This window comes from Fistularia commersonii, chromosome 8 (assembly GCF_037954325.1).
Source record: "Fistularia commersonii isolate RoL2024-O1a breed Wild chromosome 8, RoL_Fcom_v1.0, whole genome shotgun sequence".
Lineage (NCBI taxonomy): Eukaryota > Metazoa > Chordata > Actinopteri > Syngnathiformes > Fistulariidae > Fistularia > Fistularia commersonii.
Genome location: NC_141291.1, coordinates 16787503 through 16855937, shown reverse-complemented (window position 1 = coordinate 16855937; position 68435 = coordinate 16787503). Strand labels below are relative to the sequence as shown.

The following is a 68435-nucleotide window of genomic DNA, read 5'->3' as shown; positions in this document are numbered from 1 at the left end:
TTTCTTCAAAGTTCTTTTTTAGTTTTTTTTAGTTTAATTCAAAATATAGATGAAAAGAAAAGCAGGGTCATGTGGAGAGGAGCTTGTGCGTCGCACTGCACATTTGATAGCAATGTAATTGCTACTTCTCAACTTCCCCATTTTAAATACAGTCAGCGCTGTATAACTTGCTTTGCACATCTATATCATCTTTTACATTCGGGCCTTAAAGCAGAATTATTACCACTGTGTGAACCTTAGACATTTTATAATGTCCAAGCGGGCGGTGTAAAGCAATCACCTTTGGAACTGAACATTCCTCGTTGAATTTCTGGCTCCTCCTAGTGTGTCGAAGTGTTGCTGAGCAAGACAAGGACGGCAGCCTACTGCTCATGGTTCATCCACGATGGGTTAAATGCAGAGAACAAATTTCCCCACGTGGGGTTAATAAAGGATCAATTATAATATTACATGTCCACAAGGAGACATCTTGACAGTTAATTAAACCTATTGTTCAGGTACATTGTCTGTACCTGGTCGTCTGGATTTTAGTTTTGAGGGTGCCATGTCGGTTTTTGCTCCTTGATGTTGTGAGCGTTTTGCGGTAAATTCCAGCTGAGTTGAGATTTGGGCTCGGAGGAGTGTCTGCAGATTCAGATCAAACCTGTTTTAATATCTTAGAAAACAGAAACATCCCTTAGATTTTCCACAGATTAGATACATTCAGAGTTAAAACATTGTTTAACATTTTCAATGAAGTTTATGCTTTATCTAAATCTCATAAAAAGTGTCTTAAACCTAAACTTCGATCAAAATACCATCACAAATGGAACTTGCCTTGAAATCAGGTCTCTCAAGTGTGACATAGTAATTGTTGGGAGTAATTTGTGATTAAACTGGAAAACAGAGTGTTTCTGTTTATTTCCAGTGGATACATTCAGATATTTTTCTGACTACTGTTGAAAATCCCTTTCTGTGAATAAGCACCAAAGCCTGGATCTTGTTTCATTCCAACTCCAAATGTTTTTTCACTGAAGCACTCATTCTATCCTATTGGTCTGAATGTACATGGGACGTGTAGAGTGAGCCGCTCAGTGCTTCCGTCGTCTTGGGTGAGTCAACGAAAAGTTGTGGAGTCTTGGGACATTCAGCTGAAGCACCTGTGAGATCAGCGCCATTATTAACGCAATGTGGCGTTATCTACATAAAAAGACACACCTTTACTGGAGCTGCATATTGTTGTTCAAATCGAATTTTCAAAATAAAAAAGGATGTGAACAGTTGAGTTAGAGACCAAAAATTGATTTAAGAATTGGCTACAAAGTAGCAGGAGGCCTAGAGGAGAACCAAAAAGGATATTTATGAATGTATTGAAAGAGGATTTGAAGTTAGTAGATGTAAGAGACGAGAAAAGGAGAACAGGGTTATATGGAGAAGGTTGATTGCTGCATCGACCCATTAAGGGAGTAACCGAAAGGAAATGCGGAAGAAGACTTTAAATTGGCACTTCCCCAGCAAATACAATAATGGCATCGAAACCGGTTTTCAGTACAGGGAAAGAGTCTCAGTGCCTTCTTCCATTGAAATACAACAAACCAAAAATCTTTTTTAAAGAAGTGTAAAAAAGAAATTAAGGGGAAATTTTACCAGACAACCTCATCAGCTGTCGCTCAACAGAGCATCAGTTATTCCCCAAAGGGAAGTTGATAACTTCTTGCCTTTTGTGTGCTGATGTTTAAAGGTATTTTGACTTTCTGTGGCAAAAGATGGAAAAGGAAGTTCCTTTTTTTCTTATATCAATGGCAGGGCGATGCAACGTGGACAGAAAACTGAGAACTGACTTCTGAATATTGAAAACAATACAATGTGCTTTTATTTACCTCAAGTCAATATATGAAGACCAAACGAGTTCACGCTTCACCGTATGAAGGGAAGCAGGAGGCATACATTGAATAAAATGACAGAAAATGTATTTTATAATAGAAATAAACAAAAAATTGAAAAGTGTGCAGCCACTGCAAAGGGCTGATATACAGGACTGTCTCAGAAAATTAGAATATTGTGATAAAGTTCTTCATCTTCTGTAATGCAATGACAAAAACAAAAATGTCATACATTCTGGATTCATTACAAATCAACTGAAATATTGCAAGCCTTTTATTATATTAATATTGCTGATTATGGCTTACATCTTAAGAAAACTCAAAAATCCAATCTCAAAATACAAGAATATCATGAAAAAGTAATTTTTGTTTTTTTAATTGCATTACAGAAGATAAAGAACTTTATCACAATATTCTAATTTTCTGAGACAGTCCTGTATGATACAAATAAATGGAGAAATTAAAAAAACACAATTCAATGAATGATTAACGCAATTGCTCTACAAAGATATATTATTATCCCTCGACAGAGGACTGAATATATTCTGGGAAAGTCATTAAATCAAAGTATTTACAGCAACTTTGTCCTCTAGCAGTTTGGGCTACAAATCTCTATGGTGTCCATCCCTTACTGGCAAAAAGAAGTGGGGATCATTCATTTTGATCGACATGAGGATAATACATGAAAAGTGTGTGTGTGTGTGTATGTGCGTGTGTTGGGGTGTGTGTTTAAGGGGGTAAGTCAGGAAGGAAGGTCAGGAAACATGCTAATTTGTGCATCTTTACCTCAGTATGTGCTAGTTGTATATATATATATATATATATATATATATATATATATATATATATATATATATATATATACACATATGTGTGTGTGTGTGTGTCTTCTTGTTGCTTTAGAAGAATGAATTGTTGGGCTTATTTCCATTTACACAATTCAAAAATTGGTAGTGTGTTTTTTGTCCCATCATGCTCATTGATGTGCACTTCTTTGAATATTCAAGTATGAGGAAGTTCAAGACCCAAGGACATGTGTATGTTTATATATACAATCTTAACTGACCCATATTGTGTTCATGGAATAACAGGTCATTTCCATGGTAATGTAAATACCTGAGGCACTTGTCTTGCATCAGATTACAAGGGATTTAATAAACACATATGGCTTTTTGCCCAATAGTTTCTTTAGTCCATGTTTGTAAAAAAAAGAAGCAATATTTACAACATTGCACTAACTTCCATGATGATGGATTGGTTACATTACAAGACTAAATCTTATTTCTTGTATAAAAATATAATCCTTTAATGGATTGGATTTGACATTTTGAAAAACTGATAGAAAAAAATAAATAAACAGATCCCACCAAAATAAAAAAATCATTTCATGCATTCGTCTTAATTGTTTAATTGAGGGCCTTCTCTTTCTGATTTTTATTAGTCTATAAACATGCAAAGAAAGTAAACCACGGATGCAGTAAAATAATCTTATGATACTTTATAAATTCGTTGCAGGAAATCATTCCTCTGCATTAAACCCATCAGGGTTTTCCATGAGGAGTTGGTTGGTGGATTTAGACTCTCAGGAAGTTTGAATGCTTTGAGAGCACAATCATCGGAATTACAGGAACCCTTTAATATTATCAAAATTCTCGAAAAGAATAAAAAAAAAAATCCCAATTCTTCTTGAGCTTATTGAAGTAGGAGGAAAATGATCTCCCTCTTTGTAGTTTATTTTCTTATTTTTATTTAATATTTGTGCATGACTATCTTAACAGGGGCCATTTATGTTGTTTGCCTGCTTATTAACTTATTTTCAAGAGCTAAAATAATCCCCCAAACCATCCGCGAATTTATCTGAGGGAAAGTTCTATGTTGTACAATTTGTTTGTAGAGGTGGATAAATCCAAAAGTAGCACAGTTACTTTTTCTCTATGTTGGCGTACAATTCCTCCGTGCCATCAGCACGTTGTGTCAAAGTGTCAGGTGGCTTGGACAGCTTAACTTCTGAGTAGACAGTGTCCTGCTGCTGATGGCTGGTAGTTGTACGGGCAGAAGATGCTGTAGATTTCATTTTGGAGAGGTCGAGCTCACCATAATGGATTTCCTCCGGGTTTTTGTCTGCTGCCCCATTTTGATCTGCTCGATTCTGCAATTAAAAAAAAAAAAAGAGACTCATTAAAAAATGGGTGGCTACTACTTATGGGAGCCTGTGAGATTGAAAAAGTTATCAGGGGACAATATGAAGAAATGACACTTACAGATAACCCATAATTATACAGAATCTATATTGGTATACATACATGGAATATTTCTATTCAGAAATTCCAATTGACAGGCTTTTACATTTGTTGCCAAAGCACATGCAAACTATAGAATGCCGGGAATACTAAACAGGAATAACCAGCTCTCAGGCATTTATGTCAAATGTGTGCAGCTAAGAAAGTCACACAGCAGTCAGGTATAACAGAGGGGAAATACCAGATCTGTAATATTACACACTAAAGTAGAAAAGAGAACTAGATGGACCATTCATTTGAAGTAGTCTATTTCAGATTTTCTGTGTGGTTTTTTTCTGTTAATTCATACCAAAAGAAACTTTTACACACACAACGGTTTGCACAGCATTCTGTTAATCCGTCACCTTATCACCATCACCGTTGTCTGATATTTCTCGCAGTGTCATTCTTTCTGTTTATATCAACTGTATAAAAGACGTCACAAAAGCATTTCAGAAGGTAGAATTAAGCTTTTAGGATGACTTTTTCTCCTACCTGTGCGTGCTGTGATGATGAATGCTTCAACATCAAAAAACTGCAAGAAATGTATGACAGAAAGAAAACAAAACATCATTGAGGAAATTCCTAATTCAAATGCAATCAAGGTCCAAAAGGTGACTTAAGTGGTGGAAACATTTTGTACTCTCCTGTGAAGGTGTTTTTTTTATCTCTTTTAAGCAACTACTGACTATTATCTTGAGGTGAAACACCTGATGTATCGCAACACAATCGTTTCACAACACTTTAAATGTACAGCAGGTCTGGGCCACTCTCTTTTCAACATTGCTTCTAAAAAGTGCAATGTCAGGGGGAACATGCATATTTTTGCTGTACTAGATTAAAGAGTAACTGCATATCAACAGTCGGTGGTTTGGCGCTCTCGTCAGAGTGTGGGCATAGAATTAGGTTTTTATTTTTAATTTTTTTCAGGTTAGAGTGTCTTATATATTGTGCTCCTGATTTAATGTTGCTGATCAATTCGAATTTATTATTATTTATTGATTTAATTTTTTTACTTTTCAATATCAAATGGTTCAGTCATTCAAAAAATGTTTAGCGTTTACATAAGGATTAATTTTTTTTTAAATTTCAGGCTAATTGATACAAAGTCTTTTCTGTTACAGACTAAAAACAGGGTTAAACTTATTCCTTGTTGCAAGTTGATCCATACTTCTTTTTTTCTTTTCTTTAATGTTAATAAGAATACAATGTTATTCTGAGGTGTACATATATCTATTTTATAGACAAATTATACTATTTATAGTTGCAGTGGAGAGTGGGGGGGACAAAATGTTTTCTTCTTCCTAGGGAGGCATATCAGAAAATAATGGAGAAGCACTGCTCTAAAATGACTAATAGAAAAAGAGAGGGATTGCGAGAGAAGGACAGACCGAGATAGGAAGTAAAAGTGTGATAGAGACAGTCAGACAGACGGTATTATTGCAAAAGAATCATAATGCATAATGCTTCCTGTAATGCAAAAGAACTATTACCATAACTTTATCTTAAAATAGTCTTTCCACAAAACTCACTAAACACAGACGCAAAAGCAGACTAGTATGATGATTCCAGTAAGGACTCCAATAACTGCAAACCACAGAGTAGATCTTGGATCTAATAGTGGAAACACAAAAAAGATATTTGTAATGAAATACAGCAGCAAAGATGTTTAAATGGTTAAATTCTCCCTTCCCACAAAAATGTAAGAGGAAGTAAACCAACATTTACCTGCAATACTGATATAGACCCGTGTTGAGTTTTGACCACCGAGCATATTCGTTGCCAAACAGTAATAAACTTCACTCTCTGTCACATTGAAGCTGTAAGATTCTCCCACAGACACATTAATGGCTCCATCTTTAGTTTTCCTGAACCAGGTGAGGCTGGTGATGGGAGGCTTTGCTCTGCTGGAGCAGTTCAGGGTCACCAAGCTTCCTGCTGGCAACACGTTGGATGGACTTACTGTCACTGAGGTTCCTTTGGGAGCGTCTGAGGAAAAGGTGAAAGAGAGGGATTTCATTGATTCCTCTGTCGGACTGAATTCCATGAATCACTATGTTTTGATCTTGTCAGCTCACAGGAGACATTGAGGGTGATGGTTGTCTGTGACGTCTTGAAATCTTTTTCATTATTCACAGGATATTTCGCACAACACCTGATGATGTGACCGTCCCACTTCGCCGACAGTTTAATGGGCATCTGGATTTTAGTTTTGGACGTGCCATCTGTGTTTTGCTCCTTGATGTTGCGAGCCTTTCGCAATAAATTCCAGCTGAGTTGAGGAGGGTAGCGTGGACAGGGAGAGGGAGCTGAGCAGCTCACGTTCACAGACACCCCCTCTGTCTGCTCACCTGAGATCTCCACATTTGGGTTCGGAGGAGTGTCTGCAGATTCAGATCAAAACCACTTTAACATCAGAGAAAACTGGAACATCCCTCAGGCTTGAGATGCACACACGAAATCATGGGGCACTCAGATTACACTCACTTAGTTAGAATATGAAAATGTGAATATAAATATTTGTTTCTTTTTCAGAACTTCAAAAACTCTTTGGAGTATTATTACATGACTGTGCATGTGTCAGATAACAAAGATTTTTAACTTGTAAATATCTTGGAACTATCATAGTCTATGTGGATAAAAAGAAATTCACTTACCATTTACTGTTATATGAACAGGATCACAGACAGCAGTGGCCTTATAGGTAGGATTTTTGCTATCAATTCTGAAGAAATAAGTGTTTGAGTAAGTTTTATTTAAACTTGAAAATTGGGTCCCGCAGTTCATATTTTCGAGAAGTCCAATAATTTCCATTGGATATTTATTAGTTTTCTGACAACTGCTGAAAATAAGATTTTCTATCTCTGTGGTTTTTTCTAGCCACATACCACAGGTTGGCTGTTTTGTAAAACTTGAATTGCTCTCTGATTTGAATTTACATGGGAGGTACAAACATGATCCGCTCAGTGCTTCCATCTTCCCAGGTGTCATGATGAAGAGGTCTGATTCCCTGTCACATTTCCTTTCAGCTGAAGTACCTGTGAGATCAGTGCCATCATTAACACAATCTGGAAATATGTACATAAAAACAAACTATTATTGGAGCTGCATGTTGTTGTAGGTTGGATAACATTTTCAAAATAAAACTGGAAAACTGGAGTATCAAACATAAATGATTCAAGACTAGGTTTCAAATTAAAATAAGAAACTGCTCACCTGGATGATAAAGGAGGCTCAGTAACATGATGTGAAACATGTTTGTAAAAAGTGCTGCCAAGAAAATATTCACCTGAATCTGCAAACACACAAAAGTATCTTTCTACAGCTGACTCCCTCACATCACAGCGACTCTGCACTGTGATGGGGAAATATGTCAAGTACCTTAAGTCTCAGTAGTTTCTCATATATTCGTACAAAACAAGCCCGACAAACCATACAGCATGTATCATCATACGCAGGTAATAGACAATGAAAAAATACTATAACGTTTTGGGTTTATCTTTCAAAAATAACATAAAAGAAAGACTAAAAGAAAAGCCTTACCAATCTATTCATGTAAACTGAAGCGCATAGTCCGAATAATCAACTTCTCTTTTTGACTTGGTTTTGACTTGAAATCATAGCAACTTCCGCTGTTGTAAATCCTCATGAGGTTCCAGTAGATGCTATTATGAAAGCATTCATTTGCATCAACCGCATCCCTTGCATGGGTCACCAACACGGTGACCGAGGTCACCAGAGTGCTAATGTTAAAGCTAGCTGGTCTCTAGCTAGCTGGAGACTAGTTAGCAGGTGCAATGAAGGTGAGGAGATGATTTATCCCCGAAGACCAGGCAGAAAAAAGACAGAAAACACATTTTCACAGTGAATGGGAGAAAGTGATCCTGTTTACCACAGTGAAAGATAGCGTGTATCACATTTGCGTGGCGTTTGTGGCGCAACGTGGAGAGAAATTTCCAAACGTGTAACGCAGGCTACAATGCTAACTGCTCGGCGGGGGCAGCCAATTTAAGTTCAAGTCAGGTTTGTATATACTTTACAGCAATCTTTTTTCATGAAACATTGAATTCAGCTTTTGAAAAATGTGTTTGTTACATGTAGGATATGATCGTTTTGTTAAAAATGCTGTCGATTTGGTGATTTGTTCAGTAAAATCTGAAAGATGATTTTTGTATGTCATATAAATGACAATCTGTATAAACATGGTGCAACGTAGGGCATGATTTGTTAAAAAATGTTAATGGCTAGTGAAAGGGTTTTACAAGCGATCATTTGAAAATACACATATTTGCAGAGATTTATAGAAATTAAGTGTTGCATATTGATATTTATCTGTTTTCTACCTTGTTCAATCAGTGATCAGTGTCTTCACACAGATGAATTTAATTAATTATTAATAATTGTATATAATTAAAGATACATTGAGCTTTTTTTTTTTTTTTTTGAGAATTCTGTATCAAACTGGTAGCCCTTTGCCAGAAGTAGCCCTCATTTCCAAAAAGGTTGGTGGCCTCTGCAATTATGTGGAAAGTACTGCAGTACAAAAATGATTATCATATATGACTTGTTTTTATTGAGTCAGGGGTACATATTTGTGACAGTTGAGATCAGTGACAAAAAATAATCAGTCACCTTTTAAATTCACATCAACTAAATGTATTAACTTAGGGAGTGGGCATTTTATATGAATGTTACTTTACCATTACTAGTTATTGATTAATGTTCTTTGGTGCTTTTAAATCTGAAAAACAATGCAAAAATTAAACTTCAAAATGTGTCATTCTTGTGTTCCATGAACACAAGAATTATGTCCATCTGTCCACCTATCTTCATCTGCTTATCTGGTATCAGGTCAGCAGCAGCCAAAGCAGAGAGGCCCAGACTTCCCCCTCCCCGCCCACCTGGTCCAGCTCTTCCGGGGGGATCCCGAGGTGTTAACAGGCCAGCATCAACACATAGTCCCTTCACTGTGACCAAGGGCTTCCCCCCGGTTTGACATGGCTGGAACACCTCACAAGGGAGGTTCCCAGGTGGCAGCCTGACCACATGCCCGAGCTCCCTCATCTTACTCCTCTCCACATGGAGGAGCAGCAACTCTACTCTGAGCTCTTCCCGGATGGCTGAAGACCTCACCCTATCAACAGACAACTTGCAAAGAAAGCTAGTTTCAGCTGCTTTGATCCATGACCTTGTTCTTTCGGTCATGACAAATAGCTTGTGGCGATAGGTGACAGGAGGAATGTAAATCGATCGGTAAATTGAAAGTTTCGCCTTTTTGCTTCTTAACCATGACAAACTGGTGCAGTGGCTTACATCCTTCCCTCACTAGTGAACAAGACCCCAAGACAATTGAACTTCTCCAAATTGAGGCAGGACCTCCTTTCCAACCCGGAGAAGGCACACCATCCGTTTCCAGCCGAGAAACATGGTCTCAGATTTGGAGGCACTGATCCTCATCCTGGCTGCTTCACATTTGGCTGCAAACCGCTCCAGTAAGAGCCAGAGATCACATCCAAGGACACTGACAGAACCACATCATCCGCAAAAAGCAGAGACCCAATCCTGAGGCCACCAGACCACATCCCCTCAACACCTTGGCTGCGCTTAGATATCCTGTCCATAAAAGTCATGAACAGAATCAATGACAAAGGGCAGCCCTGGCAGAGTCCAAACATCATTGGAAACAAATCCGTCTTGCAAACAGCACCCAGCAAAGAATTCCTTCCTCCAGAATGCCTTATCCAGGTCCACAAAACACATGGAGACTGGTTGGGCAAACTCCCATGCGCCCGCAAGGACCCCACCGAGGGCATAGAGGTGGACCACTGTTCCATGGCCAGGGCAAAAACCACATTGCTCCTCTCGGATCCCAGGTTCAACGACCCATATGACTCTCCTCCTTAACATCCCCGAGTAGACTTTTCCAGGGAGGCTGAGGAGTGGGATTCTCTATTTGGAGCACACCCTTTGATCCCCCTTTTTGAGGAGGAGGATCACCACCCCAGTTTGCCAATCCAGTGACATTGCCCTCTCCTTGCTCACGATGTTGCAGAGGCATGTCAACCAGGACAGCCCCACAACATCCAGTGCCTTAAGGAACCCAGGGAGGATCTCAACCACCCCCAGGTCCCTGCCACCAAGGAGTTTTTTGACTAGCTCAGCAATGTCAGGCCCAGAAATAAGAGAGTTCACCCCAAATTCCCCCAACTCTGCTTCCTCATTGAAAGCCATGTGGTTGAAACTGAGGAGGCCTTGGAAGTATTCCCTCCAGCAATCTGCAACGTCCCAAGTTGAGGTCAGCAGCCTGCCATTCTCACTGTTGGCATACTGGTTCCCCTACCGTGGCACCAGATGGCGGACCAGAATCTTCACGGCGCCTTCTGTAAGTCGTTCAATCGTTCTCTCCTTCCTTCCTGTCCAACCTAGCATACTATCCATCCAGACAACTCATCAAGTACTCTCCTACCTGTCTCCCTAATCCTATTAACTGTCATTGTCCAGTCATCTGGAAGCTCTCCCTGACCACCCAGGGCCTCTCTCAACTCCTCCCTGGAAACGATACAATACTCCCCTTTCAGCCTCAACCACTTTGTCCTCTGCTCTGCCTTTGTCGTCTTTATCGTTCTTGTCAACAGAGTTGTCCTATGAACCCCCATCCCATGATGTCTGGCTACTCTCTCACCGGCTACCACTTTGAAGTCACTGATCTCCTTCAGATCACATTGTCTATACAAGATGTAGTCTACCAGGGTATGCTTACCTCTGTTCTTATAAGTTACCCTATGTTCCTGCCTTTTTGAGAAAGAGTATTCATTTAAGTCATTTCCAACCTTTTTGCAAAGTCTACCACATCTGTCCCTCTGCGTTCCTTCCTGGCTACCAAACTGTCCCTTCACTTCTTCATCACTTCTATTGCCTGCAGCAACATGTTCATTGAAGTCTGCACCAATTACCACTCTCCCCACTGGGGTATTTTGCATCCCTTCATCTACCTCACTCCAGAAATTCTCTTTCTCCCATAACTCACATCTAACCTGTAGGGCAGAGCCACTAACAACTTTGAGCGTTACACCCTCAATTTCCAGTTTTAGGCTCAAAAGTCTTTCTGACACTTTTCACCTTCAGAAATGTTCCCTACAAACTCCTCCTTCAAGATAACTCCTACTCCATTAATCTCCCTGTCAATACCATGATGATATAACTTAAAACCTGCTCCTAAGCTTGTAGCCTTGCTACCTTTCCATCAAGTCTCCTGGACACAGTATATCCACCTTCCTTTTCTGCAGCATATCAACCAACTCTCAAGCTTTTCGAAATCCGCACTCTCTGTCCCAAACTCTTTCTTTTCCTCTTCTCTCTCTGCCTCCGAACATACTTTCCTCCTTTCCTTCTTTGACCCAAAGCAGCCCAATTTCCACCGATTCACTGTAGGTTATCAGCACCAATGGCGGTTGTTGTTAACCCGAGCCTCGACCAATCGGGTTGGTTTCAATTTGCATATTTGGTTTTATGCCAGATGTCCTTCCTGACACAACCCACTGCATTTATTCAAGCTTGGGATCAGCTCAGGAATAAATTGGCTTGTGCCTGAGGCTCCAATGGTATCTTCCTGAATGATTGATTGAATGACACACATAAGCTCATATATTTAATAAGACTAAATCAACCTTAATTACCGGACATGGAAGGAATTGTTTTTGGCCTACCATAGAGGAGCTCTGGCATTGCATGAGGAAATCTGGAGTGGCAGAGAAGTATGATAGACAGGTGCAGGACATGTATGCTAGCTGTGAGACAGTGTTGCAGTGTACCGTAGGGGTAACAGAGAAGTTCAAGGTGGAGGTGGGACTTCTTCAGGGATCAGCTCTGGGTCCCTTCCTGTTTGCAGTGGTGATGGACAGGCTGACAGATTAGCTTAGACAGGATTTCCATGGACCATGATGTTTGCAGATGACATTGTGATCTGTAGTGAGAGCAGAGAACAAGTTGAGGAAAATCTGGAGAGGTGGAGGTATGCGTTGGAAAGGAAAGAAAGCTAGTTGCAGCAAGACAGAGTATATGTGTGTGAATGAGAGGAACTCAGGTGGAACAGTGAGGCTACAGGGAGTGAAGATCAAGACGTTGGAAGATTTCAGGTACTTGGGGTCAACAGTCCAGAGCAGCATAGAGTATGAGACAGAGGTGAAGAGACAGGTTCAAGCAGGTTGGAATGGGTGGAGGAAAGTGTCAGGGGTACTATGCGATAGAAAACTACCAGCCTGAATGAAAGGAAAGGTGTACAAGACAGTGAGGAGACCAGCGATGTTTTATGGCCTAGAAACCGTTACAATGATGAAAAGACAGGAGGCAGAGCTACAGGTCGCAGAGATTAAAATGCAAAGGTTCATTTTGGGAGTGACCAGGATGGATAGGATTAGGAATGAGTCTATCAGAGGAACAGCAAATGTTAGATGTTTTGGAGAGAAAGTCAGAGAGGCCAATCTGAGATGGTTTGGTCATGTACAAAAGAGGGATAGTGAATATATTGGTTGACGGATGCTGGAATTGGCGCTGCCAGGCAGGAAGACCAAAGAGAAGATTTATGGACGTAGTGAAAGAGGATATGAAGGTAGTGAGAGAAGAGGATACAGAGAATAGGGTTAGATGGAGAAGTTTGATTCACTGTGGCAACCCCTGAAGAGAAAATCTGAGAGAAGTAAAAGAAGGTAGGAATCGTTTTAAAAAACATTTGCTTCATGCTTTTTGCAGGTTTGTTAGATTTGAATGAGGGACTTATTAAATACAACAAAATTTTGTATCTGATTTCTCTAGTCATTTCCCTTGGAAACAATATGTTTGTGACATTGTTGTCATTTTGACACCATTCATTCTCTAACATTCTGTTGAATGTAATTCACCTTAATTTCTGGAGTACTCGAGTTCTCGAGTACCTCTTTGACCATGTATTACTGTACATATTATATTTTATAGTGATATATTCACTTCTCACTGCAGGTACACAGTTCAGTCTGAAGCGGGGACATCAAAAGGGAACATTACTACCTTAAATGGGCAGCATGGTGGTGCAGTGGCTAGCGCTTTGGCCTCTCAGCATGAAGGATCCCGGTTCAGTTCTGACAAGGGGACCACTCTGTGTGGAGTTTGCATGTTCTCCCCGTGTGGATTTCTTCCAGGTTCTCCGGAGGAAAACATGCAGTTTAATTGAAAAAAAAGGGAAAATAGCTCCAGAATAAATTATTGAGTGAATGGTTGTTTGTCTATATATGTCCATGTATATGTGGCCCTGCAATTGACTGGCGACCAGTCATTGGACTGGTGCCCGGTAACAGCTGGGATAGGCTCAAGTATCCCCTGCGACCCTGAGTGCAGGATAAGATAGAGGGACAGATAATACTTAAAATGCACCTCAGGTGTACATGTAGATCTGCACTTGATGCCATCAGCTCTATCTTCAAAGCTTTTTATTGTTTTTTGGTTTGCATTTATCAGACAAATGATAACCAGATAATAGCAGCATTATCTCGAGAAACAAAAGACAATATGACTCATCTGGTAGGGGAAGTTTCAAAATGTTACTCTACAAAACACAATCATGTCAGTGTTACCACATTACCAAGGTGACACTGGTAACTGTCTGTTGCAAGGCCTGATGTAAACTATCTCATAAAGAATTTGACAGGCCATGCAAGTATATAGTCTCTTGAGGGTTAATCGTGTGCTTGTTATTTAACTAAGTCCATTCAGTGTTTGTGCAGGTAAGAAGTCTGAGTTTAACCAGCCTCAAGTCTTTTTGGGCTGGAATAGTTTCACATGTTGGGGATGGATAGGATCAGGAATAAGTCCATTCCTGAGGAGGAATGGTGAATAAATTGGTAGATGGATGCTGGAATTGGAGCTGCCAGGCAGGAGGTCTAGAGGAAGACCAAAGAGACGATTTATGTATAGTGAGAGAGGATGATACAGAAAAAAGGTCAAATGTAGCATGTTTAGTGACCCCTGAAGGGAAAAGGAAATTAAGTACTTTTATATGCCACAGACCAGTTTGGAAATACCCATTTAAAAATAAAATAAATCCTGTTGAATTACACAACACTTCTTGTGATACCGGAGTATTTCTCATAGTAAGTGGCTGCAAAATCATGTTTTTGGTTGTGACAGTATGATGCTCTTTTGAGGAAGTCGACACTCTGCTCATCCATTATTTCTCAATAGATGTTTAAACTGTCTGAACAGGGAACAAAGACTGCCTTACTTTTAATGAAGCGTAAACTTCAGAGACAGTTTGACTTTGGATACAGAACGGGCCAATGGTCTTCTACTGGAAGGATTTACAGATTAAGCGTCACTAATCTGCTCCCCTAAAGACATTCAAGGGTTGGGATGAAGACACTAGTTTAAAAGCAAAGACGAGGAAAAAAGCTTGTTGCATATTTTATGTTAAACACCAGCGTGGTCATCACATCAAAACATTGCATTTGTCTTCTATTGAGGCCTGACCTAGTTTTTTGATCCACTGTGTACTAAAGTGTATGTCTAAATGCCACTTTATAACACCATTTAAACTTTAAAACTTCTTTTTCTTGAGGAAACTGCTTTATATCCATTTTGTTATACTCAGTCACGAAAACTAGACTGCTTTGTGTATGATTTACTTAATATATCTGATCCGTATTGCAAAATTTACAAGTTCTGTATACAGTACTGAACTCCCAGTCACTGTGGTTTAAAAATTTGCAAAGGGAAAGAAAAAAAGACTGTTTGGATGGCAAGGCTTATGGCAGTAAATTTAAAGTTTATTTTTATGTATATTTCACAAGGATAAAGTTGTAAGGGTTTTGATGGAACATTAATCTTATTTACTCAGACTTTATTGTTTCTAAGCCTTTGCAATAATTCACAATCATCTCAGACAGTCAATACATGAATGAAGTTTGTGCAAGCGCAATCAATTTATGACCCAATCTTCTTCTACCCTTTGGCTTTTCCCTTCAGAGGTTGCCACAATGAATCAACCTTCTCCATCTAACCCTATTCTGTTTCATCCTCTCACTATGTCCTGTCTTTGTCATTATTAGTTTCTAGGCCATACTGGTCTCACCACTGTCTTGTCCACTTTTCCTTTCATTCAGGCTGATAGTCTTCTATTGCATTGTATCTCTGACACTTTTCTCCACCCATTCCAACCTGCTTGAACCTTGCTCTTCACTTCTTTTCCACACTCTCCGCTGCTCTGGACTGCTGACCCCAAATACCTGAAATCCTCCAACTTTCTGATCTCCACTCCCTGTAGCCTCACCGTGCCACCTGAGTTCCTCTCATTCTCACACATATACTCTGGCTTGCTGCAACTAACCTTCATTCCTCTCTCCCGCACATACCTCCCCCTTTCTAGATTTTCCTCAACCTGTTCTCTGCTCTCACTATAGATCACAATGTCATCTGCAAATATGGTCAAATAAAATGTTTAATCTCATGGGATGGAGTGCTTTACCGCCTGGAAATACTGCTTATCACCAACACCTTGTCTAAAAAGACCCATCTATAGACTCATCCTGGTCTTCAGTGAGGGTATTGCTTGTTTTATTCATTTCTGGTGGCATTAATTTGTATGTTGCTTCTTCTTAACCTTTACACAATTTTATTGAAGACTTCTTTAAGTTGATATTAAACATATGTGCACACAAAGTTCATCATCTACACTAGCCAATAGATCAAATACCTAAAATCTATGCAACTCATTTAAGTCCTGAAGAGAAAATATTTGCTGTCAAATTGGTCCAAGAAAATGAGCCAAAATGTCAAAAACAAAGCAAAAAAAACAAGACATTCAGTATTTTTATTATGATACTACAGGAAAAAATAAAAAAAACATTACATTATACAATGTTGGCCAATAACCAATTACTAAACATTTGTCCTGCTACTTCCTCCTGGTTTAACTAAAGCACAAATTATAAGAACTCAATGTTCTTCACTGGCTAATTTTTGAGTTTGAAATGGGTTCCACATACAAGCTATTTGCCCTTTTTAAATTTTCCCGGAGTGGCTCCTGTCTTCTGCTTCTTTTTTGCTGGCCCTTTAGTTTCAGGCTCCTACATGAGACAGAAAGTCAAGTCAGCAAGTCAAACACTTAAGTAAATACAGAGATTGCAGACAAAAGTCATTCAGGAGCAGTGCCCCAAAGTGAAACATTTAACTAATGAAGCAACTCGGTCAACATCTTTCACCTGGGGTCTAAAACCAAATTTGCCCAAAGTGTGTCATCTTCTTAGTGTTATGAGTAATTAGTAGACAAGTGAAATTAAGAAATAGAGATGATAGACATTTACTTTTCGCTTGGACGACAAAGATCCTGTGACATTGAAGAAGGAGTCCAGTCTTCCTTGTGTGTTGCCCTGTCGGCTCTTCACAATCTTCTTACACCCGTTGCGGATCCTGTCTTCACTGCATGCAGATAACCCTTGTTCAACAACTTAACCAGTCGAAGTCAGAATTCTAACTGATACTAAAAAATATTGGCATTCAGTTTAAAGCACATCTATGATTTGCTACCATGTTCTCAATAACTGGAAAATTGGCAAGTGGGTTTTCAAGGCATGTATAAATACTGTTTAACTGGACTCAACACCAACATTTAATTAAATTCCCAGTTATTACATAATTGTCTACACTAAGTGATCCTAATAAAATTTTGTGACAAATATATCTGATTTGACTGACTAATGTCCCATAGCACAGCCTGTTGGTCAAACGCAGTTACACAACCACTTCAGATGAACAATGATCTGCTTGCATCAGCCATACAAAGATAAACTTTGCTGACAAACTCAAACTACATTGAAAAGAAAGCAGATATTTACCTAAACTGTTTCTCATTGCACATGAACTGGATGAGCCCCTCCTCGTCTGGCTCAGTCCACTTCAGCTCCACTGTGGAACAATCCACCACTTCAGGCTTCAAAAACAACCCCCTCGCTTCTTTGTACAGCCAGTCCTGAGGAGTAGGATACTTCTGCACAGGAATAAGCAAGACAACAAAACAAGCAAATTATGGTAAGCCTCCCAGCTCCTTTTGACAGGACCCGTAATGGAAGAGAATGCAAACTTACATTTGAATCAATATTTTCTAGGATCTCTTCAATGCATCCATGCTGTTTGATCAAGTCGATGGCTCTCTTGGGGCCAATGCCCTTGATGGTACCGCAGTAGTCACAGCCCAGCAGAATACACAGGTCTATGAACTACAATGTGAATTATTAAAACATATTCATGGGTTTGCTTTGTACAATTAGCAGGACAGCAAATAAAATTTCAAATTATGTAGATGAAAGTGTCTAGGGCAGCTTAAGATCCATATTTCTGCAAATACACTGAAAAGGTGAACAATTATAAATGCACAAGGTGCTTAGACGATTTTAACCTCAATTTCTCTATGAATATAATGTATAAGATAATGTGCTACATGTACCTGTTCATTGGTCAGACTGATCTCCTGCAGAATACGGCTGAAGTGGAACTCTTGAATAGGAAGTTTCCTGACACACAAATTATTTGACGTGATATTTCAAATGCATAAAGATGTACACAGACCACTCACATTGAATAAATAAGCCTGGACTGTATGAAATGAGCCAGTGATGAAATGATTGAAATACAACATGTCTTTGAAACATTAGTATCTGGTATTCATGCGCCAATTAAACCATGCCAGCATTGATTCCGATGTTTGCCGATGGAAAATACACAAGCAATACTCCAGTGAATTATAGCATGGCCACTTTACAAACAGCATATTAAGAAGCGCTCGGGGGGGCTTACTTTGCTTCACTAGCAGTAAGGTGTCTGAGCAGGACATTTGTTCCAAATGTAAGTCCATCCATATCCTCTGTGGCTGTAGCAAAAACCTTCCCAGCTTTGACCAAAGCGGCACAGCTGGCCTCGGCCTCACACGGAGCCTGCAAACACAAATCGAGCTGAGTTATGTTTCATCACAAAACTCACTCTCATGGGATACCAATTCCTTGGGTTGGTGGTTAAACTTCAGAGTATTTTTAATTTAGAAACAGAGTTTGTCTCCAAATGAGCTTCAGTTTTTGGAGATGATAGCTCATTACATTATAACAAACAAAAAAGAAAAACTTAAAATGATAAATTTAACAGTAAGTATGATATTTTCTGAATACAGCTAAAGGCAATTATGTTACAGCTTCTTAAGCATGTGTCATATGAAGTATGTTGCATTCAATCGCTCCAGTCTCCTAGGATATTTCACACTAAAATTAAAAACCAGACACAGCCAGAGACACTACATACTAATATATAAGGGGTTATTGCAATTTTAGTATTAGTGCCAGATGAAACAGAAAAAACCGTGCTTGGTGTAAAAAAAAAAAATCTGAATTAAGAAAAAAAGGACGAGATAAAGAAAAATGAGTATCAATCCTCCTTATAAATCAGTATATTGGCATCGGCAGTGCAAAAACTAACATTTTTAATCAGAGCCATTAAATTAATGTAAATTACATAATGTTAAAGTGTGTAATCATACAAAACATAATTATGGCTTTTGGACAGGTAAGAACAACCATGTCTCAGTTGATTTTTGCCATTAAGACCCTGTTGTGTTTGTTAATCTCTTATCAGTAAGCATTGACACTAAAAAACAAACAAACAAGCATCCATGTTCATGCCTACATTAAGCAAAGTGAATGTGTCTCTTACCTCAATGTATGGCACTCCCATCAGGGTGAGCAGCTTCTTACATTCATCATTATGATGTTTGGTGACTTTGACCAGACGCTTGGTGAATTTGTCAATATTCTCTTGTTCTCCTGGGTTGAGAAACAAGGTTTTAACAGACATATTAATGTAAAACCAAAGTTTGAACCATATGAATACGATGTTTTCATTTTTTTTTTTAATAAGATTTTCTTGTAGACACACTTATATTTACAGTATACACATTTGAAGCTAAATTTCTGTTTGATCACCCCTACATTGTATTCATACAGACCAGCAATAATAGATTCCAGGCCATTAAAACATTACTATATTTACAGATACAACAAAAAAATACAAAAAGTTTTTGACTGTACCCAATTCCTGGGCTTGTGCGAGCAACTTCTCAGCTTCTGCCCTTCTCTCGCCTCTCTTTACCAGCTGGTGTATGAAGAGTATGCAAAGCATGAAAACACATAGGTCATGGATTATAAAATAAAAAAACAGGTGCAATTTTTAGTTGGGGTATCAGGAGAAATTGTCATGTTTAATTGTTCCCCTGAAAATGAATCCCTTTATTTTGCAAAATGAAAGACATCAAATGTAAAACATCTTTGTGTTGATTGAAAAATCAAGAAAGGGTAAACACCCATTAACCCTCCTTGTTGATGTAATTTTTAAGAGTGAAGCATGCAGGAATGAAAGGCAAGTGCCAAAATCAGCCCACACTAACCTCTCCTGATTTAAGCTGTGGCGGTTTGCCATCAAAAACATACACAGGTTTGATTCCATGTTCCAGCATACGGATTGTCCTGTAGAACATGCCCATCAGGTGGCTGTGTGGTGGTGAAAGAGAATGAAGGAGTTAGCTGGTGTAGGACTTGGAGAACTACTGGGCCTTAGATTGTAATGTGTCATCCTCTATGGTATCAGTCCGTAGTATGTATTGGTCGTACCTTGTTGTCTCTCCATCCTCGTTCTGTAGCACATTGCCATCCTGGCGCACGGCAATCAGGAATTGGTAAATACACATTGAGGCGTCTATAGCGATTTTCCTTCCTGCAGAAGTTGCATTACATTCATCGACGTAATAGCAGCCTTAATTACATACAATACACACATCACTGCCTGTATCAATTCCGCTGGGTTATTAGATGTTTTTGATTTGCCCCATTGCCTTTCTTCAACACCTCGATTCCCACTGTAAATAAGACCGTAACGATATATCATTTACCAAAGTAGTTCTTGATGTCTTGCTCTTTTATTGCACCAGGGGCGTGATCAGCGATCAGCTTGGCCAGTCCGTGTATTCCCATGGTGCTAAAACGAAGCAGATTTGAATCACAAGGGTCGAGATCAATGTGGAAATAGGTTGGTTAGTTACCTGGCGTGTTCTGTTGTCGTATAGAAGTTATAACCATCGTCAAGGGTGCGTTACTTAGCTAGAGTTTTGCTTGCTTTGGTGGTACGCAGAGAACATAACACACTTGCGTATATATGTGTCTGTCAGAAATGGCAAGTAGGAAGACCTGCTAAGAATTTCAAGCGGCACCAGCTAGCCAACTAGCTAGCAAGATAGATCCACCGAGACATCGTTCAACGACCAGGTTGATGCTAGTCTGGAAAGCAACGCCAGCTAACTTGATGGGATAGAGCCTGAATAGCTACTTGTTATCGAAATCTATTTAGAATTGATTAAAACAATAACTGACATCTGCTTGTTTTATTGTTATTGTTGGTTTGGCTGTCTTGAGTGTTGACAACGTCAAATAAGCATGACTTACCTGGTATTTGTTAGAAGAGATAACACCGCGAAAGTCAACACAGTATTCCTTGCTGGCGGGGAAGTGTGTTCGTTTCGCGGGAAAACACATACCAGGCGTTACCAATCGATAAATCGAACGCCTCATCCCGAAACACACCAAGGACCAGATGATCGATGGACTAGATTTGACTAATCTTGGCTGATTTTTAGCAAGGAAGCATTTCATTGGTTGACGCAGGTTGAAGGAAATCCGGTCAATTTAGCCAAAAATCACAGTACCTCGGGCAGACAGGCTCAAATTGTCCAACATTTGTTTTCAAATGCGTTAAAAAATCATGATAAGTTAAATTTTTCCCTGGGATACATAAGAAAATTACAAGTAGTACCAGGTACGTCGGAGGTGTTTTTTTTTGTTTCTCCGCCCATCCCGGAAAAGTCAATCGAGCCATCGTTGTTTTTATTATTAAGGTGACGTGGAGTAGGACTCTTTCAAATTCGATGTGTCTGGATCCGTAGGCGTTACTAACTTGTTGATATGAAAGCAGTTAATATATGACTGTTTGGGGAATTCCCTGCGCGTTTTCCACAATGTTTCCCTGCAAATCTATACATTAAGCTCCGGTAACGACGCTGAGGGGAGACCGTCGGGGCCTGGAGTCCGAGGAATCCACCGGACACACGGGGTTTTCTTGGGTTTTCTTCATGCTGACTGCAGTATCTGGATTCAAACGACACAGCGGTTATTCAGGTACAACAGATTTTTCAAACTTCTCGTCTTTGGTCTCTCAATCTGTCCGTCATTCAGGGCTAGAAATCAACATTCAATTTGTCGTCTTGAATATTGAGATGCGATGATGTCAGTCACAGAAGCCACCTTTCAATGTCACAATAATACCTGACCCTGGTCTCACTTAAGTGGCAATGGAAGTAATCTGATACCGAACCTCATGATGCCTGCACAAATGGCATACGAGGTATGACTGTGTAACTGTAGCTGTGCAGTGGTCTATTAACCAGGTAAAACTGCAACCATCCTGTGATCCAATGCAATGGAGTGTCACAGGACAGTCCCTATAAAACATCCCCCCATTGGACCTTAATTTGTTGTAGTTAAAACAGCCCTAATCCTCAGCAGAAACAGTTTGGTCTCAGTGTTGGCGACATAGTGATATCTGATTTCACAAGAATATTGAAAAAAGATTATCCAGGTAAATGTTATACATGATTATGATCTCACACAGCCCAGTAGATAGAAAAAAAAAGATTTAACAGAAAATGTCACTGTGTAGATTTGTATGACTTCTTTATGCTTCTAGTGTGCACCTGTATCCCATCATATCCCAAAATACTACAGCATAACCCCCCCCCCAAAAAAATACCCCTTAAAAAAAGGTCCTCTATTTACTAAATACACTGTTTGTTGCACTCTTAGACTGGTTGATCTGATTATATCACAGACCAGTTCCCCAGTTCTAATGACACGGGTGAAGTGTATCGTAGTTCATGGTCATTAAACTATTTCATTTTTTTTTGCCATGTTTCACAAATATATTGTTGTCTAGAAGTGTACATTCCGTTTTTGATCATCCCTCTTGTATGTCTAACAGGGTCTATGGCGTTTGAAAAAGGATACCTGTTTGGTGGTTTCCAGAAGACAATGGTTCGGCACAGCATCCTGATCCTGTGCTTTTTCTCAGGCTGGGTGGTGGGCTACAAACAGGGGGACAATGTGACTCTCTATGTCAACAAAGTGGGACCTTACCATAACCCCCAGGAGACATATCACTACTACACACTGCCTGTTTGTAGGCCTGAGAGGGTCAGTCTTTTTGTTTTTTGTTTTCACTGTTTAATAATGGGCTGAATATAGATGGATGGTTGGATGGATAAAAACTGAATACGTACATATACATATATGTATATATATATATACACACACACACACACACACACACACACACACACACACACACACACATATATATATATATATATATATACTCAAAAAAATAAAGGGAACACTTGAGCAACACAATGTAACTCCAAGTCAATCACACTTCTGTGAAATCATAGTGTCCACTCAGGAAGCAACACAGATTCATTTTGACTTGTTTTAAGGACATTACATCAAAGTTGGATCAGCCTAGAGTTTGTTTTTACACTTTAATTTTGAGTGTGATTCTTATCCAGACCTCCATGGGTTGATACAATTGATTTCCATTGATCCATTTTTGTGTGATTTTGTTGTCAGCACATTCAACTGTGTAAAGAGCAAAGTATTTCATAAGAATATTTCATTCATTTAGATCTAGGATGTGTTTTTTAAGTGTTCCCTTTATTTTTTTGAGCAGTATATATATATAATGGACAAATTAATCGCATATTCTGCTTTGTAAAGCCTTTCACATCTTTCACATCATTCACTTGATCATATGTTAAAATTGGGCTTAATTTCAGCCATCATTTATGCCAGATCCTCCTAAACAATCCATCAAAGCCTTTTGATAAATGCAGACATGAAATACTTGACTACTTTCCTTTAAAGAAAATGTAGCATCTGCTTTTGAGTCACTGATAAGTAACTCCTATTACACTTGTCTGTTACAAAAATAGCACTCTTCGTCTGAAATTGTTCTTCTCGATGATAGGCAATTTTAGACGGACAAAAAATTCTTTCATGACCCAATTATAGTCACTTTGGGAGATATGAGAATTTTGAAAAATCTTTGTTATATCCAAGTAAAACAAACCTAATGCAATTATATGATAGAGAGATGGGTGTTTCTGTTTTTGTTTGTTTGAAATGGGGAATTTCTGAGAGAATTTTAACCAACTGAAACCATGGTGATGCCTCTTGTTTCACTTATTCCTATCCAGGTACATCACAAGTCTTTGAGTCTGGGGGAAGTTTTGGATGGTGACAGAATGGCTGAGTCGTTGTACCAAATCCGGTTTAGGGAAAATGTCGAGAAAAAAACTCTCTGCCAGCTTATACTTTCAGAGAAACAGGTATGACACACCAGAAAAATTTAAACATGTACTCTTAGCTATGATACTAAACATGTAATAATATAATATAATAGATGATGCAATTATATTACCCCAAGTGGGCAAAGTATGTTAGGCAAAATATTTCATAAAACCACAATTTCCGTCATGATCAGTAATCCTGAAAATGTCAGGTTGCCATGATGGCACTGGCATTGTATATTATATTGCTAGGATTCACAGTATATTTTAATATCATCTCTGCTTCCTGTCAGACAATGTCACCTTACTTTCTGTGACCAAATTCCTACTTTGGTAACAGTAATTTTTTTTTTCTCCTTGACATCTTCATATCAGAGATATGCATTTAAATTGTAACAGATTAGTGAGTAATAATGCTAGATTAGATTTAGGGTATTTTTTACACATGCAGTCTTCCTGTACAACATGTAATAATGAGTCAACCTTTAGTGAAATGATTATCTCAGTTGAGTTCACTTTGAACTGAGCATTTTGCTCCCTCAGGTTTCAAGTCCCAATTAAACTGGCTGAACATGCTGTGCAGTTCACTTCACTGGAAACTTCCTACAAGGATGTCTTAGATGTGTTTCGCTATGTGCTAAAAATAGAGAAAATGATCCTTGCTACTTACCAAGCCTGTAGGCCGACCAAAAAATTGTTGAGTCAAACACTAATTCAGTCCATCAGGATCTTCTTCAGGTCATTTCACTTAATAAGTCAGTTGAGCCGCTTTCTTCTTTTTTTGGCACTGAACCTCAGTCCAAAATAACCATTAAATTTTTTTGTAAGGTGTGCGGAATTATCTCTCCTTTGTGAATTGAAAACCAACCACATATAAGCATGGCAAGTCAAAAAAATGTCTAATCATACAATAGAAGAAAATCATATTTAAAATCTTGTATTAAAATTAACATTTTACACATTTCCAGGGTGTGCTATTTGTCCAGCCTTGTGTTATAATGCCTTGAAAATGTGTCAGAACACTCTCTACTTGTAACATTTAAAAATAGTAGTTGCCCTTTAGGCTGTCACCTCAATACATGAGTGAAATGTTGTGTCTTTTGTAGGTGGACCAGCTTCGTGAAGCCATTGAGGAGCTGTATTACTTTGAATTTGTCCTGGATGACATTCCAATCTGGGGATTTGTGGGATACATTGAGGAAAGTGGCCTCCTCCCTCACAGCCACAAGGTAAATGGGATGTTTTGTCATTTGAGACCAAAAGACAATAGAAGCTGATCAAACTTTTATATGAATCCAGATTTCTTGTCTTTGCTTAATCCCATCCTCGTTTCGCCATCCTTCCATATATCCCCATTCTCTCTGCTCCCAACAGGTTGGTTTATGGACTCATCTAGACTTCAACATTGAGTACAATGGCAACTCAGTCATCTTTGCCAATGTCTCGGTGAAAGATGTCAAACCAGTTCCCCTGGAGGAGGGGGCAGGGGCAGTGGTTGGCGGCGTAGGGGTGGGTGGAGGAAGCATCAAAGTCACCCACACCTACAGCGTGCACTGGTTTGAGTCCCCCCTGCCTCACTCCCGCAGAGGCGAGCGCTTGAGAGACTACTCCTTCTTTCCCAAAACACTGGAGATTCACTGGCTGTCCATCATCAATTCCCTGGTGCTGGTGGTGCTACTGCTCGGCTTTGTCATCATCATCCTCATGCGGGTCCTTAAGAATGACTTTGCCAGGTCTGTGGGTTAATGATGTTGTTATGTTGCGGTAGGCTGTAAATCTTCGTGTTTTATTCTATAGGAGCAGTTATTCTGAATTGAAGATTAGTGAAGTGTGTGGCCCCATAATTATCAGATCATTTAAACCACATTTGATACAGATGTAAATTATTGCCAATTGAAGAGACATTATTTTATTTTGAGGAGTGAATTCTGCCCCCCCCCCCGCGCGCAAAAAAAAAGTCTTTTTGCTGTGAACACTGTGACCCTCTGTGCTGGATAAGCCAAATGATTATGAATGAATGGTGCACTCAAGTCTTCTTTTGTAGGGTATTTGCTTGCCATGCACTTAACAGATAAATATTGCGTTACATAATTGTTTTATTCATTCCTATCAGGTACAATGTGGAGGAGGAAGGTGGCTGTGACGATTTAGACCAAGGAGACAACGGCTGGAAGATTATTCACACTGACGTTTTCAGATTTCCTCCTTATAAAAGCCTGCTGTGCGCTGTGCTTGGAGTGGGGGCTCAGTTCCTTACTCTTGCAACAGGTAGCTATTTATTACAAAGTACATACACAGACCAAAACAAATAATACACAACTATCATACAACAGTCAACCATATTCTATATATCAGAAAGGGAAAGCCCTTGAATACAAATGGATGGTGTCTAGAAAGTACAAACAAATGAACAGCATGCTGGCAACAAAGGAATGGTACAGTAATCTGCAAAATTTGCAAATAAAAGCCCCCCATATTTCATCAAACCAAGCCATAAATGCTGTCTGTAGGTGTAATAGACATTACTACATCATTAAAGACCTTGTATAAAGTAGAGATGAGTGGGCAAATACCTCTCCCATGGGATCAAAACCAATGTACTATATATAGCCACTCTCTGGTCTTGATCTTCATGTTTGCAGTTTGGACCACTGTGTCTCATATGAATTTTTTTAGTTTTATCCTGACGCATGCTTTATCATAGTTCTGAACATGAATGAGAGGCTTGCCCAGCCCCATGGCTTAAAGTCTAATTTCTGAGTTTCCTATCACCATACAGTATACCATAAAATGATGAGCTACACTTCTTCCTTAATGCTCCTTCTGGGATAAGGATTCACAAATCACAGAGTGGTTTTCAGAATGATTTCAGAAATTCTTCAGCGATCCCTGAGGAAATTGCCATTGAGTGAAGTCTCAGTTTACTTGACTTGGGTTTGAGAAAAACTCAATTTGCCCCATTAAATGCTCTACTCATAGAGCTGTCTTTCTCTTGACATTGTTGCCTCCTTGTCTGATACTACTACTTATCATGGCTACTTAAATGGTTGAAATAAATGTTGTAATTTTATTTATATTCATCTGTAGCCAAAAAGCAGTTCATATTATGCATCCTGACTGGGTTTACTAATACTTCATACTGACTTTATTTTCGAAGAATAAATATACCCACATATAAAATATAGCCAAAAAGCAGTATATTGAGTATGCCAATTCACTGGCATTCCGATTGGGTTTGCAAACACTTCATACTTACTTTCTTTACTTTTGTAAGAAGATTTTGGTGTGTATAATCAAATAGGGACATTTTCCATGGTTTAATCATTACATTCAGTAAATCAATCTTTGATCACGTATTTCCCTTTTTGGTTTTTGGATATTATCAGTCAGGCTGCTGTGTTACTGACTGAGGACAGACATGTTTTGAGTGTGATTTGTGCTGCTTAATGCCTGTGAGTCTGAAGATTCCTTTATTTTAGGGAAGTTTGAAGAATTGCTTGCGCTCCACAGGAGTCATGACATTTTTTTTTTTTTTTTCTTTTGTACTCCAGTCGTTACCTATTTTGTTTTTGGATAAACATGGACCAATTGCAGCAGTCTTAATTTGGCAGGAAATGATGAAGAAACTAGAAACCAGAGTTTCCAAATCTACAGACTTCAGTTCCTCTGATCTCTTCGTTCTAGGAATCATCGTTATGGCATTGCTCGGAATGTTCAATGTACATCGCCATGGCGCCATCAACTCAGCAGCCATTGTCTTGTATGCACTGACAAGCTGTGTGTCAGGCTACGTTTCATGTAGGTTCTACACACAAATCAATGGTCAGCGCTGGGTGTGGAACATCATCCTCACTTCATCTCTCTTTTCAGGTGAGTCAGATATGGAGGCATTTGTGAAGATGCTTGCCTCAAGAGCACCATCACTTCATCTATTAGATTTTCTTTTCAACCTTTCTTTCCAACTTTTCTTTTCAACCTTTATCTTTCTATTTGAAACATATAGATAACAAATCAGGATTTAGAGATAATGATCTCTAAATCCTCCTTTGTTATCCATGTTTCATAAAAGCACTGGCCCTAGGTAATCTCAAAGTTTATCTGTTTCTTATTCTAAACCTGACTATTCCAATTAATATTCTTCAAGCTGCACGCAATTTTTCTCTTACTATTACATCATTAGTGTATCTGAAGTTAAATAATATGCGAAAGAAATGTAATGTACTATTATTATTTTCTATGTAAATATGGCGAAAAATGTATTCAACTCATTACCATTCATCCCTCTCTCCTTATTTTTGTGACAGCCCCTTTGTTCCTGACATGGAGTATAGTGAACTCAATCCACTGGGGGAGCGGCTCAACCCAGGCCCTTCCAGCCACCACTGTCCTCCTACTACTAGGTGCTTGGGTGCTGGTTGGCTTCCCCCTCACAGTCATTGGCGGCATTGTGGGAAAAAACCGAGCCGGCAGCTTCCAGGCTCCTTGCCGCACACGCAACATTCCTCGGCAGATCCCCACACAGCCCTGGTACAAACACACAGTGGTGCACATGGCCATTGGTGGCTTCCTGCCATTCAGGTGAGATGATACCTGATGACACCTGGGTCTTGAAAAATGTAATCTGACAGAGAAGTTGTACTTCTATGGACCTTTTTATGAGTGGGAGTTGTGTTTTCCATTTTCAGTCAAAATGGGCATGAAAGAAATATCCATTAGCTCAGAAAACTGACATCCTTCCTTGATATCACAAAAGGCTTTTTTTTGTGAGGCTGTTGTCCATGGTCAGCTGTTCTCAGCTGTATTCATTTTTTAAAAGCGGCAGTGTCAAAGATTTAACAGCTGAGGAACAACCTTTACCTGAAGAAATGGTCGCAAATACATACAGCACATGTTTTGTAGTGATGCATTTTGGTTTTCTTTGGAATTCTGAGTGAACAATATGATGACAATTATTTATAGTTACAAATCTGTATGGCTTATGTACTTGCAATTTCATTTTACTACCTCTCTTTCTCTCTCAGTGCCATCTCAGTGGAGTTGTACTACATCTTTGCCACAGTTTGGGGCAGAGAGCACTACACCCTTTATGGTATCCTGCTGTGCGTCTTTGCCATCCTCATCTCAGTGGGTGCCTGTATCTCTGTGGCTCTAACTTACTTCCTGTTATCTGGCGAGGACTACCAATGGTGGTGGCGGAGTGTGCTGAGCACTGGTTCAACAGGCCTCTTCATATTTGTATACTCTGTTTTCTATTACAGGAACCGCTCCTCTATGAGTGGACTTGTGCAAACCACAGAGTTCTTCGGCTACTCTCTGCTTACTGCACTGGTCTTCTCACTTATGCTAGGCAGTGTGTCCTTCTGGGCATCACTTGCCTTTATTCGCTACATCTACCGTAGCCTTAAGATGGATTAGGCATGATCGCACACAAATCCAGAGCTGTAAAGACACATTTCCTCTTTGCTCACAGACAAAATACATTCCCTTTTGCTTTCAGTCATACAAACCTCCCACAGGAATTAAGGGAGAAGAAACCAAGGCCTTTGTAATTGGTTGAGAGTAAGTTATGATTGAAAGAGCAATTTCTGTTGCTGGAATAAATAATCATTGAATGGATGGGCTTGGAAAGGGAATTCTTCTTTTTTTAAATAAGTGGACAATTTAGTCCTATGGTGAAGCAAGGGGGGTGTGACTTAGCAGGTGCAACCATATTATGATACAGGCTCTACGTATTATATACTTTCAAGAATTGCCCACTTCTATTTAAATGACACAGAACATAGATGAACACAAGTTCTGTATTTCCATTGGATTATGCAATATTTCACCCTTTCAGTTACTGTAGTCCCTCCCGTTACAACCTGCTCCACTGGGGAAATTTTGCACTGACCCTGCAGCAGACGACCAATGCCTTGTTGAGTGTTGCATACTTTTGATGGGAGCAATATTGCCATTGTATCCTATGGTCCCCATTGACTGTGATTTTGGATCTCATGTAAATAGTATTTTCAATAAAATACCTTTTAATAAAATATCAAAACCTCACTGGTTTCAGCTGTTCATTCAGTTTCAGTCTACAGTTGGCCAGGGCTTAAACAAGACAGTTTACAGTTGCCGCACAAAGATGTATTTATAGAAACTTAAATTTTGGCATGAACAATGTAGTACAAAGATTTGAGTTGGACCTAGTATAAGGCAAAAATGAACAATGACAATATATTTTCATAGAAAAATAGAACTTGAGGTAAAAAGCTACAAAGCAGTAGTAAGGTATAAAAAATGAAAAAAAAAAAAAGTATGAACAAGAGACCGTATGTACATCTACTCTTGACAAGAAGACTATCTGTTTCAGCAAAGGAAGCAAAGAACTTAAACAGTGGTACTACCTACTGGCTAGGATTATTAACAATCACTGTGTTAAGGTTGCTGCCAGACTCCTCCTCTTTGCGGTAAAAACCCAAGTCTTGCTCAGTATTGCTTGGTGAATTGAAAGCACTGGCGCTGAACTCGTAATGGTTGACGCATGGAGGAATGGGCCAACCAGCTGGCTGAGTCCTGGTGTGGGGGGAGTTGGCAGACCAGGTTGAGTAGCCAGCAGGAGCGCTGCCCATTGCAGCCAGGTAGAATGCGATGTTCTGTGGAGCTGATTTTTTAAAGGCTGCCTCCATTAGGGAATGATTATAATGGTCCTTTTGCTGGGGTCTCACTTCCCCTTGATACTGAAAGGGAATCGGGAGAGTCAAAAAAAACTGAATCGTCCATTCAACAGTAAAATGTCTTGATTTTGTTTCATCTTGCCTTTAAGGCATAACCAGACTGTGGTTAGGCCTCCGTCATGAATGAATTTTGTCTCTGTCTGTACCATTGCCTCTCTGTTACAAGTAAACAGGATTCATAGGAAAGACAGCTCAAATGTTAGGAGGGGTATACTTACAGGTGTAATGTGGGATTGGACATTGGTTAACATGGTTCCAGTAACTGGGCTTCCTCTATTGACTGTGGTAGTGTAGCGCTCGGACACCCAACTAGTGTCCTTCTGGTGTCTCCTCAGCTTCATCCTTCTGTTTTGAAACCATGTTTTGACCTATAACGAATGCATTTTTTGAACTGATGCCGAATGAAAAAGGGTGAATAAATGTGGGAGCAAAGACATATGTGAACCCTCACCTGTTTGTAGGTAAGCCCGGTGAGTTCTGCAAGGTTCTTCATTTCAGCAGGGGTGAGGTATCTTTGCACACTGAAGCGCTGAACGAGGGCGTTCATCTGGCTCTCTGAGAAGGCTGCACGGACCTTTCCTTTGGGGGTACTTACTGGGGTTGTGCTGGGTTTCTTTGGTTCTGGTAAGGCCGTGAAAGTGTTGGTTTCCTCGTTTCCCACATCGGTAAAGGAATGCGGTTCTCCCATGAGAGAACTGGAAACATTGTTGTTGGCAGTGGGGCTCCTGCTGTTCTCATCCAACTCTTTCTTTATCCATACAGCCGGGTCCGTCTGCCTGGAGCTTCCCTCTCCGGTGCATCCCAAACTCCACGAATCTGAGAGGGAAAAGTAACTATAAATGAAGCAATCTATTCCCTCGCTTAGTTTTGAGTATGTAAAACAGGACAAATGAATTGATTAAATTGGAAGGGGGACTTCCGATTTGATGTTGGGAGACGTAACCGCCGCCATGACTCGGCGGGTTTGTTTGTTTGTTTTTTACTTTTCTTCAACACCAAAATGGAACAAAAATAGAAATACCAGAGTATTTATATACTGTCCATCTTGGAAATACAGCAATTTCCATAGTAAATATGATGTTAAATTCCTTAGGCTAGCTTAAGAAAACGAGTCCTGCTCTCCGAGCTAATCGCTGTTAGCTAAATGTACATCCGATTCGCTGTTTCGGCAGTTGACGCACCGGGGCTGGCGTGCGCCTCGGAATCACTGGTTGAATCGCTCCCGGCCTGCTTGGTGTCATCAGCGGGTATGTCGTAGATAGTTTTCTGCGGGGCGGCCAGGAGTAGGCGGCTCGCCTGGCTTTCACCGAAGTAGACCAGACTTGAGCCTTGGTAATGGCAATGGCCGCTTGTCACATGCTGCTCCGGGCTCTGGGGCGGAGACTCTTCTCTGGTCCTGGCGGCAGCGGCGTAGTACACCTGGGTCATCCCGGGATTGTAGCTGCTAAAATCCGTCACGGTGGATTCGCCCCAGCCGTTCACGTTCCCGTGGTTCTGCTCGGCTCCGGGCGGGTAGACGAGGCCGTAAGCGTAGGCATGGTAAGGCGGGTTGTAGTTGTAACCAATTTGCGTCTTCCACTCTGCCATTTCTGTAGAGTTTTGATGAGTCAAGATACAGGAAAATACCTACATCAAAAAGGTGAACAAAAATAATAACGATTTAAGTGACATAAAATAGGTTGACAAAGTCAACAAAAAAACTGGGAGGATGGGCCCGGGTGGTCACCTGGCTGGTTTTTAAAAGCTGCGCGGCCTTTGGGGGTGGGGCGACCGCGATCCCAGGTCATTGGTCAGCGCCCTGAATACCTATTGAAATCTAAAAGTTACTTAAGTTACTCTTACTACCTATATTGAGGATAACAAAACAACCAGTTATACTGATTTTTGATATGTTCGTTGTCATCAGGCCCCCTCGATGTATACATGTAATTTGAAATTGCCTTAAAAAAACACTCATCCAAATCATGGTTGATTCCTGTCAAAATTTTCTTCTCTGCCAATTGGACTTGATTTTCTTTTCTTCAAGCAGTTTTGCCCGTCATCCGAGAGGTTTTTTGGTTCGACAACTATTTACAATATCTTCGGTTTTAAGTAAACGTAAAACTTGCTTTTATTCAAAATAACCATGCCCTTAAGATGCCACAGATGTTTTATGACACACCTTTCGTTAACGTAACCTGGTTCCCCAGCCTATAGAGGAATACGTGAAATTGAGATTGGCCAGGCAGAGTAAATGATCACGCCACCATCAGATTGTATTACATCTTCAAACATGAGCTTCTTGGTACCCAGAGACACTGCCAATTGACTGTCATGAAAATCTAAAACTGCTTCTTTAGGGGCTCATTTAGCCTGATAACCACTAATAGTTTGATCCGTCTGTTTGCAGGGTAAATTATTTATTCTTTCATTATCTAGAATTATCCTGCACAAAGAGTAAGGGGTAACATATATGAGTGCAATCACACGTACACACTACCTGATGTGCACAATACACAGCCATTCAAGTGCTGTCCCAACCCCCAAACAGGTTAGTCCGCCTGTCTCCTGTCTTCACAATGGGTCCAACGCATGACTTGGACTGCACATATAAACATGCACATCAGAAAGAAATTTCTTTGCAGTGCCCCACGTGGAGTGACAAAATATTAGCATTTTGTTCTGAAAATAAAATTAGGAGAAATAGTGCAGGAAAATACACAGTATCTAAGAAATGTGCGAAAACATAGATATAAAATGACATAAGTTTATAGATAAGATAATTTACATGTACATCTCCATTTGCTAAATAACCCAATGTACTACAACCACCATTGTAGTGTCTCAGCAACCTGTAGCACAGTGTTTTGCAATAAAAAACAATGTTTTGCAACCCAACTTTTAGGTTATCCAAGAAGCGTTGTTTGAAGTAAATTTTGATAGCAAATGATAACAAATGAACTTGCAAATATCTTAAACATTACTTAGTCAGTAGACAGGCCTCAAAGTATTATCTTGAGAAGATGGTATTCCTTAATGGTACCTGTGAGCCTCAGCCACAGATCATTAGACTATATAATATCTCTATAATATCTATTTAACACTGATACATCTCAGTCAGCATCATTCTATGTTTGTCTGTAGACGTTCTTCAATCAGTTGAACTATTTGCTGGGAAAAGTTAATGTTTTACCTTTGACGTTTATATTCATTGCTTAGGTTGTTCACATTTCCCACACCAGTCAGAGAATTTTGTCTTAAACAAGCTACAGCCAAGTGGGTTGGACATGTTGACAAAACTCTGTCCACCTTCATTTGCAATGCTTTTCAAAAAGATGATTTAGATTAGGCTGCAGACAGCAACACAGGCTACTGTTTGTGCCCTGTTTCTTTTGTTGTTTTCACATGATAATGGCTCAGTAAGTCTTTGAATGATCTGAGAACAGCGAGCTTACTAATGGGCACATCAGCATTTTTAGTGATGCCTGATACAACTGGGTGTTGGGGGTGCTAGTGAAAGAGCCAAGAAACACAAGCAGTGGACTGTGGTAGACATGAGCACTTGATTTAGCAGATTCTAGATTGCCTTTCGATAAATTAGCAGGCTTTAATGTATTTCATGTGGATGTGCAGAATGGGGTATTGTAGATGTACAACTGAGGGTTAGTTCGACTGAACTGCTGTGGGAAATTCTGCATTTGCACTTGATTAGAATTTGAATTTTCACATGTCTTTTTCCACAAATAAGATTTTTGTGTTTTCTGTTTCACCATCTTGTTACTTTGGCTTTATAAACAGAAGGAAGAGAACATATGCTGGTAACTGACAAGATGCTATCTGTCTATCCTTGTCAAATCATGTCTCAGCAACTGAACTTAGTTTTGCTTGTCAAAGACATTTACCCTGTTATCAGAGAGTCTCCCCTCAACTTCATACAGAAGATGGCTGTTGGATCAGAGGTGAAATGTCTTCAGGAAGAAAACTAAAGTCCAACTGCCACAAGAAGATTTGACACCACATCTGTCTGTTTTTCTCCTCTGGTTTGTCCCTGTATGTGTTTTCAGTGATGGATGTTTTTGCATTTGAGATGTGAGGCAATCAGTCCCTCCATTGTCTTCTTAAATCCCTGCCATTGGATCTCAGATCACAAAGTTCCACCTTTGTTCAGTTTAAGTCAACAACAATGAGGCAGTTTGATATGAATAGTAATCTGTTTCAGAATCGATCAACTGTGAAGTCAGTGTTTTTAAATTTAAACTTCACCGAGCTGATTGTATGGATCTATGTGTTGCAGGATTCCAGCTATTTGATTTATCTGTTGTCAATGAAATGCAAATATACAATATAAATATGGTAAATAATCTGTAACTACCTCATTTATTAATCGCTTTATTTATTAGAATATAAACCATTATCAGTTGTTTTTTTGTCCAATTGAGGACTATCTAAATATTGGGGGTATTTTTTTTAACCAGAATCAAAAAAATCAAACTGAAATGGGTATTTTACAGCTAAAATCTCCTGGAGAAGATGAATATTATTACAAATGTATAGAATGGATCAACTCTGGTCAGATCATTGAATGTTTCAATCTTGAAAGTGTTGGGAGGTTTTAAAGATTCACTTGAGGTTAATACGGAATGATTTGTCACTGATACTGCCATGTCTGCGCACCTGTAGTGAACCATCCTGTCCACACGAGGGCGCTGTGGGGACACAGTGTCCCCACGGCAGTCTGAAAATCCCCGCGTTGGCTGGGGCTCCTTTAACGCATCTCGCGTGTATCCGCCGGCCGGTTGTGACCCGAACCGGAGGTCTGCACGCTGTCAGTGTCGTTCCCTTATCCCTGTGGATTTCCACGCCAAATCCGTTAGCGGACACTTCAACCCACATTCGGTTATTTATCAGTGGAGCTGCCCGAGAATCGACCGCGGGTGGCATCAACGGGCCGGTTAAACTTTGAGTTTTTTTTCCCAGTTGCATTATTCGACACATACCGGTTGTAACCGACAAAACGTGGCAGTTACGAGGCATTGACATGACAGAGGAACTGGAGCAGATTCTTTCACAGCTTTCACAGCCCGACAATGCGGCTATTCAGCAGGTATCTCCCATCATTGACAATCAAGTTTGGAAATAGTTAGCTTGCTAGCGCTGTTCACGGTTAGTTAACGCAGCCTCAGCCAACTGTCAGCACCAGAGTCTTTGGTGTCCGTGGGTAACACCGTGGGTAACACCGAAGACTGGCCTGTGTGGGTTGCCTCTGACTCAAGAGTCACGTATTCGCTGTGCTATTTTCTTTTTCAGGCAACAGCTCAGCTGAAAAATGCTTTCAAAAACCCAGCTATTATTCCAGCCCTGTGTGCTGTCATGAGCGGCTCTCAGAACCCGCAGGTAACGTGAGCGAATGGATTCAGTGTTTATATCCTTTCCTCATGTTCTGATCAACTGGAAATTGCCTTTTCCATCTTTCCCCTCCCTAGATTCGACAGACAGCCGCAGTGATGCTGAGGTTAAGAGTGAAGAAACACTGGAGGAAGATAAAACCTTCTGACAGAGAAAGGTGTCTTTGCTTTTTTTTTTTTTTTAAATCACAGATGACACATGGTCCCCCCAAACCTCTCAGTTCATACAACTTAAATGAGGTCGAACATGGATTGTGATAATAATATTTGCCTTTACTTTTTATCAGCCTCAAGGCAGTGGTGTTGCAGGCCTTTCTCAATGAAGCAGAGTAAGTCATTGTATGGTTCAGATTTTGTTCAATGTAAACCTGATAAGCGCAAAACCCAGGCATTTGTGATATACAGGCACACCGTGCAGCACTCCCTCTCTCAGTTGTGTGCTGTGATGGTAAAACATGAGACGCCAGACCGCTGGCCTGCGCTGCTGGAGCTTCTTAATCAGTCCACAAAGAGTGCCAACCCTAATGACAGACAGGTAAATGATTCATGGCACAATTTAGATATTACAAAGCCTCCAAATAACTAATAATAGATATTGTAATGAGATTCCCAACTACTTTTCAGTGTTGTCGAATTTTCTGTAAATTTGTTACTGTTGTTTTCCCAGCTGTTTTGTAATCTTAATATCAGATGTGACCCGTATTTGTTTTTATTCATTGTTCAGTTCATTGTCATTGAACCTCACCAGTCTTCCATTGTAATCTCTTGCTTCAGTAAGTTAGAATTTGGAACAGCATATATTGTTCTGGTTTTCTAGGTTGGCTTGCTGCTGCTGAACAAGGTTATTGAGTCCAACCCTGAGCCTTTCAAGCCTCACTACTGCCAGTTGTTACAGTTGTTTAGCAACGTGCTACAGGACCACAACAATCCAACGTCCTTGTATTACTGCATCCTCACCATCACAGCTATGACCACATACACTGGCACCACAGAGATGGTGAGCTGTGCTTGGAGTATTCCCATTTTACCAGTCCAAATTGGTGATGCCATGTCTCATTGATATCTAATGAATCAAGGTTAACCCATCGAGAGTCTGTACCATGGAAACAGGATTTTGTAACTTGTGCATATAAAACTTTTTTGACAGTTTTTAGTTAATTAAATAACAGCTTTGCTACCTTACAGAACCAGATGCGCTCTATCATCCCAAGTCTGATTGTCGCTCTTAAACACCTCATTAAAGCAGACGAGGTAAAATATGACTCGCCTAAAACTTAATATCAGATTTGCTGGGTTCTCATCCAACAATATGAAAAAACTGAAATGATTATCTTTGTCTATATTCACCCAGAGCCAAGCTAGTGAGGCAATGGAGGTGTTCAACGAGCTGATGGAGAGTGAGGTGTCCATCATGGTGCCTCATATTACAGATATGGTTCAGTTTTTCTTGCAGGTGGGGACTGAATCTTGTCATTCTTTCTCACTTTTATGTATTGGGCTTAAGAAGCAACGTTTGTCATGTGATGTTGATGTTCATACAAGAGATGAAAACATCCATCTGTTTTTGTCAGGTGGGCAGTGACACCGCTCTGACCAACTCCCTGCGAGTGAAAGCTCTGTCATGCATCACCTTTCTAATTAAGTTAAAGAGCAAGGTAAATATCCCATCTGCTGTTGTATCTGCAGCCTGTGATTATTCATTCAGACAACACGCTCAAACTTGGATAAAGAGACTTGACCAGTCTTTTTCCTCTTTCAATATTCCGTAGGCAGTGCTGAAGCAGAAACTGCTGAACCCTATTCTGCTGGCGATTTTCCCCATTCTGACTTCTGCCCCTCCACCTGGTGAGGAAGACCCAGAGGATGAGGAGGATGATTGGGGCGAGGGCACAGGCGATGACAATCCCAAACACTGTTCTGCCCAGGTGTGAAATGCTGTTTATTTAAGTGAGATTCATAAAGGTGCATTGATACCAACCTCAAGGTCTGAATTATTTTTATTTGCAGATCATTGACTCCATGGCGCTCCACATGCCTCCAGAGAAACTATTCCAACACCTGGTAAGTGTTTTTGCACTGAACCTGATAGAACGTGTTATTGAAATAAGTGTTACAATTCAGGAATGCAATTATTCTGATTAGGTGTAATCATTAATGCTCCGCTCTCATCCTTTTCATCGTGAAAAGAACAAGGGTGGACAACAGTTTTCTTTGCTCGCATGTTTACCATGCATGGTACCGTTTACCATCGGTAGATTTTATTGATAAGGTTGTTCTTGTGCACTAGATGCCCCTTACTCAGTCCTGCCTCACCAGTGAAAATCCATATCAGAGGAAGGGGGGCCTCATGTGTCTTGCTGTTTTGGCTGAAGGATGTGCTGATCATATACGCACCAAGTATGTCCACTCAATATTGATTTAAAAAAACAAATAAATAAAGATTCTATGTGCATTAGAAATATAGGTGTGTGTGTGTGTGTGTGTGTGTATTGTAAAAAAAAAAGTTTTTTCGGGGGCTGACTCATTCCTTGTGAGAAAATAAGTTCAGTGGTCTGATTTAGAACAAACTATAACAGTCTGACTTTATGAATTAGTGTGAATTTTACCTTTGTAGGATGCTGTCATCAATGCTGCAGACAGTGTGCCAGAGTCTTTCTGACAGTAATCAGGTGGTGCGCAGTGCAGGTCTCTTTGCCCTCGGACAGTTCTCTGAGCATTTACAGGTAAGACCAAATTATGCTAATTTCAGCAGTATTATTGATATATCTTTTTTGGTTGCTGAATAGATTCTTAACAAAGCAATTCTTTGTGATATGAAAGATTATCTCACAGTTGACAGTCATTGACAGTTGTGTGTCTGTCTAGAGTTTATATAATTTAAATATTATGTATTCATTTATGTGCCCCTTCTCTTCTCCAACTGTTTCAACAGCCCGAAATAAGCAAATACTGTGCAGAGCTGATGCCTTTGCTTCTTGGATATCTTTCATCCCTGAACCAGGCCAAAGTCGGTCATGTCACAAAGGCCTTTTATGCTTTGGAGAACTTCATGGAGAACTTGGGTAAGCGGCTAAAGAGGTTCATACATGATGTTTAACATATGCACCTATTGCTCACCTGTTGATGAAACCTCCATACATTTACTGCTGAAAAACATTATGTTCCACATGTGATATTTCTTGAAAAGAGGTTTTTGACCTCCCCGACGGGGCAACGCTTCATTTTTGTTTTTTGATTTTTGTTTTACAGGTGCAGATATTGAGCCCTATCTTCCAACCCTAATGGAGACTATGTTGTCTGCCATCAACAACACCAATAATCTCAAGATTAAGGAGCTCACTGTATCAGCCATAGGTGCTATAGGTAGGAAGCTGGGCAAGATAGGCCTTTTAGATAAGTAAAGCCATATAAGCATAATTTAAAAGTAAATAAATCAATAAAACAATTATGTACCCTTTTGTGTATAGCAAATGTGATTTAACTCATTGATTCAATTAAAAGAAGAATAGAATATTCAAGGAATATTCTATTCTAATACACTTTTTGGCAACCTTAAAAGTTATTTTTTTTAAGTGAAGTTGCTATCTTTGCTTACTTTTTGAAATTCAGTTTAACAAATACAAGCCTGAAACAGTTATCCAACATTTCTATTATTTAAAGACATTTCATGAAAAATGGTGGTAACAGTGATTATTTACTGACCCCTTTCCTAACAATGAATGAATCTTTGTCTCCTCAGCCAATGCTGCCAAGGAGATGCTGGTTCCTTACTTCCCTCCAGTTATTGAGAGTCTGAAGGGCTTCTTGACTACGACAACAGAGGAAATGAGGTCCCTGCAGACTCAGTCTTTGGGTAGACAAACCTCTTTTAACTCGATCAACATTCAAAGATGCATGCAAATTGATCTGCCTGTGTCATAGGTATCATAGTCATTGCTCAGAGATGTTTTGACTGTCTTGCTGCTATCAGATACACTCTCTGTATTGGCTCGTACCATCGGCAAAGATGTCTTCAGTCCCCTTGCTGCGGAGTGTGTTCAGCTTGGCCTCAATCTTACTGACACCATTGATGACCCTGACTTGAGACGCTGCACGTATGTTACTATACATTTTCTTTATTTGTTTTTTTTTTTATTTTTTTATTTGGACCACACTTTATGTAGATTCAAAGCGGTCACTGGAAATGTGGAGTTTTATGATTCTTTTGAGTCTGTTCAACACAAAAACTTAATCTGCTCCAAAATTGGAAAATCTGGCAACTGGTGCTCTTACCACTCCTTCTCTCTTTTTCTCTGACAGGTATAGTTTATATTCTGCTGTGTCCACAGTGAGTCCAGAGTGCCTGACTCCTCACCTCACTGCTATTACAACAATCATGCTGCTTGCTCTCAAGTCCAATGAGGGCATCACGGTAAAAAGCAGGAAAAATACAGGATACTTAAAGTTGCCTTAAAGAGTCTGTTATGTAATTAATGATCTTTTGTGTCACCTCTCTGGCGCCTTTTCAGGCTCACCTTGAAGAGGACAAGACATTTGTCCTACTGGATAATGATGATGATGATGATGAAGAAGAGGAGGAGGAGCAAGTAACTGAGAGCAAAGAAGAAAAAGATGATTTTCTGGAAGATGAGACAGAAGATGTCAGTGACGTTGCAGGGTAGGGCGCACAAAACCATGCAAAACATGTATGTTCTTGGGTCCACTGATGGAATTGGTTAGTCTAACCCTCCATTCCTCTCAGCTTTAGTGTCGAAAATGCCTACATTGATGAGAAAGAAGATGCCTGTGATGCATTGGGAGAACTTGCTGTCAACACTGGGTAATAGAGATTATGCCTGTCGATGATGAAATTACAGTATAATAATGTTATTTTTGTCTCACCTTGTTAAGTATGGCCTCAAAATTCCCCATTCAGTAGCTCATTGTATAAATAGGGGATTTGTGTGGCGTGTTTTTTGACAGTGTGGTTGTTTCCTCTCACAGAGTGGTCTTCCAGCCTTTCCTGGAGTCATGCTTCCAGCAGGTTTATGAGATGAGAGATGTAAGTCACTACCTGGCTCCTTGACCCCATCATCTTGTCTTATAGCCCTTAAAGGCCATTTAGTGCCCTGTGTTTGCGCTCATGTTGTCCCCCCGTGGGTTTGTCACTCAGCTAAAGCTAGTTATTTTAGCTGTGGTGCTTCAGTCCTCAACTCTTTTAACCACAGTCAAATCAATTTTACTATTGCTATTCTGTCAAAAGTCTGAATAGTACAGTTTTGCATTTGTGTTGACACTCAAATTTCACTTTAACTTACTAAACTTTTGCCAAAATTCTTAACTTGATATATGGTTGATATGGTTACAAATGATCTTTATTCCTCTATTTGCCTCCATCAAATTAACCTCATCATCCCATGTTTACTAGATGGTTTTTTAAGGGTATTTGAAATGGTGAAGGATATTTTCATTGGGTTTGTTTGTGTTTGTAGATACACATCCTATTTTGGTTGATACAGCACTATCCATTGTGTTGTTCCTTTTTTAATCTTCCCTCCAGTTTCCCCATGAGGATGTCCGTCGTGCAGCTTTTGGGGCTATTGGTCAGTTTTGTCAAGCTCAGCACAGTGTGTGGACAAAGAATCCCACGGAGGCAAATCATCAAGGTACAGTGTTGGGACTACAGTCTAGCTCATCAGTGCTTAAACATATTACTCTCTGTCAGCAGTAATTTTTTTCTCCCGATTAGCATGCACAAATCATATATTCCGGAAAAATGCATTTTATACCAGCCTGTGTTTTGAATGAGAAGGTAGCAGATGTTTAATGCAACTGAAGCATGATAGGAATTCCTATAAAACCCTAATTCTGGTCTCTAAATTGACAGGCTTTACATAGTCAACCTGTCCTAAAACCAGTCTTTGATCCCCAACCTGTACACAATGTACACGCTTATTGGTCATGTCAACATTTGACATTTACCAATTGTGCACTGAAATGTTGTCTTTCTGTTACTTGACCTGTGACAGGAACGTTTTAAGTTTTATCTAATATTGTAATTCAACCCTGCCTTACTGATGCAGGGTTGAAAAAAAAAATCCAAAAAGCCATTTTCCTTTGCCGGTTTTTATCATCACTCCTACATTATGTGTCCATCATCTAGCACTCCTGAAGCTCCTGGATGTGGTGATCCCTTGCTTCCTGGAAACTGTAAGGACAGAGCATGAGCGTCAGGTTGTGATGGGTGTGCTGGAAACTATGAACAATGTCATCAAGTCTTGCAAAGAAGAGGCTTTCAGAAACCCTACTCGCCTCAAGGACATCAGCTACGTCATCCGTGATGTACTCAAGAAACAGGTGAATTTTTTTAATACAGATATGGTTGGAATGGCATATATTGGTGTGATGGGTAATTTTTGTTTCATGATGAAATGTCAGTTACGTTAAAGGATTATGTTGTTTTCTATGCTCAGACTGCTTGTCAGGATGGTGATGAAGCTGATGATGATGACCAGCAGGTAAGTGATATTTCTTTTATTCAAAGAAGACATGGTCATAAGGCCAAAAAGTCTTGTGCGTCATCATGTTTCGTCTTATTTCTAAATGGCAGTTGTATTATAATGGCAATCAGGGTGGCTATAGTTTGACTAACATCCATTTCTAGTGCTGCGTGCTTCTGGTGACATGCTGTATTTTACAGGCAGAGTATGATGCCATGCTGCAAGAATTTGCTGGTGAGGGAATTCCCTTGTTGGCGTCCGCTGTGCCTGCGGACAGCTTCGCTCCCTTCCTCAATGATCTGCTGCCTCTCATCATGAGCAAAGCAGTGAGTGTTGTCCTGTTCTCAATGAAACAAGTTGGAGATTTTCATTGTTTGTCCATCAACTCAGATGCAATTTCAGTAAGACAAGGTGCTTCTGAGGTGCAGGGGTTGCAAACTGAAAGATGCAGCTCGATGTCCCATCGGGCCACATGATGTCAAATAGAGATCTGTGATGTCATGTTGTGAAAAGGTATGATAAAGCAAAATGAAAGGGGGGAGCCATGACATCACACAAAGGGGATGCAATAAGCCAGAGGCTCCCTGTTATGTGAAGAACAGAAAATGATAAAGGACTAAAATAGAAAGATTTTTAAAAAGGTAAAGAAAGGCAACTAGATTTTAAAGACACCCGTGAGTGAAACAAGAACTGTGGACGAGTGTCGTGTGCATTTTGAGTGGGCCAATGGTACAGTCATTGGTACCAACCCATGTGGAATCTCACCACCACCACCACTACCAACGGTGTGACAGGGCAAGCTGTAATGCAACAAAAAGGACTGATGGGTTACAGAACTATATCTGAAACTAAAATATTTGAAATTGCAACACTAAATGAAAGTCAACAGAGAGGTTAACCAAGATTTTCCTATTCAGCACAAGGTTTTCTCTCCAGTATTGTCCAATATTTCTCTTGAGTGGCAGGACTCCTGACATAGTAGGAGTTAGAAAATCCCCAAAATCACCCTAGGAAAAATTGTTAATAGCGCTCAATTCTAGGTTTAAAAGGTACTCAAATTGAAAGAAAGATTTTTAAAAAGGTAAAGACAGGCAACTACTCAATTACTCAAATTGTTCTCCAGGCACTGCAGCGTCTCTAAAAGGGGGGTAAGAAAATGGGTAATTAGCTGCTCTCTTGACTGCAGGACTTCCCTTTACCTTAAACATGGCAAAAACATCACAAGTTAAAAAAAAAAAGAAGATACATTTCAAAATTATGGATGTTGTTTATTACATTCTCAACTGTTTGACAGAGGAGATTTTGTAAAATCTCTGTGCATTCGATGATTCAGAGTTCTGAAAAAGTGCTACATCATTTTTATACTGACATAGCTATTGAGTAAAACGTTAGATAACATAATGTTGTGGTACATTTAGTGGTAGAATTGAAAATTGAAATATCAACAGCCAAGTTCCCAGGTCTGCTGTCGTCTGCAATTAATCGGGTGTTGAATTCAAATACAGGCATCTCTTCTTTTTTCCTTGTAAGAAATCCTCGTGCACAGTAGCAGACAGATCCTTTTCTGTGGGGACGATTGGAGAAATTCTGCAGGCTCTCGTCGGTGTGTCTGGTGGCCGCGGAGTCGCTGGCAGGCTATCGAACCGTTTGCTGCCTGTGTTGGTCGCTGGAGTGAAGGACAGTGATGCGGAGGTTCGCAACAACAGCGTCTATGGATTGGGATGTCTGGCTCAGGCCGCTGGCCCCATTATAGCATCGTATCCTCAACTGCATGTGCCTTTTTGTGAGCACTGATAACTTCCAATTCACAGATGATTCTTCAAAATGTCTGTTCCTTAGCAATTTGTGCTTCAGAGATTATCCCATGATGCTGTCTGTGTTTTCCAACCTACTGGCAAAAGAATCAGACCTCAGGGTCATTGATAACTTGTGTGCTGCACTCTGTCGGATGATCATGAGCAAAGTGGATGCTGTCCCTCTCGAGCAGGTAAAAGCTCGATTGGATGATCATGTGTGTTAATGTCATGTCGTTTTCCATTTTCTCTGGTTTGGAGAGAGCCTGACTGACAGTTTGGATGTTTGTTTGAACACGGTTGCACGGTGTGTTCTGACAGGTCGTTCCTGCTTTGGTGGCTCGTCTACCCCTCAAAGAAGACATGGAGGAGAACAAGACCGTCCTTGGCTGTCTTGCTATGCTCTACACTCACAGCCCCTCTCTGGTACAGTAAAACCTCTAGGTGTTTTCTACTCTGCAAAAACTCTCGTTGTAGTTTTCTGTCAGCTACAAGACAAACGTAAAGGATTCCAGAATTAACTGAAGACTGATAGGAGAATTGGTTTCCAGGACAACTTTGGGTGACATTGTTTGGTCAACCAATCAGCACAAATGTATTAATTTTAACACAGTACCTGTGCAATTAATATTCATACCAGGAAAAATGCATATCATACGGTGTCTTAGTCTTACTGCATGACAATGTTTACCAACATGAGAGTATTGTCCGGCAAGCAAGTACTGTAGTGTTACAGAACTAGTGGTCGATCAGGTTTTCTTACGTTTTCAATGACAGGACCAAGATCATCATTTTTTTTTTTTTTTTAATGTACTTTGCATCATGAAAACCGCACTAACAACATCTACGTCATGCCTCTAAAGAGGACCATGTAGAATTAGACTGACAAACATTGGCTTTGACTCAAAAATGACAACAGGAAATACAAAGTGATCTTTAATTAAAGCTAAAAGACATTTACTGACACCACCGGACACTAGTGTGAATCAATTATGTCACTTTTAATCTCTTTCAGATTGTCAAACTAATGAAGCCCATAGTTGCTTCCTCCAGCTTTGTCCTTGGGAATAAAAACGTGGATGAAGGTAAATGTGGTGGCTTCTATGGTAACATGGCGGGGACGAGATCTTCATACTGTTGGCATCTAAAGCTGACACTCGACATCCGGCCAGTAATCTTTATTTTGTCTCTTGCCCAGACTCCCAGACAATCTTGGCAAAGCTGCTGAAGGACTTTGCGCAGCAGCACTCGGCAGACTTCCAAGCAGCCGTGACCTCCCTTCCTGGGGAGCAGCAAGCCAAGCTCAGCATGGCTGTCACCGCCTCGTAACACATTCGCATCCCACTATTCATGGATGACGGCCGAGCGAAACCATTTTTATACCGAAGGTGGAAGATTGTCAAGCTTCTCCTAAAATGCTCAAAAAGGCTCTCTCTACATTTAGAGTATTAACTTTTAACTTATTCATTTATGTGCATATTGTGTTTATGTTTTTAGTCCCCATCTATGATACCACTGATTGGACAATTTTTTGGAGCACTAAACTTTACACTGTGGCTTATGATAAAAATAACATTCAATTCAATACCACAGAGTTCAAGACTGAGGACATACAACTGTGCAGCCTTATACCACTTCTTCCACCCCCAGCTACACCTGTGACTACCCTTTTCCTTTGTCAGTGCCGTATCTGGACTCTGTTTGCTTTACAACTATATCAACCTGCTCCACGACATAGATTACAAATTCTAGAGATAAGACGGATCTTACCATGTCATGCTGTTAATGTGATGCCTTAAGCCTTGCCTTTGCTGCACAGAAATTGAAAAGGATGATGCTTCTGATTCTTCAAGCACATGCAGTTTTGATTGAGAGTAGTTGAACTTTTGTTAGCCTTTAAAAAAAAAAATTGAAGGAAGAATATATACAAGTGACCCGGATGTTGATCCTATCCCATTTCGTCAGATCTCTCGTTGCCCCTCGGCTTTGCTGATGTCGGGCTGCTGGTTTTCAACGTTTAGTGCCATCGTAATTTCTTCTGGCACCCTGCCGCTCTCCCCTGACAATGACAGAGTCTCTTTAAATGCGTGACACTTAAATGTCAAAAGTATGTGTTCAGGGTGAGCAGGGATCAGCACATTCACACAGGAACAGCTTTTATATCAAATTTAAAAATGGACATGATGCAGTTTTCTTGTGATCATCATTGTCTATTTTTGTGGTGTGTGTGAACATTCATCACATCAGAAGCCTTTTATTCTGCTACTAACAGAAAATAAAAAATAAAGGTTACCAGATATTTCTCAAAATGATGTGTTATTGGACACCAGTACCCTTTATTTTTTCCTTCATAATCAAATGCACTTTAAAACCCTAGACCCGACACCCACCAGTGCATAACAGCGTTTTTTAGAGCACCAAACCTCTGTTTTTCCAGGGCAGGATATTCATCCCAGTGCGGCAAAAGGAGCGGTCAGAGTGAGCCTCGGTGGTATACAGCACCTCCTGCAGCTCTTTGTCTCCTGCTTTCTGGGCTTTAACAAGCACCTGCAAGACAAAACATCCCCGATTCTCATTTAGCTTCCTCTTTGCTGCCATTTCCATCAGCACGGTTTTTACCTCCAGGATGGTGATCTCCTTTTCTTTCAGCTTTCCTGCCTTGTTCTTCATCTTCACCTTTTTGTTATCTATCCACACCACCCTCTCCTTCACCTCTGACCTAGACACATCCGCATAGACACATCCACACACTTCCCAGTAAGTTTCCCTGTGGTAATATCTGGAGAAGTCACACACACACACACACACACACACCACACAGACTCACTCTTGAATGCCCAGGTCAGCCAGAGTGGTGTCCAGGAATGGGAAGGTCTGTGGAGTAGTGTCAGGATGCACCTCAACAGGCAGTTCCATCGCCATGGGAACGTCCCACTCCAGTTCCACACGCACTAACCTACACTGGGTCCCAATGGAGCTCTTTCCCTCTGGCTCGTGGCCCTGCTCCACATTCGCCTCCCCCTCTTCCAGCATCTGTTCTGTCTCGTCTGCTGCCAGCTTGACTCTGCGCTCAGTATCTCAGAACAGCATGTGACGTGCTCGGTCCCGTCCTCTCAGACAATGTTTTACCTTATTTCTTAAGTTTTTACAGCTTGTCTTTAATTACGATGCAGCTCCGTCGAATGTTAAGTAAGGCTCCTGGGAAGTGCGAGCATGTGTTCATATAGACTTGTGCTCTGCCCTCCCATCAGATATTAGCTGCTAGCGTAAATGTGTGTTATGTGATGCTCAGACGTGAAGAATGCGTGTACTTGTGGAGGGCTGAAGGCTGGTGATGATGACAAGGCCAGGTGTGTGTGTGTGTACTTGGGTTAATCACTGTCACATTGAATAGATAAATATATTTATCATCAGCATGGAGGATATCTACTGTCTTGTGTAAAGAAAATACTTTGTATTCCAGCTTCAGTGTTTTCTACCTTTTTCCTGTTGGAATATTGATCAGACATTTCTGTTAATTTCACCATGTTAGCCTGCGTGCCAGTCTGATCCGGTGCATCCATCACCATTTTATCTCTGCACTATCATTTTTCTCAGTCTCGGTGCAGAGGACATTCATGTATAGGCTATTCACATGGCAGTGTTATATTTTTTTGCCTTTGAAATACATGCTGACCCTTTTTATGTGTTCATGTTGACAAGAAGCCGAGTATGAACGTTAGGAGGGGAGGAAAAAACAGCAATGTTGGTAAGCTGTAGAGATTGTGTTATTGTAATGGGTGTGCCACCTAATGACTACTGTGGACTCAGCATCCACAGTATGTCACATTCGAGGAGCAGACATACAGAATCCTCTCTCTGATAGCAGGCTTGTGTCAGCAGTGTTTTCTATGATGTAAAGGGTTGAGAATGTACAGGCTGAGCGGAGGTTAAACTGGGTTAAACTGACAGTGGGTTATGCACTCGAGTTTTTCTTTGAACAGCTGAATTTGCCTTGGGTTGCCAGAGAAAACAGTTTAATTTTTTTTTATTAGTTTTTTCTTGTATATCTGTCACTTCTTGTTTTTTTTTTCTCCCCAGCCTCCGACCTTTGCTGTCCCAGAAGTGTGACCTGTACATTTTGTCCCTGCTGTGCCTGCTTAGCAGAAACAGGGCCGTGTGCCAAAGGTGAATAACCTTTAACGTGCTTACCAGAGTGTGTTAGGAAGTAATTGTAAAGGCCGGGAAGTGATCAACAGCAGCACAAACACCAGGTTGGATTTATGAAGGTTTACATCGAAAGCACGGGCTGTAGAGAGGACACTGTGGCTTAACACCACAGCTTTAACGTTTCACAAGTAGCATCAACAGTATTATCATTCCAGCTTGTTTAGCTGCTCTGGAATTTCTGCTGTCTTACCTCAGCGCTGACCTCAGATCAGGCCTCACAACCCGACGCAACATAGATCTGCTCTTACCCTGATCTGCATTTTATAATGTATTTCTTAAAGTGATGATTTGTTTGCTTTTTTTTTTAAATTAATTTTCTCCAGGACCAGTTTGCAACTGGGGGATTAGGAATGAATAAAACTGTAATAAGCGATGAAGGGAGAGTGAAAATCCACACCCTTAAGGTTGTGTTTTCATCACCCACGAAGAGGAGCATCAAATGAATAAATATATGTATTTTTATTTTTATTTATTTCTTGATGTTCACAATTTGATGCTGCTACCCTATGTGCCCCTCAGGGACAAATAAAGTTTTTTTCCGATTCTGATCAGGCTTACACATGATGCCATAGGATAAGCAAGACTTGAGTTTCACCTCTCTGGAGAGGAATTAGCCAGAATTGTATTGGCTTTCATTGGTTAAAATAGGTTCTCATTGGGATTCCTTGGTGTAGCCTTGGATGGGATGAGGAGGCAGGACATCTTTGGCTAAAAGTAGAGCTGCTACTCCTCTTCACGCTGAAAGGATATGGAGGTGATATAGGCCAAATAGTCCTTCTGTCAGAGTTGATCCAGCACATCTAACTGACATCTCATCAGGCCTGAGGGTTCTGTGGGACATTAAGCATAAAAACTGCATCTTGACCTTACTCAAGAGCAATCAACAAGAATGGGTAGATGTACTCTGAATGCATCCATCCATCATCTGCTCCTTATCATATACTAAAGGTCGTGGGGTATAATGCAGCCTATCCTATCCCAGTTGGGATCGGGCAAGAGGCGAGTACACCCTGGACTGGACACGTACAGACACATTCACTCACTCAGGGCAATTTTTCTCAATTTTTTCCCAATTAACCTGCTGCATCTTTTTGGACTGCGATGCATGCAAACTTTACACAGAAAGGTCCCCTTGTCGGAATTGAACCGTGGTGCTTCGTGCTGTGAGGCTGAAGCCCTATGCTGTCCTATTATAAATGCATTTGGGAAAATTAATTTACACTGCAATATTGAGATATGATTCTTCATATACATACACACCTCTATTTCTATTTAAATGTGTATGCATGTAAATTATTGTCAAGAGTAATCAAACATAGCATGACTGCTTTAACTTTTAAATATGCATGATTTTCTTGCTAATGTAGAGAACAACAAAATGTGTACTTTTGAAACTAACAGATTTAAGTTTGCCCAAAAATTTAATATGAAAGAACTACAATGTTAATAAGTAAGCAAGGTAATTCTGTTCTTTGAAAGACAGTACTTTAATATGAAGTGTAAAATGGGTACATAGTAAAACAGTATTCGAACCATAACAATGCAAACATGAGATGGGTTCTACATAATACCAATAAAACAGTCTGTAAAAGTTGAGTAACAGTGATGTAACAAAGTGAAGTTGGTTTGAATACTTAAAAGGAACAACTGTGGAATTGGAACATCAGCTTAAAAATGATGAAAACTATTTTCTTAAAAGCAGCATCATACAGCTAGTTATCATGCTCAACAATTAACAAAGTGACACAGTTTTGTCCAGAATGTGACTAAAAAGTAACAGCATTGTCGTTACGTCTCTGGGGTCCAGTTCTTTCAAACCCAGAAGCTGGGCCGATGATGATGATGCTGTAGGCTTTGGCCTGCGTTGCAGTCACCCGTCTTGCAGACAGCATCTCTGTGAGGAACAAGCAACACAAGGTTACATCAGAACTGGATTTCCGCAGGAAAGCTCGACAAGCTGTTGCTTCAGATGGAAGGTGTCCAAGGAGAAGTTTGTCACAAACTATTCACTAAAGCCTATTTTGTCTTTGAAAAGAACACAAGTGCAGGAAATGTCTTCTGTGAAACAACGGATTGTCTTACTAAGCAGTTTGTGGAACATGGATGCTACAATGCCGCGGCCGGCCTCCGGGGGCAGCAGGGAGGAGAAGTTCACTTGCTCATGGCTGTGAAGCATGACGAAGATCTGACTAGAAAAACACAAACGAAAGGACTCACTGAGGATTTTTTTTCTACAAAATTGGGCTGCAAGAATTTAAACATCTATAAATAGCCAGCATCAAGTAGCCAAAAAGTCAAAGACAACAGTTTGAGACCAGTAGGCCTGCAGGATGTTTTGATGCTTTGAATTTCAAAGCTCATGTTAAATATTCACAGATGTGGGTCAACCTGAGAGCCTTAAGGCACGAGCGTATTTATTCCCAATTTTAAACAGCGCTGCTGTCAAAAGCAAAGCTAACTATGAATTAAATGCAGGCTGATCTTAAAGGCATTTATACAAGAAACCAGGGGATTTTTGCTTTTTAATTTACCAAAATAAAACACAAGCTATCAACAAAATTAAAATCAACTGAAAAAATACGGTAAGAATGCATACCTAAAGCTTATGCCCATTTTCATGCAATTATTAATACCATTGGCATCTAACTTCAATATAAACTATAACATGTGAATGTAAGTTTGATTGGGATTAAGAGTGTATAGCAATATAATATAGTAATACCTCTGCATGTTACAGATCTCAGCCTCACTCATGGCTTCAGGCATCTCAATATTTTCTTCTGGTATGGGCTCCATTGCAAGTCTGTTTTCCTCTTGTGGGGACCTACAAACACACACACACACACACACACACTAAATAATCTCCATCAAGCTAAACATCTGTCCAATGTTCCTGGTTAGAACTTACAATTTGTTGGCTGGAGTGATCATGTTATTTGAGGATCTCTCCTCTTCAGACATGTCCATTATCACATCAAATGTGGCTGATTAATAAACACACACATACACACAATAACATTTGTCAATGTGTAAACATACCAATTTATATATGAAAGAGAAAATTATTTTCCTACATGAGCTGTCTCTGGTTTGCAGTCCCAAATCACTGGAAATCTAAGAGAGTAGAAACAGAGTTTGTCATTTCACTCTCTGAGCTGGTTTCACCTGCAGATTACGGCCTGTTTTCAGCATGATTCCATGATGTAACACAGCCCAGGCCAGGAGGGAGAGGAGGGTTTACATGTTTAAGTCTCCACTGAGCACGCTCTGTTTATTACTTAAGAGATGGTCATTTGTTGAAAGAAACTGGAAATAGGAAGATCATGAAAGGACTTTGACTATTATTTCATACATTTTCCAAATTGTGTTTCTCTTCTAAATCACTATCACAGACAACTTAGGACCGCGAACGGGTATCTTTGCCAAAGGCAGCCCTGCAACAGTGGAGGGAGCCACAGGATTGAGAAATATGAAACACTTCAGCCTGATCTCAAGTTAGTGCTATTTGAAAATTAGGCTGTGTGAATGTTTGAAAAGAATATTAATTTATCACTCCCACTAAAAGAAGGAGTCTTGAAATGCACCTCTCAACCACTAAAGTTACAAGTTAAAGTTAATTAAAATTTCAAAAAAAAAGTCCTTAAAGCTACAAATCTTGCAATAAGCCTTAAAGTGATGGCCACATCCTGCATGGTGTGTGAGTGAGAAACGAATGACATTCATTTTCCAGATCAGTCTTGTTGAGTTTTGAAAAACTTCATAATTATTGAAAGTCTCAGTAAAATAGACGTTTTGTAAGACAGTAAGAAAACAAGCTGAAATTGATCAATCTTGTTCTGTTTCATTGGAGTCTGGGTAGTTCCAGGGATGAAAATCACAATGAGAATGTTGAAAATTCCCCTCGTTGAAGTTGTAAATATGGTCTGCAGCTCAATTTAGGAGCAGGACGAGTGGAGCTACAGTGAAATGGAGTGGGATGGTTGATGTTAACAGGTCAGTCGACAATCACACGAAATTTCCAACTTTCGTAGCAGAAGATAACATGCGGTGCAGTTGGTTGAGCTTCACTTTCACCGGGACTCACATCCCTCACGCTGGAGAGCCTCCTCTTCATATCCTGCTCCAACGTCCCTCTCACCTCCTCCTCATCTTCTCCCTCAATCCCTCTCTGTTGCTCCTCCTGGCTGGGCAGCACAGAGAGAGTGGTGCACTCCCTCCACAGCCACTGGAGGTCACTGTGGAGCAGGGCTGTTGACAGATAGTGGGTGAGGATGATGCACTAACAGCAGGGTACCGTATCGTCATCACCGAGATGATTCTGACTCCAAAATGAATGACTGCATTTTCTAAAACTGTCAATTTCGTTTTCGAACTGTATTATAATAACCCTTCATCAGTGTGGTTCCCTGTATGTGCAGCTACTTTCTTTCAACAAGAATTCAAGGGGTGGGTTTTGTAATGCTCCCCCGAAATGTTCTTGTGTGCCCTCCAGAAGTGGAATAGGGGGAAAGTAAGAAAATCCAAAAGGTACATGGTTATGCTGAATTAAATAGTGTAACTATATATGGGGGATTGAGTTCAGATTTGTACTGACATCTGCAGGAGGTGCTGAGGAGCTGAGCGGGTGGCACGTGCTTCATCATGGAGGGGAAGTCCAGCAGCACCTGGGACTATGAAGAAGAACATTAGTGAGCAAAGAGACAACGGGAGCCAGAAAACATGTTGCGGTAATAGGCAGGGAAAACAGGGGGAGGAAGACTGAATCAAATGACACCGAGTGACTGCTTGAGGAGCTCAAAGAAGGAAACGTTCAGTGCTGGAGTTTAATTAACAGACACCCCGGAGAAGCAAGCGGCCTCTAGATTTTGATAAGAGAAAGAACGAGGAAGAATGTGGAGCCAGAGCATAAAGAGCCCTTCACCACACGCAGTTTTCAAGTGTGCATTTGCAATCATGTGTTTCAATAGTTATCTTTGTATGGGTGTGTCTGTGTCAAGATTGTTCAGTAGAAGTTATTTCCAAAGAACTGTTACTGTTTGTGGATTCAAGAGATGCTCTTAAGACATCAATGTTAGTGTTAGACGGATAAACACATTTAAGTTAAATTGATTATTTCTAAATTCTCAATTTGCAAAGTTGTTTTAGAATGAAAAGACTTGAGGGATACTTTACCATGTGGACTGTTTCCACCGACAGGTTTTCGATCTGCTCCTTCATTTTTGTCTCGGATATCTGCAGATGGACGTCTGCAAAGACCAGCTGTCTGGGACCAGCTTTTCCAGGCCTCCTGGGGGGGGCAGCTAACGCCTGACAGCACAATATTACTGTTCAGACATCCAGATCAGTACAAGAACATCACACTCCAGGACACGCAATGTAAAAGATGAATGTATGAAGGGACACACATGTGTGGTTTTGATGACCTGTTACCAAAACAAGCAGCTCATGAGTCACAGTGTGGAATTTAAAGTTAATGGGAGCTGTCGTGAGGCTCTGTCACTGTCACCTCGGTATATCGTCCATGTCGAATGAGACGCAGCAGGTGAATAAAGACACACCAAGAACAATGCTCTAGGGTTTGTGAAAATAGCTTTCATGATGATGAGTTGTCTCCATGATGCGATTAAGACGACTCACGACATCGCTTCGAGTTCAGTTGAAAATAACTCATCCCTTGGACGAAAAGTGCGAGTGAACCCAAGAATTTTTTTAACTCAAACTATTCAAAGTTATATTGAAAAAGGAGTGTGCAGCAGTTAGCACTTCCGCCTCTATGTAAGAAGGTCCGTTGCTTGGACTGTTGCTCTGTTTGGAGTTTGCGTCTACTCCGAGTGTCCGCATGGGTCTCCTTTGGGCTCTCTGGTTTCCTCTCACTGTCGAAAAATATGTGGTAAGTTTATTGGAGACCCTTAATTATCCCAGATGTGGGAATGAGAGATTATTTCTCTATATGTAGCTCTGTGACCGGTCCACCTCTAACTCAATGACAGCTGGGATAGGCTCCAGCATCCCTGCAACCTTGAGCGCAGGATAAGCGGTACAGAAAATGAATGAATTGAAGTATGACAATATCATAATTTCAACTTAGCAACTGTGTTAAATAGGTATTAATACATGCAATAAGCAATTAATCCACCAGATTTTGTTTGAACTGCCGGCCAAAGGAATTACAAATAGGGATGTGTGACGGGACAGGTAGCTCAATCTGCTGCTTTAAAAGGCATTCTGTAGTTTTGCCTTAGAAAAGCATTATGACACTTTTTAATGATAAACAAACACGAGGACATGCCAGCCTCACCACATTCTGACATCCTGGAACAGAAATATAACATGGGAGCACATCAGTACCAGCTTCAAGGATGAGCAGTTCTGTCTGCCTGCTGCCTGCTGTACAAAGACATAAGCTGAACATTCTGCTCAGCTCATTCTGTGTTTCCTGGCTTGTTTTTACAGATGGGCAGACATAAAACTGATGCAATATTCCTGAATAGAAGAGAGTGTAGAATGGCCCGTCTTGTCTTACCTCTTCATCACAATATCCTCTCGCTCTGTCCGCCTGCTTTCTACGAGACTCAGAGGTGACGGGTGGCAAACTGAGCAGTGGTGGGGTCGCCTCAGTGGAACTGGTCCCAAGAGGGGGCTCCATTGGTGAACCAAACATCTCCTTCATCTGCCACATGCTGTCCTGCTCGGTTCCCAGCACTGTCACCTTGAGCCTGGAAATACATGTGAACACACACTCACACACACACAAACATACACTGGAAAAGCCAAGGAGTTGCTATTGAACATCTGATAGTCTTTTTTTGCCAAACCACTTACTGCTCGATGGAAGACATGGGGTTTTCAAGCTCTCTCCCCCTCTCATGTTCCTCAGCATCTGAACACACAATATGTGCAGACAAATCACACACACACACACACACACACATACAAGCTGAAACATGCTGATGAGTCACCAAGTGTGAGTCCAAAACCAAATACTTTGGATTGAAACATGGAGAAGTTTGTGTGTATGTTCAAAACCAAAGTGTGAACCTCCGCGGAAATAGTCCCGTTGCTCAATCAGCAGGTCCACCTCTTTAGCTGTGATTTCAGGAAGATCATGTCCTGCAAAATTCTGATGATGACCATAATGACAATGAGAGAAACCCATGAGTAAAGCTGAAAGAAACAAGACTTGCAACATTTAAGAGCGTCCAGTTTACCTCGGCAGTCGTAAAGGCAAACTTCCTCGACTCCGTCAGAGTGATGGCAGCAAGAGGGGATGTGAATTCTACTTTGAAATGCATGAGGAGAATATTGAAGTTGAGAGAAACTTCATATATAGTTTGGTAAACAGAAGCCCATTTAAATTTAATTCCACAGATTAAATCTATGCACTGATGACTAGCCTGTATTCAGAATTTGACCCTGGGGAAAACAGGAACTGAAAGTTTCAATTCAGAATAGAGAGTATTCATGCAATTTAAGCCAACAAAATAACACTGAAACATTGTGTATAAATTACTTCTAACAATGGTGCCTGTCATAACTCAAATTTCATGTGCAGAATGTCTAACTTCAGATGTCTCTGTCCCTAGATGAGGGCCTCATGGCCAATTCACTGATCCTGCAAGTCTACTCTGAATTAACGTATTTTAGATTTCGCTGTAGTAGGAAAGTATGAAGCAGGAAATACATTCTGGTATTTTTTTTTTTTAAATAATGCTTTTGATTCCGAGAGCTTTTGTGAAAGCAGTCACCGAACTGTGACACAGTGACACAGTATTCGTATATCGATCTCACCGTCTTCATTGGGCACGCTTTGGGAATTAGACACTAGGGAGTGCTGCAAGCCTGAATCTTGAACCAGCAACCCTGGCTAAAATGGAGAATGTTATTTATTATCAGCACTGTGCTGTGCAAACAGTAGTGTAACATTGTTCTAGATATAAATACAGTATTTCACCAGATCCACCCAGCGTATTGAAGCTTGCAGTTGGACAAACAAAATTAAGCAGCGACTCTTGAAAAATAATGATTAGTAACGAAACATATTGGTATTATTCTATGTATCAATACCAGATGTATTTTACGAGGGCTGGGGAGCGTGTATGAATCCATTATTCCAAAGGAAATGTCCAATGCAGCTTCAGCATCCTCCATCTTTGCCAGAATGTCAGGCATTTCCAAGCTTTGCCTGCCAGAGAAGGGCAAAATGAAAAAGTGTCTGTTGCTTTTTACAATACGAACCTCAAAGCTGTCAGACACCTGTTTGCAAAATATCAATTTATTACTCTTACTCTACAAGTGCTGTACCACATCTTTTTGACTACAGAAGTGTAGAAAGATATACTGCCTTTTTAGAAAATGACTGATGTTCTGTAACAGAACTTCACTGTTTTGGAGTAATTTGTTCAACATATCACTTACCCTGGAAATCTTGTTCTTATTACTACAACTAATCAATACACCAAAGATTTTCAAACCCTTCTCTTTGTCATATATCCCCTGCTGGGACTTTTTTTAAGAAGCCCCAAGACACAAACTTCTTTTCTAGGGCACATAAACAACCAAACACGTGTCATGTGCATGTTTGTGTGTGTGTGTGTGTGTGTGTGTCTACATGCAAACCTTTCAGGCTCAACCATGTCGATACATGCATTTTTGGTGCGCAGCAAGCGGTCAAGAGTTTGTTGGAGCTCCACTGAAACACAATATAGTGTGTAAGAATAAAGAATTAAAGCAGCTATCATATACCAAAGACTTATACTGACTTTTATTGTCATTCAGATTCAATTAGAACAAAATTTCATTGCTCCGGCTCAAATGCAGTAACTGAAAAGTGACAGTCTGTTATTATAATACGGTAAAATAGCGCAGGTTTACTCTTATAGAAAATATTTTCATGAAACTGAGATATAACAACTCTACTGTCAAATTAAATTGAAAATAAATGACTTGATGATCTCAGTATTGGAAATGGCAGTGTCGGTTGCATCATATTCTACTGAAAGATGGAATGAAATACTGATGAGGTTTCAGGCCAGAGGCTGCTCTCTCAGCTTTCCCTTCTGCTTATCACCCAGGGCTATGTTGCACAGTTTAAATGAACCATGACAGCATCAAAACCGTGAATCTCTTGGATTCAGCTCGTTGTGTCACAGTTGCAGCTTGATAGCAGGCCGCTAAGCCCTGTTTGATAGTGCCTTCATTAGCTCTAAAAATACTTGTAAACTTTTCCCTTATCTTTGGAATGATGGCAAAGCAGCATTTCTGAGATTTAGGTGTTATGCAACTGCCTGAGGCAATTGTCACAGTTTACTTAATCTGACCTTGGAAATTGAATACACTGCAAATGCTTTTCCGTGAGCATTATCTTCATTAATTTTTACTTCAATTAAAATAGAAAAGACAATTCACTAATCACATTTCAACTAAATTTTCCCTGTTTTTTGGAAATGAAACTGCTGACAGAGTAACGCAGCATACAGTATGTGATTTCTACAATATATACAAAGTCTTGTGTTCCACTGAGGTAACCCAAATCTCTTTATTCAAGCTAATACACAAGAGTATACATTAGATGGAGTTTTACATTAGAATCTCAGATTTGTGTTACCGCCTCCGTCTCCTGTTCTCACCGAGCAGGAAAGAGCACTGCCTGTGGTAGACAACAACCACTCCATACTGCAGCTGGGAGGACAGATACAGAGAGAAACGGGGTCTTGGCAGGCTCGGCCGCGGTGGAGGGACCTGACACATCACATAGTCCAAGATCTGCTGGCTGAAAACATTTTAATAAAGGGATCGGAGCATTATTTTTTAAATTTTAAATCAAAGGAAGGCAAATACCAGGGTAAATGGTTGTAATTGTCAAGCATTATAGCAAGAATAAACATTTATAGCAAAGGAGGTCAACAGGCTGCTGCCTGGAAGCAAGATGACAACTTGAAAAAAAGTTGACAAATAGGATGAATAACAGATTCCTTTCAATTTAATAAACAAAATGTATCAAACAGCAACACATTCAAACAGTAAACATATGTAGCAAAATATGACATAAAAATATCGCACAACTTTAAACCTGCCTTTGAATAATTCAATCAAAGGTGAGATCAGACTTGCAGTCCAAAACATTAAACATTAAAACAAAACAAAACCAAAAAAACATTAAACAATAATACATGATGATTACAAATATTCTTACCATGTCTGATTGACATTGACATTGAGAAACTGTCTGCGAGTGATTTTGATGCCTTTGGTGGCTGCCAACCTGAACAATAAACAAATAAAAGTGCATAAATTGTCAAAAGGCTGTTCATAGCCATTTTCTTATGGCTCCAGTCCTGTTAGCTAAAGCTAACAATTGAGATCGAAGTTCATAGTTACACATAAACTCACCAAATGACAGAAAAACACCCCGATTGGCGGTGAAGGACATTTGGGTAGTAAAACATATTTAACCTTGACAGGTGAAATATACACGATCGTGGAAAATATTAAAAGTTTATTGATCAAGTTGGTATTGAAGACCTGAAAGTTTTTCGCGGGTTAAATCATGACTGACCAATCAGGTTTCGAGGAGTTGTGAGGCGTTAACGAACACAAAAAACTGTAGGTAAAAAGAGAACGCTGACCTTTCAGCTTCATGAAGTGGTTATTTCTATTACTGTCATATTTTCACTAAATCTCTAATGAGCTGAGAGGCATTGTTTGTTAATGAAAAGCCCATGAAATAAGACTTTAGACTTTAGATTACCAGCTTGCCTTTTCAAAATGAGAGTTCTTGAAACACTTCATCACCTTACTCTGTTCTGAACATCTCTTCCATGATACACTTCTACGATACACAGTGACACATTCTGTAATTTTGTCTTTTCACAATAAAAACATTGTTATGAAAATGAAACTGTATGTTTTTTTTCCCCAATTAATTATTTATTTATTATCTATTATTATATTGTGCAAGCCCGGATAAATGCAGAGGGTTGCATCAGGAAGGGCATCCAGGATAAAACTTTTGCTGAAACCAAACATGCGAGTCAAACATTTGCTGTGGCAACCCCTGAAGGGAAAAGCTGAAAGGAGAAGATGATATTGTGCACCAAATTCTTGCATTTTAGCATTTTAGCATTTTTCCTTCTCATTTTGTTTTTGTTTCCTACACATGGAGCAACATTTCACTTTCATTGTGTTTCTAAAAATCCAATGAAAATAACAGCTATTCTTCTTTATTCTATAGCTATTCTAATCCCGGTAGATCCTGTATAGATTACAAATCTTAAAAACGTTGAACAAAAATAGTTCAAATGTGAGAAAAAAATGGGATTACCATTTTTATGATCATGCCACAGGAAGATGTAAAGACAATTCAACAGAGGAATTATTCATCCATACAACAGAGATAAAGATAAAGATATTATCTGTTGTAATTGATGAATCCCCGCAGGAGCACGCAAACTGCACATAGAAATAAACCAGTCAGACAAAGGAAGGGAACCAGGAAATGTCTTTTTGGGAGGTAGGACTGCCCAGTCTACCATGGTTAATATCAAGATGAATTATGTTCTTCATGACACAGTGTCACGAGAGAGGAATGACAGCGGACAGAATCCTGGAAGGCATGATTCCAGAGTTTTAATTCATGAATTAAGAAATGTAGAAAACTAAAGTGAAAGTGAAACAATAAAATCAAATCAAAAGAAAGAAAGATTATCTGAATCACTACTGTACAGTAATGAAAGAATTTTGTTTGTGAAGGGTAACGAAAGGGCAAATAGAAATACTGCCACCAGGACATTATGGCGTGCCCTGGGACTTGTGCGACCTTGACGGTATGGAACAAGCTGCAGTACACCCCTTCGTGGAATGCAGGCAGTATGAGGAAGGAATACAAAGACAGCGCAGTGTGAAAACAAAATCACAGAGGCTGGGGGCTGCCGTACACGGCCGGTTGAACCCGCTGGGAAACAGCAGAGATTGCGAGGGCAGCCTGTGATTACATCAAATCCACCAAATTGCACCTATTTTACATCCCTCGGAAGTGCAGCGTGATCCTTACATGTAGATGGCAGCAACGTGCGGTGAGCGGTCAACCCTGCCAGGGCCTCAGACAAAGAAGATTGTCACTGTCAGTTTTCCTTTCTGCAGTAATTCATCATCATTAGCGGCAGAAAAAAAAAGAAAAAATGCGGCACATTTTACTTTTACGAACCCAGTCATACTATGTCAAGAAGCACGCAGTGCATTTAAGTGTTTGTAAGCACATCCTTCCAGAGGATACATTAGAGCTGTTCCCGTTTATGTGGATCCATGATCATAACATTCATGCAGATATTTATTTGTAGGAATGACAGCTACACTGGCTCAGAAAGTAGATAGCAAGGTACAAACTGGCATCATTTGTAGGGGTCAGAATCCATACACGCAATTCAATGCATCTTTCCAAGTTCTTTTATGCTTTATCTTCATATGAACCTACTGTGTTATAAGTGGTTATATATTTAACAGATAGTTTTTTCAAGATTTTAATTCTCAATCCTTGTCCTCCTTTTCAAAGGTGTGTGCAGAGTTGTTACAGTCAACTCAAGCTAGGGCTCTGAATCTGCAATAGGATTATTTCATCAGCAGACCCACACGTACAGATACTTGTATCGCATTTTTGAGTGTGTGTGTGAGAGAGGGATGGAATGAGAAAGCGAGAGAGCATGTTTATGTTGAATACATTTGTTTGTGTGACCTGTTTTTTTTTCTTCTTCTCTCACAAGTGAAGAAGAAGAAGAAGAAGATACTAACACTCATGACCGCTCCACCGTCTAAATATGAAGTCTCTACTTGACACAAATGTAGTCAGCACATTTCTTGCAGCTTATCCCACCTCTGCAAGTCAAAAAGCATCACCACTTTCATATGCACTCTCATTATTTCATACTCAATGACAATAAACTGAGAGTTGATTGTCATTGAGTATGAAATAGTGTAATAATATGGTTATAATTGTGCCACATCACTGTTAAATGTCCCTTGCTGGAAAACACTGATGTCTATATTTTAGGGTGACAAACTTTTGGCTACTAAATCATTCAGTGTGTCTCGCATTACTGACTTCTCCACTCTCTCTTGTTATTCAGATGAAGATTTTGATGGTGATGGTGGAGAAAGTACAGCAGGTCCATCAATTTCCACAATAATCCATCCAACAGGGTCACAGCTAGTTTACTGGACACAAACTGGCACTTCTTTGTCAACCTTGAATGTGGTTGGCAGGGATTGGGAATACTCCCCAAATTGCATATCAAAAGAGTGAATTCAGGCAAGGAAGTGCAGTTTTAGTACAACTGCCACTTTTGAGGGAGCAAGTTGGCACAATGGAGAGCATGGACTCTTGAATTCACGCAGGCATTACATGGAAAGTTTGGAGGGAACTCCAAAGTAGTGAATCTTAAAGGGACTGCCCAAGCAAAACCTTGATCCATTCAGAACATTAAGAAAAAAGGTAGTTACTGCCCAAAGTCAAAACAAAGCCATATGGTGTGGATAAAACAATGGAAAAATCTGTCTATAAAATTAACGCACAAAGGTAGGGCCACTTCTTGCTCTTCTTTGGAAATAGGAGAGTAAAAAAACAAACACACTAGGGATTTGTCCTTTCCTGAGTCTTGAAAAGTCTATGATACCTTGAATTATGTGGAAATTATGAAAATTTATGAGAGGATTTCCTACCATTTCCTCTTGATATGGTCAGATGCCAGAGCTTTCTGTGCTTATCTTGTAAAAAGCTCTGCTTTGCTAGTTTGTTTGAAATGATCTCTGCATCCTTTATTCCTGTGGCTACTTACAGAGGAACAGATATTTCAGCAGTCAAAAACAATTTCATCTTTAAACCGAAACCCACTCATCTCAAGTTCTGATTTGCTGGATGTCTATATTCCTTTTGTGCATTGATTTTTATGTTTTTACTTTTGATATTTTACGCTTCATTCTGTTAATCTATTCCATTTGGATTTTGAGCATTTTAGCCTTTATCGTGTAAAAATATTCTTGTCTTGGCAACTGGACTTGAAAAGTTCAAGTGAAGAAATCCAAGTCCGGCTGCCAAGACAAGAGGATTTCGACAAGAATTCACCATGACCTGGATGACTGAGAACCTCCACAGACATTTAGCCTTTATTTAATTTTCTCCCTATGTTAAGGGTTCTTTCTTTGCAAATCCAAAACCCCTTGTGTTTAGTTAGAGTGAATATTTAGTGAGTAATATTATTGGCGCTTGGCCTTAACATGAGTCTGTTAAACGCCTACTTAACTTTCCTCTACCGGACTGAAAAGGCACAGGTACCTTTCACTGTTTTTTAAGGTTGACTATGGGATACGTCAGAGTCCCAACAAATAGTTGACCAATAAAATCAGGTGAAATTATACACTAAAAAAGAAAAAGGGTAAAGGTAAAACAATCAAATAGTTACATTTTCACGTTGCCTGATAGGGCAGGGAACCATCCGCCGTCTTACATGGCGGTCCAAGACGGACTCCTTACCACATTTCTCCTGTTTATTAACCGAATAAAAGAATTTTAAATCCCTGATCAAATCCCTATATTTGGTACCAGATGCAAACACACCAATAAATTCTACAATTTGTACTTTGATTCAGTTATAACAAGAGGATGAAAAGCAAATATGTACAGGGATGGCTTGAAATATTAGCACAACATAAATGAATATTGACGTTTAATTTAACAAGGTAGATGTCATGCAGCAATAGTCTCTTTCTCTTAGTTTCTTTTCCCCGCCTAATACAATTAGCATTTCTATTTTTACTGAGGAGAGAGGAGAGTGTGACGTCATCCCCGTGGGAGGAGCTGAATGCGGTCCACGCCCCCGCGGCGGCGGAGCCTTATCGAACAAGCTGCGGGCAGAAACTCCGGCAGGAAGACAACAGTCAACGGCTCTTATTTGCACTATTTCGAATTAATAGTCCCTTTAAAATGGCGTATCACAGTCCCTACAGAGCCCCCCCGCATATCAGCGCCCCTCCAGATCAGGGTTTCTTGTGGAATATCTTCCAGAGGTGGGTTTTCCGCTCCTGTCGTGTGTGTGTTCTAGCAAGCTGCGCTATCTGCCGCGGTTATTCACAGACGGTACACGTTTTCCGCTCAGAACCGGGGCTTTCCTGGTTGTTTTAGCGTTGTTCCGCCTCGGGGTGGTTACGTACGGTGCGGGCTTCCCGGTAACGTGGCCGCCTAGCTGGGTTACATTTGTGGCTGCTCGGCGGCTCCAGACTCTGTCGGCAAAACGCCTGTCAGACTTTCTCCTGAGTCACTCGGCAAACTGCAGTGAGAGTTTCCAAACTGGGTGTCAAAGACCTCCATGAGTCCTTGAAGGGTTTCTTCAACCCCTCAGCCCCGGAGACGATTCATTTGCAAATCCCTCGTTTTTGGGAGAAAAAAAAAAAAATCACGGATGTGCAAGATTGTTTAACGCGTGTTTCAAAACAGACCTTGCAAACACAACGCCTCTCAGTGTTCTCTTAAAAATGGCAGTTAGGTCTATTTGACGCAGTGTGAGAGGCTGACATGAACACATTGGAAAGCTCTGCGTTGTTAGATGGATTGATTTTGTCCCAGTTAAGCTTCCATGTGAAGTCATCTGTCACACCTTCCTTGGTGTGGTTGCCATCCTGAATCCAAAGTGTGCCACCAGTTGAGAGGGTCAGTAGTAGGCAGGAAAGAAGTTTCCCTCTGTGGTAACCTATAGAGTAGCGTTATGTAATACTGCAGAGGAATTTTTTCCAGTTGCTTTGTTTTCACCCTGTTTTTTCTGCAGGCATTTCAAGGCTTGCAACGCTCTTAACCAATTATTAATGTATGGTGCAAACCCTTCAGAGCAGGTTGGATGTACACATTTGCTTGATTCCTGCCTTGCAGATTCTGTCTGGGTTTAGGTGGGGTGAACGCCAACATGACGATTCCCATGGCAACACAACCTTATTTTACAATCCAGTGGCATGCTACCTTTATCTGTTTATCCGGCAGAACCTTGCTGGAATTCCCTCAGTCATGTGATTCGTATCAGCAGAGCGTAGTTGCCATGTGAGGCCTCTCAATCTGTGTCTCGCACACACAATCACCCTGGTGGTGTCACACCTTCTTGGAAATCCGTTCAGCGTCAGCCTCCCTTTTGTTTTTTGTTTTTTTCCCTCCTTCTTTTGATGATAATCATGTCATTCTTGGACTTGTGTGCTGTGTGTGAACAGCCATTCTTCCCTAACTTCCCGAAGTAATGCAGCTCGCCTCTGAATGAGTCTTAAAAAAGCATCTGTATTACTCATATGAATTGACTGTAAATTACTAATGTACAATTGTATTTCTACATAAGTGACGGGTTGCACCCTGCTCTCTAGGTCAAAATAGACACTGTGGTTTAAGTTGGACTAAAATTATTATTTCGTAAATTCACACTATCTACACGTCCCATTGGAACATGTAGGAGGGACTCTGCTTCTTTTTATTAACAGGACAGAGATTGATTATTAAGATGAAATGAATCCCAATATGATCAAATGGCAAAACTGCATGAATTGAAACATTTCATCCACAGTCTAAAGGGTGAAATAATCGTGAAATCAGAAAAAAAAGAATTCTCAACTTCAGAATTTCCTTCAGCGGTTTCAAATGCATTTCCTTCAATGGTTTCAAGTGCAGCATTCATTAATTTTGTGCAATGGGACCCACAGTGGTGACTTAGCCTTATTTTGGAGGTTTTATGCGGAAAGTAGGGTGGGTTTCGTCCCGCAAGCCATATTTCAACCTGATTACTTAATAGGAAACAGTGAAACATGGGAAAATCTGAGCAGAATAAACCAACTCAGACATTCATATAGTCCTGTTGTTTTTTAATTATTATTTTATTTTTTATCCCAAGTCTATATTTGACAGTGTGAAGGAGTGGCCAGCTGGTTGGCCGTCAGTGCTTAAGGGCGAGCGGGACTTTTAATGATGTTTCCAGCTTGTTGTTTAAGAAAATATGCTAACTAAGCCTGAGGGTTAGTCTGGCTTAAAATGGAAGAGCTTATACAGACCTTTATCAGTGTTAGTGTGGAATTGGCTACCCACACTATGCATCAAATCAACTCACCGTCGCTGTGACAAAGATCCCATTTATGGAGATGGAAACTCATATAAGAGCTTTTTTCTTCTCAAGGAGACTAAGCAGGCTTTTTCTTCATAATTGAAGTTGGGGCATGTAAAGTAAGTAGCCAACACAGTTGTATGGACGTAAAGTTTGCATACATGTCATACCTGGCGTCTGACACAGTCCACAAAATGCAGTACTGGGATGGCCCTGTCCTTTTTTTTTTTTTCTTTTTTTCTTTTAGGGGTTTCCCCATATCCTCCCTCCTTTTTCCGCTCTGGAATACAGAGTGTGTTTGTGTAGTGAGCGCTGCGTCAACAGGTTGACAATAGCAGGTTGCTAAGGAACAAGTGAGTCACTGTATTTTTGAGTCAGCTACATGTCATAACTGTGAGGCCTTATAGTTGGTCTCTGACGAGGCAGTTGCAGGTTAAACCTCTTTGTATTTAGTTAGAGGCTTCATTTTTTACATTTTCATTTCTGGTATGTAGATAATGACATTTCCAGAACGTCATTACCCAAATACTGTTTGTCTGACTGTGAGTAGTTAATTCAAATGAAACACACCTGCTGTGACTGGAAGTAAAACATTCATCTATTGTGCATTTAGATCATTTTGTGAGGATTAAGAAAAGACTAAGTCAATGAATCAGTATTCCATAGTAATCAGGTCGTTAAGCTTCAAATGTTTCCTCTTGAAGAGTTACTCTGTCAAACAACACAAAATATAATTAACCTCACATTTAGAGGTTCATTTTTTCACAGGCTTGTGGGAATGTGATGTCAGCCAATCTTCATTATTTGTTTTAGGAATGACTTGCACACCTGGCTTCTGCTCATGACAATGTTGTTTCAATTCAGCTCGTTATACAAACGCTGTTGGTATGTCTCGTGTAGAGGAAAAAATAAGATTATCATCATACCGAGAGGAACTGTTTGATATAGCCGTATGTATCATAAGCTAATAGGGTATGTTGTGCTGTAATTCAACTTAAAAAAAAAAAATCATGTGAAACTGTGAATCATGATTCTACAGAAATGACAAAATACTTGTCAACATATTCAAATGTTTAATTTAGTGTCCAGTCCTACATTATTGTCATTGAAAATAACATCTTCGAATCAGAAGGGTTTTGTTTTTTCTGCAACAAGGGAAAAATGTAAGCTTTTTGAAATGTTAAACTGTTCATGCAAGTAGTTTCACCTTATCTGACTTGACTAGTCTTAGTTTCTCATGCAGAGTGACCTTTGTAGAGAACTAAATGATCTAATTGCTTACCAAGATTCACTGTCACTTTGCTGTCTAATGGTTAAACACACTCCTGTGCATATCTACTTACACACCCAGTGCTGCAAAGGAAGCTATTGGGGAGCTCCAAGTGTACAAACTGCCTTGTGTACTCTGATTATAGACCTCCATTCATTCTTTGTAGACTGTTGAAATAGTAGCACGCGCTCAGGAGGATAAAGTTTCAGCTTGCGAGTGCTGATACCCTCCGTGATTGTGTGCTTGAGTGTGTGGGTGTGTGAAATGGTTAATGCAGGCTGGATCTTATCTCGGTTTTCCTCCCCAGGGTGGACAAGGACCGGAGTGGTGTGATATCTGACTCAGAGCTTCAGCAGGCCTTATCGAATGGTATGTATACGTGTGCCTGCCTCTTTCCCTTCTCTTTATCTTTTTGTCGTCTCTGGCACCTACTTTTCTTTCGTTCTCCATGTTGCTGTCCATCTGTCTCTTTCTCTTTCTGCTCTGTACCCTGTCATCTTTCTCATATGCCCTGTACCAATCCCTCTATGCTTGTTTTTTTATCCTCTCTTTCTTCTCTGCCTCTTTCTCATCCTTAATTCTCCCTTGCTGCCTTCTTTTTGATCTCCTTGTCTCTATCCAGTGTTCGTGTTACACACCATTGATTTCTGCTTCTCTTTGATTTAAGCAACTGTCAAGCTACAGCAATAAAAAACAGGATTTCTTTTGTCTTTCCTGGAATGTCAGATGAAGGGAATAAAAATGATTAGTTTTATTTTGGTTGCAGTACAATATAGAATGAGGTGAAGAGTTTATCTAATGTTGCTTCAAAGGAAGCAGCTTCTCAAATAGACAGCAAGTTCAGTAAAATGGCATAGAAAAGTCCAGTGCGTGTAGAACTTTTAGGCATTTCGCACGCACGCACGCATGCACGTACGCACGCACCCAGGCTCTCTCACACACATACACACACACACACACACACACACACAGATATGTATATATATTTAACTAAGGCTACAAACAAGATCAGGATGGTCAGAAGCTCACCAAGTGTATTTCTTTTAAAGGAATAAAAATTGGTAAATTTGCAAGTGCCATACTTTCAGACGACCTGATTAAATATAGGTGTTTTTGAAATGTTAAGGTCTTTACTCTTGGCCGAGTTACTCCAGGGGGTCTTGCAAGGTATTTTGGGGAGCAGTGTTGAATAAATGATATGGCTTTCTCCTTACAAGTGAAGTCAATTTTGTCAGTGCTTTGCCTGAGTCAGTCTGAAAGAGCCTTGAAAGTGTCTTCCCGTGCTCATTTGATATATATCATTACACCAGCTCAACATCTTGGATGGTCAATGACATAGTGGTTCTAAAATAATAGACGTTTTGATGTTTGCAGAAATGTATTTCTTGTATAGGCTCATATCTTTAAAATAAAATGCATACTTCATAGATATACTCGATTAATATCTAATATTAAGCAAAAAAAAAGTTATGAATATATAAGAGGACATACTCTGAGCTGGGACCTCTCATTGCAAAATTTCATTGAGCCTGCGTAATGACAATTAAAAATCCTGACTCTTGAATGTATTTATGTGTGACAAAAGTGAATTGTGATTTTTTTTTTTTTTTTATTATTTTTTTAAATTATTGGACATGTTTGAAATAAAAATCAAAATAAACAATAAAAACTAATGATTTAATATTGCCAAAAATGGTGTATCCACATTGCAGGAGCTGCCTTTTTTTTTTTACAAAAAATAATTTTGTTCCCTATTTAAAAGCATGGTTTGGGTGCACATACAAATCATACTCATCACAGAAAAGGGATCATGTGTATGTGGCAAATATCTGAACAATAATCCAATTTGTATTTTCACAATGGCACCTCTCACTTA

At 40.1% G+C, this 68435-nt stretch overlaps 8 protein-coding genes across 10 annotated transcripts in view; 3 read left to right on the top strand and 5 right to left on the bottom strand.

Moving 5' to 3' along the window:
• Nucleotides 1–3031: 3031 nt before the first annotated feature.
• LOC147232126 (vascular cell adhesion protein 1) lies at nt 3032–7721 on the bottom strand. 2 transcript variants are annotated; one of them, XM_086150415.1, is made up of 8 exons: nt 7685–7721; nt 7358–7436; nt 6799–7179; nt 6220–6525; nt 5870–6130; nt 5674–5755; nt 4637–4676; nt 3032–4011 (listed from the first exon to the last, which is right to left on the bottom strand). In XM_086150415.1, the coding sequence occupies exons 1-8, from the start codon at nt 7694–7696 to the stop codon at nt 3784–3786; spliced, it is 1389 nt and encodes a 462-aa protein (XP_086006541.1). In that variant the 5' UTR covers nt 7697–7721; the 3' UTR covers nt 3032–3783. The 2 variants fall into 2 exon arrangements, with proteins under 2 accessions (XP_086006541.1, XP_086006542.1); XM_086150416.1 differs by lacking the exon at nt 7685–7721 and having other exon boundaries at nt 3646–4011; nt 6799–6866; nt 7081–7179.
• Nucleotides 7722–14921: 7200 nt separating this feature from the next.
• On the bottom strand, nt 14922–20726 carry fen1 (flap structure-specific endonuclease 1). The gene is made up of 12 exons (XM_086151426.1): nt 20644–20726; nt 20094–20179; nt 19816–19918; nt 19593–19695; nt 19237–19300; nt 18863–18972; nt 17960–18096; nt 17610–17676; nt 17251–17382; nt 17002–17153; nt 16471–16585; nt 14922–16233 (listed from the first exon to the last, which is right to left on the bottom strand). The coding sequence occupies exons 2-12, from the start codon at nt 20173–20175 to the stop codon at nt 16156–16158; spliced, it is 1143 nt and encodes a 380-aa protein (XP_086007552.1). The 5' UTR covers nt 20176–20179; nt 20644–20726; the 3' UTR covers nt 14922–16155.
• Nucleotides 20727–20863: 137 nt separating this feature from the next.
• On the top strand, nt 20864–29636 carry tm9sf1 (transmembrane 9 superfamily member 1). 2 transcript variants are annotated; one of them, XM_086150413.1, is made up of 10 exons: nt 20864–21013; nt 21241–21372; nt 22232–22443; nt 23502–23633; nt 24701–24823; nt 24969–25327; nt 25708–25862; nt 27279–27464; nt 27899–28172; nt 28616–29636. In XM_086150413.1, the coding sequence occupies exons 2-10, from the start codon at nt 21327–21329 to the stop codon at nt 29007–29009; spliced, it is 1881 nt and encodes a 626-aa protein (XP_086006539.1). In that variant the 5' UTR covers nt 20864–21013; nt 21241–21326; the 3' UTR covers nt 29010–29636. The 2 variants fall into 2 exon arrangements, with proteins under 2 accessions (XP_086006539.1, XP_086006540.1); XM_086150414.1 differs by lacking the exon at nt 20864–21013 and having other exon boundaries at nt 21191–21372.
• Nucleotides 29637–29980: 344 nt separating this feature from the next.
• On the bottom strand, nt 29981–31897 carry nanog (nanog homeobox). The gene is made up of 4 exons (XM_086151643.1): nt 31492–31897; nt 30762–31126; nt 30529–30678; nt 29981–30313 (listed from the first exon to the last, which is right to left on the bottom strand). Exons 1-4 carry the CDS (start codon nt 31895–31897, stop codon nt 29981–29983), a joined length of 1254 nt encoding a protein of 417 aa, XP_086007769.1.
• Nucleotides 31898–35058: 3161 nt separating this feature from the next.
• On the top strand, nt 35059–45868 carry ipo4 (importin 4). The gene is made up of 30 exons (XM_086151423.1): nt 35059–35393; nt 35597–35683; nt 35773–35852; nt 35982–36023; nt 36100–36229; nt 36512–36691; nt 36880–36945; nt 37046–37147; nt 37266–37349; nt 37464–37619; nt 37702–37755; nt 37982–38091; nt 38309–38417; nt 38627–38756; nt 38944–39057; nt 39434–39547; nt 39665–39788; nt 39994–40105; nt 40203–40351; nt 40436–40513; nt 40678–40735; nt 41234–41339; nt 41837–42030; nt 42147–42191; nt 42374–42499; nt 43704–43930; nt 44028–44160; nt 44288–44392; nt 44982–45051; nt 45165–45868. The coding sequence occupies exons 1-30, from the start codon at nt 35328–35330 to the stop codon at nt 45293–45295; spliced, it is 3282 nt and encodes a 1093-aa protein (XP_086007549.1). The 5' UTR covers nt 35059–35327; the 3' UTR covers nt 45296–45868.
• LOC147232121 (uncharacterized) lies at nt 45845–47185 on the bottom strand. The gene is made up of 4 exons (XM_086151424.1): nt 46794–47185; nt 46586–46685; nt 46390–46513; nt 45845–46025 (listed from the first exon to the last, which is right to left on the bottom strand). The coding sequence occupies exons 1-4, from the start codon at nt 46997–46999 to the stop codon at nt 45928–45930; spliced, it is 528 nt and encodes a 175-aa protein (XP_086007550.1). The 5' UTR covers nt 47000–47185; the 3' UTR covers nt 45845–45927.
• A 2588-nt stretch (nt 47186–49773) lies between these two features.
• Nucleotides 49774–58620, bottom strand: rec8b (REC8 meiotic recombination protein b). The gene is made up of 18 exons (XM_086151642.1): nt 58565–58620; nt 58368–58436; nt 57802–57944; nt 56792–56864; nt 56240–56357; nt 55964–56039; nt 55384–55451; nt 55214–55295; nt 54998–55055; nt 54699–54891; nt 53348–53482; nt 52770–52845; nt 52260–52423; nt 51250–51289; nt 51084–51159; nt 50898–50999; nt 50258–50364; nt 49774–50069 (listed from the first exon to the last, which is right to left on the bottom strand). The coding sequence occupies exons 1-18, from the start codon at nt 58618–58620 to the stop codon at nt 49942–49944; spliced, it is 1764 nt and encodes a 587-aa protein (XP_086007768.1). The 3' UTR covers nt 49774–49941.
• Nucleotides 58621–63040: 4420 nt separating this feature from the next.
• Nucleotides 63041–68435, top strand: part of pdcd6 (programmed cell death 6) — a 14421-nt gene continuing 9026 nt past the window's right edge. The window contains exons 1-2 of the mRNA XM_086151425.1: nt 63041–63229; nt 66867–66928. Of these exons, the coding sequence (XP_086007551.1) occupies nt 63147–63229; nt 66867–66928 (145 nt within the window). The 5' untranslated portion in view covers nt 63041–63146. The remainder of the gene's footprint in view (nt 63230–66866; nt 66929–68435) is intronic.

Bases quoted from the DNA above. Each gene is read 5' to 3' on its own strand.
- ipo4 (XM_086151423.1), top strand. From the start codon at position 35,328: ATGACAGAGGAACTGGAGCAGATTCTTTCACAGCTTTCACAGCCCGAC. The intron at 37,620-37,701 runs GTGTGAAATGCT...TTTTATTTGCAG, and splicing joins CCAAACACTGTTCTGCCCAG to ATCATTGACTCCATGGCGCT. The intron at 42,192-42,373 runs GTAAGTGATATT...TGTATTTTACAG, and splicing joins CTGATGATGATGACCAGCAG to GCAGAGTATGATGCCATGCT.
- LOC147232121 (XM_086151424.1), bottom strand. From the start codon at position 46,999: ATGCTGGAAGAGGGGGAGGCGAATGTGGAGCAGGGCCACGAGCCAGAG. The intron at 46,686-46,793 runs GTGAGTCTGTGT...GGATGTGTCTAG, and splicing joins GCTGACCTGGGCATTCAAGA to GTCAGAGGTGAAGGAGAGGG. The intron at 46,514-46,585 runs GTAAAAACCGTG...TTTGTCTTGCAG, and splicing joins AGGAGATCACCATCCTGGAG to GTGCTTGTTAAAGCCCAGAA.
- fen1 (XM_086151426.1), bottom strand. From the start codon at position 20,175: ATGGGAATACACGGACTGGCCAAGCTGATCGCTGATCACGCCCCTGGT. The intron at 18,973-19,236 runs GTACAGTCAAAA...TTCTCAACCCAG, and splicing joins CGCACAAGCCCAGGAATTGG to GAGAACAAGAGAATATTGAC. The intron at 17,383-17,609 runs GTACATGTAGCA...TTCACATTGTAG, and splicing joins TCAGTCTGACCAATGAACAG to TTCATAGACCTGTGTATTCT.
- nanog (XM_086151643.1), bottom strand. From the start codon at position 31,897: ATGGCAGAGTGGAAGACGCAAATTGGTTACAACTACAACCCGCCTTAC. The intron at 30,679-30,761 runs GTGAGGGTTCAC...CATTCGTTATAG, and splicing joins CCGGGCTTACCTACAAACAG to GTCAAAACATGGTTTCAAAA. The intron at 30,314-30,528 runs GTAAGTATACCC...ATTCCCTTTCAG, and splicing joins TCCAATCCCACATTACACCT to TATCAAGGGGAAGTGAGACC.
- LOC147232126 (XM_086150415.1), bottom strand. The intron at 6,131-6,219 runs GTGAGCTGACAA...CCTTTTCCTCAG, and splicing joins CATCACCCTCAATGTCTCCT to ACGCTCCCAAAGGAACCTCA. The intron at 4,012-4,636 runs GTAGGAGAAAAA...TTTTAATTGCAG, and splicing joins CATCATCACAGCACGCACAG to AATCGAGCAGATCAAAATGG.
- tm9sf1 (XM_086150413.1), top strand. From the start codon at position 21,327: ATGCTGACTGCAGTATCTGGATTCAAACGACACAGCGGTTATTCAG. The intron at 21,373-22,231 runs GTACAACAGATT...TATGTCTAACAG, and splicing joins ACGACACAGCGGTTATTCAG to GGTCTATGGCGTTTGAAAAA. The intron at 22,444-23,501 runs GTCAGTCTTTTT...ATTCCTATCCAG, and splicing joins CTGTTTGTAGGCCTGAGAGG to GTACATCACAAGTCTTTGAG.
- rec8b (XM_086151642.1), bottom strand. From the start codon at position 58,620: ATGTTTTACTACCCAAATGTCCTTCACCGCCAATCGGGGTGTTTTTCT. The intron at 55,452-55,963 runs GTGAGATCGATA...ATTTCAAAGTAG, and splicing joins AAGCGTGCCCAATGAAGACG to AATTCACATCCCCTCTTGCT. The intron at 55,056-55,213 runs GTTCACACTTTG...TTGTGTGTTCAG, and splicing joins ACGGGACTATTTCCGCGGAG to ATGCTGAGGAACATGAGAGG.